At 36.7% G+C, this 67977-nt stretch overlaps 11 protein-coding genes, 1 long non-coding RNA gene, 6 other non-coding genes and 1 pseudogene across 23 annotated transcripts; 11 read left to right on the top strand and 8 right to left on the bottom strand.

Annotated features, from left to right (window-relative positions):
• Positions 1-1714: 1714 nt before the first annotated feature.
• Positions 1715-6435, bottom strand: LOC106376804 (eukaryotic translation initiation factor 4E-3). 2 transcript variants are annotated; one of them, XM_022707329.2, is made up of 15 exons: positions 5575-5670; positions 5367-5492; positions 5098-5163; positions 4909-5002; positions 4124-4263; positions 3838-3927; positions 3612-3746; positions 3400-3531; positions 3207-3305; positions 3084-3119; positions 2887-2973; positions 2712-2783; positions 2370-2645; positions 2225-2278; positions 1715-2133 (listed from the first exon to the last, which is right to left on the bottom strand). In XM_022707329.2, the coding sequence occupies exons 5-15, from the start codon at positions 4211-4213 to the stop codon at positions 1975-1977; spliced, it is 1230 nt and encodes a 409-aa protein (XP_022563050.1). In that variant the 5' UTR covers positions 4214-4263; positions 4909-5002; positions 5098-5163; positions 5367-5492; positions 5575-5670; the 3' UTR covers positions 1715-1974. The 2 variants fall into 2 exon arrangements, with proteins under 2 accessions (XP_022563050.1, XP_013672385.1); XM_013816931.3 differs by lacking the exons at positions 1715-2133; positions 2225-2278; positions 2370-2645; ... (6 more) ...; positions 3838-3927; positions 4124-4263 and adding an exon at positions 6011-6435 and having other exon boundaries at positions 4733-5002; positions 5575-5740.
• An 804-nt stretch (positions 6436-7239) lies between these two features.
• Positions 7240-8458, bottom strand: BNAC07G09830D. Its single transcript, XM_013815030.3, has one exon. The coding sequence runs from the start codon at positions 8047-8049 to the stop codon at positions 7648-7650; it is 402 nt and encodes a 133-aa protein (XP_013670484.1). The 5' UTR covers positions 8050-8458; the 3' UTR covers positions 7240-7647.
• A 1468-nt stretch (positions 8459-9926) lies between these two features.
• Positions 9927-12126, top strand: BNAC07G09840D. Of its 2 annotated transcripts, none has more exons than XM_013816926.3 (4): positions 9927-10214; positions 10514-10989; positions 11075-11170; positions 11874-12126. In XM_013816926.3, exons 1-3 carry the CDS (start codon positions 10115-10117, stop codon positions 11162-11164), a joined length of 666 nt encoding a protein of 221 aa, XP_013672380.1. In that variant the 5' UTR covers positions 9927-10114; the 3' UTR covers positions 11165-11170; positions 11874-12126. The 2 variants fall into 2 exon arrangements, with proteins under 2 accessions (XP_013672380.1, XP_013672381.1); XM_013816927.3 differs by having other exon boundaries at positions 11879-12126.
• Positions 12127-12147: 21 nt separating this feature from the next.
• On the bottom strand, positions 12148-13301 carry BNAC07G09850D (membrane protein PM19L). Its single transcript, XM_013816928.3, has 4 exons — positions 13054-13301; positions 12685-12904; positions 12542-12587; positions 12148-12447 (listed from the first exon to the last, which is right to left on the bottom strand). Exons 1-4 carry the CDS (start codon positions 13178-13180, stop codon positions 12361-12363), a joined length of 480 nt encoding a protein of 159 aa, XP_013672382.1. The 5' UTR covers positions 13181-13301; the 3' UTR covers positions 12148-12360.
• A 10248-nt stretch (positions 13302-23549) lies between these two features.
• Positions 23550-23893, bottom strand: LOC106374815 (auxin-responsive protein SAUR68-like). Its single transcript, XM_013814755.2, has one exon. It carries the CDS (start codon positions 23863-23865, stop codon positions 23581-23583), a length of 285 nt encoding a protein of 94 aa, XP_013670209.1. The 5' UTR covers positions 23866-23893; the 3' UTR covers positions 23550-23580.
• Positions 23894-33714: 9821 nt separating this feature from the next.
• On the top strand, positions 33715-33797 carry LOC125591017 (annotated as a pseudogene).
• Positions 33798-33986: 189 nt separating this feature from the next.
• On the top strand, positions 33987-34075 carry LOC125591013. The gene has a single exon (XR_007327002.1). It is a non-coding gene; the product is annotated as a small nucleolar RNA U31b (small nucleolar RNA).
• A 47-nt stretch (positions 34076-34122) lies between these two features.
• LOC125591018 lies at positions 34123-34209 on the top strand. Its single transcript, XR_007327006.1, has one exon. It is a non-coding gene; the product is annotated as a small nucleolar RNA snoR4a (small nucleolar RNA).
• A 72-nt stretch (positions 34210-34281) lies between these two features.
• On the top strand, positions 34282-34368 carry LOC125590971. The gene has a single exon (XR_007326967.1). It is a non-coding gene; the product is annotated as a small nucleolar RNA Z195/SNORD33/SNORD32 family (small nucleolar RNA).
• Positions 34369-34394: 26 nt separating this feature from the next.
• LOC125590974 lies at positions 34395-34483 on the top strand. Its single transcript, XR_007326969.1, has one exon. It is a non-coding gene; the product is annotated as a small nucleolar RNA Z196/R39/R59 family (small nucleolar RNA).
• Positions 34484-34879: 396 nt separating this feature from the next.
• Positions 34880-34965, top strand: LOC125591020. The gene has a single exon (XR_007327008.1). It is a non-coding gene; the product is annotated as a small nucleolar RNA snoR4a (small nucleolar RNA).
• Positions 34966-35044: 79 nt separating this feature from the next.
• Positions 35045-35133, top strand: LOC125591016. The gene has a single exon (XR_007327005.1). It is a non-coding gene; the product is annotated as a small nucleolar RNA U31b (small nucleolar RNA).
• Positions 35134-35970: 837 nt separating this feature from the next.
• On the bottom strand, positions 35971-37219 carry BNAC07G09870D. Its single transcript, XM_013816924.3, has 2 exons — positions 36899-37219; positions 35971-36815 (listed from the first exon to the last, which is right to left on the bottom strand). The coding sequence occupies exons 1-2, from the start codon at positions 37055-37057 to the stop codon at positions 36216-36218; spliced, it is 759 nt and encodes a 252-aa protein (XP_013672378.1). The 5' UTR covers positions 37058-37219; the 3' UTR covers positions 35971-36215.
• Positions 37220-40204: 2985 nt separating this feature from the next.
• On the bottom strand, positions 40205-41234 carry LOC125590252. The gene is made up of 3 exons (XR_007326558.1): positions 40535-41234; positions 40394-40458; positions 40205-40317 (listed from the first exon to the last, which is right to left on the bottom strand). It is a non-coding gene; the product is annotated as an uncharacterized LOC125590252 (long non-coding RNA).
• Positions 41226-45093, top strand: LOC106376796 (probable methyltransferase PMT24). 2 transcript variants are annotated; one of them, XM_013816921.3, is made up of 9 exons: positions 41226-41430; positions 41525-41578; positions 42110-43001; positions 43080-43229; positions 43303-43684; positions 43763-43937; positions 44005-44274; positions 44361-44555; positions 44647-45093. In XM_013816921.3, the coding sequence occupies exons 3-9, from the start codon at positions 42153-42155 to the stop codon at positions 44873-44875; spliced, it is 2250 nt and encodes a 749-aa protein (XP_013672375.1). In that variant the 5' UTR covers positions 41226-41430; positions 41525-41578; positions 42110-42152; the 3' UTR covers positions 44876-45093. The 2 variants fall into 2 exon arrangements, with proteins under 2 accessions (XP_013672375.1, XP_013672376.1); XM_013816922.3 differs by lacking the exon at positions 41525-41578 and having other exon boundaries at positions 41251-41430.
• A 39-nt stretch (positions 45094-45132) lies between these two features.
• Positions 45133-47094, bottom strand: LOC106376797 (pentatricopeptide repeat-containing protein At2g13420, mitochondrial). Its single transcript, XM_013816923.3, has one exon. The coding sequence runs from the start codon at positions 46814-46816 to the stop codon at positions 45275-45277; it is 1542 nt and encodes a 513-aa protein (XP_013672377.1). The 5' UTR covers positions 46817-47094; the 3' UTR covers positions 45133-45274.
• Positions 47095-48791: 1697 nt separating this feature from the next.
• On the top strand, positions 48792-49324 carry LOC106373746. Its single transcript, XM_013813879.1, has 2 exons — positions 48792-48918; positions 48999-49324. Exons 1-2 carry the CDS (start codon positions 48792-48794, stop codon positions 49322-49324), a joined length of 453 nt encoding a protein of 150 aa, XP_013669333.1.
• A 139-nt stretch (positions 49325-49463) lies between these two features.
• On the bottom strand, positions 49464-54696 carry LOC106376795 (protein FAM91A1-like). 3 transcript variants are annotated; one of them, XM_013816919.3, is made up of 11 exons: positions 54498-54696; positions 54073-54227; positions 53804-53921; positions 53331-53427; positions 53131-53237; positions 52723-52845; positions 52433-52586; positions 52227-52287; positions 51763-52130; positions 50041-51643; positions 49464-49969 (listed from the first exon to the last, which is right to left on the bottom strand). In XM_013816919.3, the coding sequence occupies exons 2-11, from the start codon at positions 54198-54200 to the stop codon at positions 49726-49728; spliced, it is 3003 nt and encodes a 1000-aa protein (XP_013672373.1). In that variant the 5' UTR covers positions 54201-54227; positions 54498-54696; the 3' UTR covers positions 49464-49725. The 3 variants fall into 3 exon arrangements, with proteins under 3 accessions (XP_013672373.1, XP_048619594.1, XP_048619595.1); XM_048763637.1 differs by having other exon boundaries at positions 54073-54353; positions 54498-54583; XM_048763638.1 differs by lacking the exons at positions 53804-53921; positions 54073-54227; positions 54498-54696 and having other exon boundaries at positions 52723-52853; positions 53331-53433.
• A 12536-nt stretch (positions 54697-67232) lies between these two features.
• LOC125590482 (secreted RxLR effector protein 161-like) lies at positions 67233-67932 on the top strand. The gene is made up of 2 exons (XM_048764061.1): positions 67233-67822; positions 67911-67932. The coding sequence occupies exons 1-2, from the start codon at positions 67233-67235 to the stop codon at positions 67930-67932; spliced, it is 612 nt and encodes a 203-aa protein (XP_048620018.1).
• Positions 67933-67977: the final 45 nt, after the last annotated feature.

Genomic DNA, 67977 nt, shown 5'->3' on the forward strand with positions numbered 1-67977 from the left:
TTGTCTAATTTAAAAAATATACAAGATGTTTTTCTGCGCCATACGCATATATAATAACTTCAAATAATAGTTAATTTTATTCAACTTTTAAAAATATAAGTAATCATTTGTAATTGAGATTCTGTTCAGTTTATGACATTTTTAGTCTACACTGCATTTAGTTTAAATAAATAAACTTCATTTTGTTTTCCTGAAATAATAATTGTATCATCTTTTTTATTGTTGTACTATAAGAAGAAAATGATGACATAAATTATTTAAAATGTGATATATATATATATATATATATATATATATATATATATATATATATATATATATATATATCACATTTTAAATAATTTATGTCATCATTTTCTTCTTATAGTGATTAATCTATATTATTATTTGAAAAGTGAATTTTCTTGATTGTCATTTTCCATAATTTTAGGATAAGTAATTAGTTTAATTAATTAGTATTATTATTTAAAATTTTATTACATGTATGTATCATGATATTTAAGATAATTAATAAGCATTAACCTATGTCTACCAATATATAAACTATTATTTAAGAAGAGATTTTGCCAATTTGCCATGATTTTAGGTTTAGTTAATAGTTTTCATACATATTCTATTTATATATTTTAATAACAAACAGTTTCGGAAACATGATAATTACAATATTTCAGCCATAAAAATATTTGATATTATCTTACATATTATTATATAATAAAAAAATTCTATTTGATTTTAGGTGAGTCAATGATTTTAATAAATAAGTTTTAGTAATAATTATACATTAGATAATAAACATTTAAAAAAAAAAACAATAATTTGTTATAATAATGTATATGTAATGATAATCATCATCGACACAGCTTTTCTTATAACATTTGGTGAAAGGATTATATCTATAACTTTGGTATCAAAATGGTTATATATTTTTATATTTTGTTAATATAAGCTCATCGATAGCATATACAGTTTATTATTTTAATTTATTAGTGATTAAGTTTAAAAAAATATGTTTTCTAACAATTGTAAATTTTGCTAATATGTGTTAACACAAAAGCTCATGTTTATGTTTATGTTCTACTGATACCAAAGAAATACTGGATTACATGTCGTATGAGAAATATACAAAAAAAACAAACTTGCAAAGAAAAAAGTTGAATATTTTAAACATAAGATTTCCTAAACATCTTCAAAACATTGGTGAATTATTTATTCACTGTAAATAAAAAAAATTAAAAATAAGATAAGTCCTATATATTTTTGTTGTTATTTGGAAATAATATTTTTTTATAAAAGTTAAAATTAAGATAATAACATTTTATAATTAAGTATTAATTAAAAAAAAATGTATAAAGATATATTTTTTGTAATATGTGAATGTTTTAATAATTTTAACTCAATAATAAGCATATATATTTTGATGAAAAACTTTGTCATATATAAATAATTTGATGTTTGATTCAAACTTTTGCGAGAACATTTGAATCAATAATATATAAACTAATAAATATTCTTGAGATGATAATGTCTGCATGTGCGGACAAAATGCCTAGTTGGCCATAATGTATATGTAATGATTTCCATTAATTGTTTCACCAAAATATACATTGCATTTCAAAAAAATCAGTTTCAACCAATGAACTTATAACTTCAATAAAACTTATGTGCTTGTTTCTCTTAGTAAAGAAAATACAAGACCTAGAGCATACAAGAATTGTACTTGGCTACTATTTATTTTCATACTAATGTGGTTGAAATTGACTAGATTTACCTTTCGGAACTGTAGTTAGCAATTATTTTGCTCAAACGTTATCTTTTAAAAGTAAATGATCAACCGAACTAACACAACAACACTAAAAAGTTACAAGATTGAAGCTACGAAAAGCTTGACCTAAATCATCCCAGCACATAACGTTTTCTTGCGTCCCAAACAATCTGATTAGTCCTCTTTGGTATGTCTCTTAACTCTGTTTCCTCTTAAGCCCCATCGCCCTTTTTCCTCCTAATCCTAATATTATCTTGTAGTGACTGTATGAGCTGATCCACGTTATCTGTTAATGATCTACTACGTTCTTTCTTTTGAGCCTCTCTCTTCTCCCTCTCCATCTCTGCCTGCTCTTGAAGATTCTCTGGTATCTTGTTTGAAGGAAAAGAACATGGCCAGGTCTTATTCAATTTTGTTAACCTTTCTCCTTGTAATCACAGTAAAGAAGAGTCTTGTTTCTACCTCCAATCTCTGTTCCGTTTGAATCCCTCCATCTGATTGAACCGTGGCTTTGATCTGTAGAAAAATCGGAACAAAAAAAACACATGAGAATTCGATATTTCAAGAAATGCAAATGAGAGAAACTTCTGATGATTCAATCCACGACCTGATCAATTCTCAAATTTTCATCCACCCTTTCCCTCTGTTTCTGTTCCTCCAGATCATAAGCTTGCCTCTCCTGTGAATAGAGTACAAGAACAGAGCAAGGTACTGTCTCTCTCAGTGTTCGTTCCTCCTCACTCACTCTCCTTTGCCCGCAGTCAATTTTCCCACTCTGAACATTCTCTTGAGCTCGTCTCCTCTGCAACCAACTGTTTTGTCCCGCCCCTACTTCATCACTTACATCTTGGATCACGCTTGGATAATCCGGAATAGTTCTCGCCTGAGAATTAACATATAAGTAACTCAAGACAGTAAACATATAAAGATCACACACTTAGTTTAGTACCCTCTTCTCTGCCCTAGAGGTTGACTCTGTTTCGTGTCTCCTCTCATCAGATCTCCTACCCCAAGTTGTAGCCTGATTACCAAAATCAAAAGGAAAACGTTATAAATGAAATGGGGAAGAGATTTACAGTCTTTCACATTTGGCTGAGAAGAATAATATATATAGTAAACGCGACCTGACGCATAGGCTCTATACCATCCCCTCTCATTGAATTAGTATATTGAATACTTGAGCCGGGCTTACAACCTCCTTTCTGAAAGTACTGCAATGAAGAAAAGGAAGTTGCTTTCTCAAGTAAAAGTTACAAAACTAGACTAAGAAGTTGTGTTACTTTTACTAATAATCATAATTAATCAGTTTTGAGAACTGTACCTTACAAATCTGCCGGCTAACCCTCTGTGGAAGCACCTATTTAAGATGTTTCAAAGCCATCATCATGAGGAAAACTGAAACATATACTCAGCCAAAGTGTACACAACTGTTTTTCTTTCTCACCGGTGCAAGATGAGTAGGAGAATGATTGAATCGACACCTACGTCCATAGCTACACTGTCCTGTCTGTAGATATTGTTCACAATCTCTTGGACCTGGAAGCTGTATCAAAGACAATAAACCATGAGGAAGTTCTGCAACTTGGACTCAGTGAAAAAAAAAAAAAAAAAACTCTTTTCTTTGTGTTCTCACTCACCGGTGGATGATTGAACCAGCATCTACTTCCATAGCTACACTGCCCAGTGTGTAGATACTGTTCACAATTTGTTGCACCTAGACGAACTTTATACGCACTCGGTTGCACCGTATCATCTCCCATCTGATTTCTCTGTGGAAGGTGGTATTTCAGCGACAATAAACCATAAGGAAATCTTGAAACTTAGACTCTTTATTTGTGTTCACACTCACCGGTGGATGATTGTATCTGCAACTTCGTCCAAAGAAACAACCACCATTTAGGTAATCCTGACAATCGCCTGCACCTGTACGAACTGGATACTCACTCGACTGACCCAATTCGTGTCGCATCTGAGTTGCATTATCCTGAGAAAAACCGTATATATCGACTCTGTTTTAGCATAATGATAAGCCGCAGTAAAGAACAGAGCAGTGAGTTCTTGGTCAGTTTCTTTACCCTTTTCTCTGCCGAGGATCTTGGATCACTTTTGTGTCTCCAATCAGCTCTATCATCAGCTTCGCTCGTCCTCAAATCCTTATCTTGCCCCTGAGAATCGAAATCAAAACGAAGCCCTTAAACCAAAACATAACCCTTCGGAAGAAGTAGTACATAGTTCGATTCTGTTTGACTTCTTTCAACAAATCTTTCTCTTGATTACTATATTGTAAGGAGTACCAAGACAGCCAAATAAGTAATCTCAGTAAAGAAGAGAGTAGATTCTCGTTCAGTTTCTTTGTCTTACCTCTCTTTCTTCCATGGATGTCGACTCTCTTCTCGGATCAGTTTCTTTAGCCTCTTCGATTTCCATCTCTGAGTTCTCTCTGTCGCTCATTGCGTTTGTGTTATCTCTTTTCTCAGTGCCTCTTCTTTGCTCTCTTCTCTCTGGAAATCAAATCAAAGAATGGGTTTTGGTTCTTTAAATTCAAAACTCTAAAGTTCGTTATTTGACAAGTTTGTTTCGGTAACAGTATTTTTAATACATCCCAAGATACATACTATTCTTTCTTTTTTTTTTTTTTTGTAGCGGGAAAATGTTTCTTGTTGTTTGTGTTGTTTGTGATGGATGGTGTTTCTTCAACAGCCATTCTGTTAAATGTTGTAAGGGAAATAAAATTAAATATTGAGTTTTAAATAATTCCATTTTCTCAATTGTGTCACGTATGGTATTAGTTTCTTAATTTCATTTTCTTAGTTCCTCAATTAAAATCTTGGCTTTAATCGAGGGTTTTGATACTGTCTGTTTAAGCAACACATACATATACATATACCAGCTGGGGAAATGTTTCGGGTAGTTTTAGTGAAATCTTTCGGTTCTTCTGTTCTGGTTATAACTTAATAGGAAACAAAAATATAACGTAAGAAACTTTATTTCTTTATGAAAATGACGAAAGTCATGTACATTTGATTAGAACCCATTTCACCAGTTTGAAAGTGAGAGAACACTTCAATCCCAAAATATGCATCTTTTTACAGTAAAAGACAGAATCAGAAGCAACTAAAGGTCATATATTCTCTCATATGACTTACCTTTTGACTCTTCTTTTTCTTTGAGAGAAGTAAAACGTAAAACTCATACAGTATAGCGAGGTTTAGCAGTGCGATCAAGAGTCTTTGCATCCTCCTGAAAAAAAAAGAAAAGAAATTGGACAAGTCACAATAGCACAAAACCAATGCAGTTTTAAGAGAACAGTACAAAGATGTTGAAGAAACATTTACATGAAATATGAATCCGATTGTTTCAGTGTAACCAAGAAGTTCCTTCCACTGCTTCCCAATGCTTATCTGCAGCAAACAACAACAAGATATCATCATCCCGAAAATGAAGCCACTGTGTGTGTTTTCTATGAAACAATCGTCCCATACGAGTTTTGGGTTAAGCGCTTAGAAAGCTCAGAATATCCACTATTCACATGATGTGTTTCCTCCAAAAAAAAAAAGAAGCCTTTTACATAAATCATATACATATATAAACATCAATGCTTTACCTGAGCCTTCTCATCTGCAGCGTTCTTTGTCCATATAGAGATCTTATCCCCTCTCGTTCTGAAATTCAGAACTGCTCCGCAAATGTCATCTCCTTGCTCAAATTGCTCACCAACTAACGCAAGTAACTATAACCAAGTAGCAGAGAAAAAAATACAATCACAAGTATCATGGCCTAAGGATAACTACACTGAAAGTTAAAGTACCTACCGTGTTAAGCCAATTGGATTCCAGTGTAGCCTTAGGGAACATCATAGTCCACTTTCCTCCATCAGCACAAACAGGATCTTCCCACTTGGGTTCAATTCTATCTTTGAAGCAGTAGAGATCCGCCCCATGAACCCACTTGGATGGAGGATGCATGTTATTGTAAAGACTGCATCAAGTAGTTAACACACGCATCTCTTTAAACCTAGCTTAAGATACAAGTAACCTAAAACGCACACACAAATCAAACTAGCTTCTTATATGGATACAATCACGAGCAGCTGACTCAATATCTCTGATGGAAACCTACAGATACAACAATATGGATTCTCCAGTGCAAAACATAAGCAAATCCAAGAAGGCTACTCTATTAATTGAGCTTTTAGATCAATGCATCCCTATGCTAATTAAGTTAGATGTATTCAGCGTAAAATCTCACCTCCAGAACTCCTCGATAGTAGCGAAAGTGTACAAGGATCTCAAAGAGCTTCCCCATGTGGCTTGATTCGATTTCGAGGAAGGATTATCGAACCAGAAGGTCCACGAGTTCCGGAAGGAGTGCGAAGGTTGGACTGCGGTGTTCGATTTCGATTTCGATTTCTTTCCGCCGCACATGATCTTTTTCTCCTTCGACGGACCTTCATCGCCGCCGCCGCAGATAGCCTTAATCGCCGGGACATGCTTCTCGATACGGATAAGGTTCGGGGTGTTAGGATCGAGATTCTCCTCCTCCGCCATAATCGCTGGTAGTGAAGAGCTCTCAACCGCCATAATCGCTCGAGTCAGTTACTTTTCCGTTCGCTCCGTCGGCTCCGTCTTCAGTTGTAAACGGCGATGGAGAGAGAGAGAGAGAGAGAGAGAGAGATTTTCGTAATAAAAGCCCATTTGTAGCCAATTAAAGGCCCATACACAACCGAAGCAAAATGCGCGGGGATAATTTTTATTTAATCATTTATTTTAATTGGGAATAAAGAGCGAGAAAAACAAAGAGAGACAGACCTTGGACTCTCGCGTAACGGCAACAAGTCTCTTTCTCAACTCTTGTATCGATATCTGTGCTCTATTCATCTCTCCCTCTCTCTCTCTCTTTCTTTAAAGCAGCTCACTTTACTTAAAATTTCCAGTAGATCTCACTCTTTTAGGGTTTAAGAGCATTGGAACTCTCCGGCCATGGATTCACTTTTCTCAAGCAGCTCCTATAGATTCGTTGGAAATGGTAATTGTGGTTTCTGATCTTTATTTGTTGCGTTTTCTGGTTCCCTGCTTCAATATAGGCGGTGAACTTGTCGAGTGTTAGAGGTTTTAGCTTCATATTGAGTCCAATTATTTGGATTTTAGAATGTAAACGAAGGTGGGTTTTCTTTCCCTTTTGTTTTTAGTAGGTGTTGTTGATTGGGAAACTATTGTTATTGATACGAATAGTGAAATAAGCCCAATTAGCTGTTGTAATGTGTGTCAAAGGAAGAAGTAATGTTAAATCTAAGGTTGCTATTAAGATTAATTGAAAGCTTTAATCTTGAGGAATTTTAAAGGCCTGATGACTGTTTGAGGGTAGCAGAAAGTCCCTTTGTGTCACTGTTCCTTTCAGCTGATGCATAAAGTGTGTTGTAAACTTGTTTTGCTTTTGCTCATTAAACATTTTCTTCGTTCCCCGCTGATGTTACTTAGGTCATATCAAACAAGAGAGATTTTGCAGAGAGCTGATCCAAGGATATTCACCTGGTTAGAAGCGCGGTGAGTTTTGATTATGCCGCCAAGGTTGGGGGGATTGGAATGAAGCCATTGGTCCGTGCTTTTAGGGATAGATGTATACAAAAACATTGATGTCTATCTTCTCTTTCGTTTGGAAAATTATCTGGATTCTTGTACTTTAATCATTTCTGTTTCCAATTCAAAGTCTTCTTTCATATATATATTTTTGAATCATACGCATCAAATCTGCACTACAAAGAATTAACTTTGCATTCATAACAAATTCTGATAGTGTAAAAGAAGTATTGACACTGAGAGAGAGATCCTAAAACGTCCACATCACATATCAAGTTGAAAAGCAATACAGATGATCTTCTCGCCTAGTCATGGCAGGAATGCACTTGTGCTGTCTCTAGGTGCATCAAGATCTTGTGAGACTTTTTGTGAATGAGCCTTCTTCCCTTGACCAATGCAAGACGTTGTGAGACTAGATGGGAATCCCTTTTTTCTTGATTCAGCCTTCTTATCACTGACGGAATCGGAGAAACTCCTGAGTTCGTTAAGCCGCTTCATCTTCTCCTTCTTCTGCTTCTTCTTTTGGAAGGTCAGGAAGAACGCAGACACTACTCTGGTGGCTTTCTTCCCAGATGATGAAGAAGAAGGCTTGTGAAGTTTCAAATGCCGGTAATGGCGTTTGGGACGGCTACTGGTGAGTCGGATCAGGAGTTTCCTGCAACGCTGCATAATCTTCTGGTTGAATGTAAGTAATGATGATGTGGCTATCATCTCGTGCTACTGCTATGGGTTAACCGAAAGCAAGTTCTGAGAGAAGAATAGGGTGTTTGTTGCTCTGTGCCTCAGGTGGGTTCTCTTTTGTAGCCACGGACTTTGGATGTTTTTTTGGCAGGTGGGTTTCACGTTTTTGTGACTTTGACTTTAAGTTTGTGGTAAGCCATGATTATGCTCTTCACAAAGTCTTTATGTTGTCTCTTGTCCCTAGTGACAAAGTCTTGCTTAATAGCGTTCAGATAATTTTATAATTCTTAATTGTATATCAATCCAAAGACTAAAAGCATTGTTATAAGCTAGTCATGTGATGCACTAGTTCTCCAAACTATAAATTATATTTTAAAAAAGTTCACAAAAAGCATATTCTGATATTGCTTTTACAAACTCAAAGTTTGTTATATATTTTAAGTTCAACTAGATCTTGACCCGCGCTACAAAGCGCGGGTATATTGTTTGTTTTGTTTTTTCGGTATATTTTTTATATATAGCTTAAAATGAATATCATCTCGTTCCTGGTTGAACAAAAAAAAAAGAATATCACCCGTTTCACATTCATAAAATCAGTTAAATGTAAAAAGTAGTTAAATGAAATAGGTATGTGTTTTGCTCGTAGGAAGCAACAAACATATCAATATACAATTTAGTTATCAAAATTATTTAGTATATGAACTTTAAGATTTTTAAAATAATTTCAATGGGTTATTCGAACCAGAACTAAAATTTAAAAATATCTGAATGAGGCTAAAATATTAAACTCCGAAAACCCAAAATCCGAATTAGATCCTAACCAAATCGGAATGAGTACTCGAACGACCATCCCTAATTTCTGTATAAGATATTGTATAGGTTTAGACACATTTATCCAGAACCAAAAAACTAAAACCAAATGTAAACCTAATTCATAAATAATCAAGTGAATCATATATCTCTCCAACCAAAAAATTGAATTGAACGGAACCAAACCGCTAACCAAATAGGTATCCAAAATTTAAAAATGGAATTATATACCCACAAATATTAATTATACTTAATTTTTAAATAGTTAAATATACTAAAAATACTATTTATTAACAAAATTACCCGAATATTTTTATCCATAAATTTAAAATTATCTAAAATTATTTGATATTTTTATTCAAACCGTCCGATATTTAAAGCTGGTATAATTATTTATTTATTTGTAAACATAGTTATTGATACTATGAATATAAATGCTATTAATTGTTATTGATAATGTATAAACAGAATGGTATCAGGCATGCGAAAATCAAAGCATCTAATAGATGAATTGGTTGCTGTCAATGATTGTAGTCGAATACTTTTTCCACTCAAAGTAATGCATCCCGAAATGATAGGAAGTAAACGGAAGAGGAAATTATTTTTTTTCATTTTTTTTTCATCGGAGGTTATAAAATACCAAGAGAAGAAGAGGTTATAATATATATATACATGTCATGGCAGTTAAATTTTAAATTTTTACGAAAGTGGATTATAAATAATTGGACCAAACAAATATCAATTGGTCATACAGGAGTTTTAATAGAATAGATTTGTAAATCATTTATTTACGTAATAATAGTAGATCATTTTCAAACCATAGGTTCTGAAATGGTAACCAGCTAAAGTAATAGTATTATATTGTGCTGGTGATTTATGTTTATAGTGAACAACTAAGAACTTGTAGTTATTTATTAATTATTACCAAACAAATCCATATTTGATACCATATTTTAGCTTTGGTTTCTCTCCGTATGTGAATGAATAATTATTTTTTTTCAAAAATAAAAGAATAAATATGGAAATGCTATTACGGTTGAATTGACAAATTAAAGACTTAAATTTAGGCATGTTTGAAATTAAAGAAAAAAAGAGAGTAAATCAGTAAATTAAAAAAAAAAAAAAGGAAGTTGATCCCTTTCTTTCTCTCTCCTTTACCTGATTCCTGTATGGGAGATTCTGATTTTATTCAGCGTAGAGACAAAGAGGAAGTCACTCCACACACCGACTCACACTGGAGCGAACCTAAACATTCATTCAAAATCGTCCATCTTTTCGATCGATCATGCCGCCAGGTGCGAAGAAGAGAAAGGCGTTGAAGAAGAAGCAGCAGCAGCAGCAGGAATCGACTGTAACAAGTACGAACACTAAGGGATCCACCAATGGTACATTTCTTCATCTCCCGCTCGATTTTTGATCTCAGGATTTGGTCGATAGATTCATCTTTGAATGGTTTAAGGTATCGGATTAATCATTTCATGGTTGCTGCGATCTGTTTGATTACTGCTCGATCATTTGTGCCTTTTTGTTTTAATAGTTCTCTGATCATCTGGTTTTGAGCTAAGAATTGGTGAATGAATGCTTCGTTCATTGAACTTGAGCTACACTTTGCTGGACTGATGAAGAAGAACAACAGATTTAGCATTTTTGTTTACTCAGTCGTATTTGTTTGATCTTTGTGAAGAGAAAGGACAAGATGATAGGGGAAGTGATGATAGCAGTTTGAGTTCCCCTGCTTCTCAAGGAAATGGAGAATTTGGTGAGGTAAAAGATCCATCTGGTTTGGCGAAGGACACTGCTAAAGAGATATCAGATCATGTTACTCAGGGTCTAGGACCAAACAATGGTATTGCTATTGCTGTTGAAAGAGGAAAGGATGGCAAGAAAAACACCGTGGACTTAGCTTCTCAGGATTCTTGTGGCTATTCGATTAAGGAAATCACTCCTGTTGCCGAACCTGTGGTTTCTGAAAAGACTGAGCATGCTGAGACCTCAACACACTCAAATTTGGTCAACAAGAAGTCTGATGAAAAGAAAGAGTATCCATCTCCGGAGAAAGATAATGGTAAGGTGGCTACTCTTCCTGGGTCTGCTGCTGGAACAAGCAGAAAAGTAGAGAGTATGAGAAAATCTGAAGTTCCAGCGTCCTCTGAGGACAAGGTTGCATCTCTTTTCTTCTTACTGCATCATTTTACATATAAATTCCTCTCCTTTCAGTTGGCTGAATCTCCTGTGACGTATGCAGCGTCTCTTATTGACTGGTCCACCAGCCGTCCGAACTTCCTGGTTAAGTTGCTGCGGTTTGTTTGATGCAGTGACAGGATCTGACAGATAAACACAGGTTAGTCTTGGTTTCTGATTCTTGCTACATGTCCTTTACTTGGTCGACGCTTCTAACTACTATGATCTTCCATGACGCATTATGTGGATGATGTCCCTTGGATTCATCAATATTTCACTGAAACTACTTCACTTAATCTTCTGACCATCTAGATGGTCTTGTAACTTGTAAGAGGGTTCGTAGAGTTAGAATCTTGGATTGTGAATGGCTCTTAAGTAGATTGTTTAACTTAGAGTTTCAATCAGTTGCTGAAATTGTTTAGAAGTAAATATCAAATACCAAACTATGTAAAAACACAACTCATGCCAAGTAAGTTAATAGCGAGAAATTTCGGTCGGGTTACAACCAGATTATAGTCTCCCAGATAATCTGAAGTTTATGGCAATGCATAATTGCGTCCTTGTCTTTCACATCGTTCTCTACTCTAAAACTTTGATTGTGTTTGTATAATAAAATACCTTCTCCTAAGTCTACTTGCTCCTTTTCTTGTTTAAAGGTCTTGATATATATTAGCTACTTCCATGTTCTTTGTTTTTGGTTGTCACACAATCTTGTTAAAAATGGCATCTAACATAAAATAGATTCTCTCCACTCTCCCTCAGGGATCAAACCCTTTTTCTGTTCTTGTGTGAATCATTAACTACATTTTCTATTATGTTAAACCGTCTCATTGACATGTTTTCTCTGCATTATGCTACGGAAGAGCAGGAGTTAGATAAAGGTGGGACGCTCATGACAGCCAAAGCTCAAAGACAACCGAAAAAACATGATTCACGGTCCGTACACTCTTCTCTGTACATTGTCTTTGATAGATAATAATGTGGGCGGCTTTTAGCAACCTACCAACAAGACCAACATCCTTAACAGGGTACATTTGTTCATTAAATGGAATTTTAGATTCATGACTAAATCTAGCTCTATGTTTTGTTATCAATTACCAAAATTATCTTTGACTTCTCTATATAGCTCATTAGATATGTGTCTTTCAAGCCTCAAAGTTTGATTTTATTCCATGAACACAAAATGACACGCACCCAAAACAAGATCTGACCCTTTTGTACAGAAAGAATGCATGAATTTAACTTAAGCTTTTTGTTCAACTTCCTATGAAAATAACATCACACACACGCACAAATACTCAGCACATAATGAAATAAAAAGTTGAAAGAAACCCGAAAGCCCATGATTCCTTAAGTAGGTCTCCTCACGCCGTGAACAGCAGCGATGTAAAGAAGCTGTGTGACTGAGAGTATGATCAAGAACGCCTCCATGGTTCTCTACAAAGAAAAGGAGAGGAACATGGAGCCAACAATTATGGGTTTTCCTAAACTGAATATTTAATAAGATTTACGATTAGAGAAAATTCTTCACCAGTTTTGCATTTCGCACGTGAAGCTCGATTTCTTTCCAGGCGAATCTGTTGATGAAATAACTATTAGTCATACAATCAATATCTCAAAACATGATGTGCTTGCTTGTGAAACAAGAGATAGGTTAATATAGTTTATATTTACCCCATGGCTAGGACTGTGAGAGTCCATGCAATAGTTGCAGCTGAGGCTGCAGACGGTAAGCTTCTCACGGTCCAAGAACGAATGTGGCTAAGGCCTGAGATTGTGGAAGCCGCACCAACTACTCCAGCAAGCAACGCGAATGTCACAAAGAATCCTGTGGCTGCGTTTCCCATCGGAAAATAAATTGGGGAGAAATGTGCTGGCAGCTTGAGATCAGGGCCTTGTTTTTAAAAGAACCCGAAATGTTATACGTTAAAGAACAACAAAGCAAACTATACATGCGAAAAGCAAACAAACTCGAAGAAACCAGAACCGATAACAAAGCAATCATAATTGGAGATGAGTTAAAAAATTTGATCGTGTTCTTACCAATTTCGAAACCGTGGTCGATTGCTCGGTTCATGGCCCATCCTCCAATCCCTAAAACAATCACATACATGCAGAAGTTCAGCACCAGAAGTAGAGAAGCAACAGGTTTCATTTGCTCACCCGCCATTTCACCTTTTATTTATTTTTTTAAAACTACAAAAACAGGAGAAGAGGAAAAAAAAAGAAGAACAGAGGAAAATTAAGTTTCTTCTTATGTTTGGAACAAGATATGTGAAGCTACTTTATAAACTAACATGCATTGTTCTTTTCTTGTTAAGGCTGCCGGTAATAAAATAATGGTTTATTAGAGAGTTGTAATGTTGATAGCTTGAAGTTCAAGGCAAAATTATAAAACCCAATATTCTTGCCTTTGTTCTTTGTACATGTAGAAAGTATTGTCCAAATTTTCAAGAGTCTTTATAAAGATGTTCTTACAGAAGACAAAAGGTAGATTCTTTGGCAGTTTAATGTCTCCTTATTATTTGCATCCTATCCAATTGAGACATGGTACTTATTCTTAAACAATTCTCAATGATTTGAAGACCTTACAGAACCTTTGCGTTGGTACGTTAATGTAATAGTCTCCAAATGATCCAATTGTCTCCAAATGCATCTTAGGATTTTTGTTTTTGTTTTTTTTTTCTCATAACCAGTTTAATTTTCAAACAGAGAGGAGTAGTAATTTTTGGTTGTAGCATATAAAACCTGCAAACCAAAAACAATACTTTGCAGGGTTCTGCATCAGTTAACTCCGCCTTTCACCTATATATACGGCTAAAAATTAGTACCAGACATCGTCTTTACTCTTGTGTCACCCTTCTCTCAACCATCATCACCATCATCATTGAGCTCAGCGTCAAGGAGATCCACACTCTTAGCTTCCACCGTTGAGACCAATTCCACCAACAGAGTTAATGAACATAGTGTCCTTTGAAGACTCTGGGAAGAATCCAAAATGCTTTCCAAGAGGAACACCAGATGGTGCAGACCCAACGTTGAGATGATGATGCGGAGATGGAACAGACCGGTGTACAGGAGCTGAGGAGTACGGAATGCCACTGGACGATGTTGACCAAACAAAAGAGTTTGAAGGTTCAGAGCGTGAGTTAGGACTTCCCCAGAGAAACTCTGATCCTGATAACGTCTCAATGCCACCACCATTTGAGATCAAAGGACCAGAAGGTGAAAGATTCCCAGCGTACTTGTGATCCATCTGTGTCTCTTGGAGCAAACCAGTGTGGATATGATTATGGCGACCGAATCCAGAGAGAAACCCCCAAGGTCCAAAGAAACTTCACAGGTCAGATATAACTTTGATACATTAGAGACTTCACAGGTCAGATATATAAGCTATTCAAGCTGGACCTAGATACATTAGAGACTTCACAGGTCAGATATAACTTTGAAAATCAAGATATGAAAGTGGACAACACATAATAAATCTCTTGAAAAATTAACATAGTATATGAAATCAAAAGCAAAACAAAGAAACAATTAAACATAAGATATCGCCAAACCACGTCAGATAATCTTGAAGTATATGCCATAATGAAAGTACTACAGATTATCCGCGCATCCATACAGTTATTGGTTTTTACATATTTATACATTAATATTTGTTTTCATAATTATTTTAGATGAGTTGTAATATAGCTAATTATATTTAAAAGACCTAGACCCGAGTAGTGTAATATGGTTATTTTTGATATAAATGCCCGAACCTGTTTCAGATAAATTTGTTATTTTGATATTTTTAGGTTCCTATACATCAGAACCAAATTCATCCAGACCCAGAAGTATTCAACTCAAAACCCACACATAAATTTATAATATTTAAGAGAGACCTAATTTTTTTTTCTTTAAACTATACTCGAAATGAACAACTCATACATAAATGGATAGCCAATGTTCATGTCTAACTGATTTTAAATAATAAAAATTATTTTTTCTATGTGTTTGGCTAAATTAAGTGAAATATAAAGATTGTTTTATTTAGTAAAATAATTATATAAAGTGAAAAATTAAGTGACAATAAATGTAATTTTTTCTTTATTTTGATTTAAGTTATTATTTTATTCACAAAACATGTCTTTGAATTATGTTGTTGGCTACGTAATTTTCCACCGATTGAAACTAAAAAAAATAAAATAATAATCATATGCAAAACCTAGTTATTTTACTGCATTATTATTATTATGGTAATATAATTAATAATGTGATATATTGTTAAGGTAATATAACTAATGAAATTGTTTTTTTTTGCAGCAAACGACTATTCTATTACTCAAACTTGAGGTGGTCTGGGTAGCCAGACCGGAATAGAATAACCAATAAAACATAAAGATCTATGAAAAGAACGTGCAGTCATAGCTAACGAATCTGCAATCTCATTCTGCGTCCTTGGAAAGTAGCTGATCTTGAAGTCCGAAAAACACAACCGGAGAGTTTCAATGATTTCCAGCTCAGTTGAGAAGTTGGGCCAAGCTTGTGGCTGTTCTATCATTGCAATCAGATCCTTGCAGTCTGTCTCAAACCTCTGACAGGTCGAGTGTTGTATCATACCCTCCATTGCCCATTGTAGCGCTTCCAATTCCGAGTGTAAAGTTGTCTCCCGCCTCCTTAAATTCCTTGACCCCATGAGTTGAATCTTCCCCAAGGTATCCTTTCAAACCCATCCCATCCCACTAAATTGAGCTGTGGAGGTCCATGAACCATCCACCATACAAATATTACCCAAGCTTAAGGCTTGTGTTTCTTCAGCAATATGTACCTGTGGCGGAACCGGTGCAGTGTCTCTTGCATTGTACCAAGCTTGGCACTCGCTCTCTGCATACCTGATTAGTTCCAATGGGTCTCTGTCTATGCCTCTAAACAACTTATCGTTCCTAGCTTTCCAGATGTACTAAATTATCCAAGGATAGGGATCTCTATCATCTTATGGCTCCACAATACAACTCTTACTCCAAAAAAGATAGTCCATATTAGCATAAATACTTGGTACATGGAAGATTTGAGAACTCGACGGTGTTGATGATAATTCTCATGCTTGTAAGGCCGGTGGACACTCAAAGATAGCATTAGTAACAGTTTCTTATGGCGCTCCACATCTTTGGCAATAATTATCACAACGCATATTACGGCGTACCAGATTCCCTGTTACTGCTACCTGTCCTGAAATTAATTGCCATATAAAATGACAGATCTTTTGTGGCGCATTCACCTTCCAAGCGAAGGTTTGAAGTTTGGTTATGCTGGGTTGTAGAACTTCTATATCCTCCTCATCTCTCATCAAATTTGTAACAACCTAATATCCTGACATAACAGTATATTGTCCGTTTTTTGTGTAACTCCAACAAAATGTATCACGTCGATGGGTAGGGCTTATGGCCAAACTCTGAATCATCGAAATATCCTCTTGAGCTATATATTGTTCCAGTAGTCGAGCATCTCACTCCTTTGAATCAGGATTGATAAGACTGCTAACGGTCATCTTTGGGTTTACTGCTGGGCCCGGGCGCGAGCCGGCCTTGCTGGCGTCGAAGGGATCCAAAGATCCTCCCACACATTAATTTCATACCCTGAATGCATTTTGCTTCTGATGCCCAGCAGTAATAGCTTCCTCGTGGCCATAATACTCGTCCATACATACGATGGGGTATCTACTGTGCCAATTCACAACGGCGAACTCAGATGGTAATATTTTCCCCGAAGAACTCTAGCAACTAGTGAATCCGGAAATTGAACAAGACGCCAAAGCTGTTTAGCTAGAAGAGCTAGATTAAATTCATGGATCAGGCGGAAGCCAATTCCTCCCTCCTCTCGAGGTGCACACATTTTTTCCCATTTTACCCAATATATTCCTCTTTTTGGTGGATTCGAGCTCCACCAGAATTGTGCAATGACACTTGTTAGGTTCTCACATATTTCCAATGGAAGCAGGAAGCTGGACATGACATAGGTTGGAAGAGCTAACAAGATAGATTTAATTAAAACCTCCTTTCCTCCCTTAGACAGCCATCTACCAGTCCAGCCATTCTCTCTGTGTAAGAGCTTCTCCTTTAAGAAAGCAAATAGTTTACACTTTGATCCACTGATGTCCTATGGGATTCCTAAGTAGGAGCCCATTTCACCTTCGTTTTGTATACCCAGAGTATTTTTGATCTACTGTCTATCATTCGCTGGAATCCTTTTACCAAAGAGTAATGAGGATTTGTCAAAATTAATACATTGACCTGATGCTTTCCCATATTTCCTGACTACTTTCATAACTTCTTCACATTCACGGGGCTCCGCCTTACAGAAGAAAATGCTATCATCAGCAAAGAGAAGGTGTGATACCGAGAGGCTAGCACGTGCGACTCGCATCCCCGTTATCTTCTCTTGATTCTCTGCTTGATTAAGAAAGGCTAACGAGCGCTTCCGTGCATAGAATAAATATGAAAGGAGACAAAGGATCTCCTTGCCGTAAACCTCTCCTAGAGACAATGTTTCCCCTTGGTTCTCCATTCATGAGGACTTTATACTTGACTGAGGTGATGCATCGCATAATCCATTCAATCCATATTTCTGAAAAACCCATCTTTCTCATGACTGCCTCAATGAATGACCACTCCATTCTATCGTATGATTTGCTCATATCAGTTTTTATGGCCATTCGTTTAACCCGTCCTCCCGGTTTAGTTCTCAAAGCGTGAAACATCTCCTGAGCTATCATGATATTATCTGTAATCTGTCTACCAGCAACAAAAGCTGACGGGGTCTCATATATCCATATGGAAAGACAATTAATGTAATTATACTAAAAAAATTAATAAAATGACACTATACTTCTTTTTTATATTGCTATCCATGTTTCCAAATAATTTTCATTTATACTGCTATCCATTTTTCCAAACAATTCCATAAGGTACTTCAATTTAAATAATATAGATGAATATTCCTTTCTAATTCCCATTTGGTATATAAAATTGTGGTAAATATATATGGAGTAACAATGTATGAATATTTAGAACGGAATATTCAGTCTCATATGGAGTAAAATGAGTTTGTTAACTTGACAAATGTCCTAAATTTGAAATTCAAACAAATTTGAAAGAAGTGTAAGAACACACACTCTGCTAACTTGACAAATCATTTGTAAGTTTTGGATTACACAAATGTCTTATTCCATGCACAAACCATTTAAAGAGATAAAGAGAATTAAGCGGTCCAAAAAATGTTTTTTAACTATATAAGAATTCAAAAGACTTTCACCGAGTTATCAACCATAAAGTATGATATAAGATCCCAAAAATATACGACAAGCTTTAGATATTTTTCAAACAAATTATTAGATAGAATTACTTAGTGAGTCGTTAGTTAAGATAAACCTTTCCGGAGAGAAAGCGCCCACCTCCATCGGACCCACCTCCATGCCTAGCATAATAGTTATGAACAAACTCCTTAGCGTAGTCAATTAATATCACAAATCCTAGATCTGGCATGTCCAATAGTGCCCAGAAAGAATTCCAATCACTTTCCTAGTGATATCGACAATTGCTCCACCATAGCTTCCCTGTCACACATGGAAAAAACCAAGACAATTATTGATATCACTGGTAAATTGATTGGAATTCCTTTATGGACACTATTGGACATGCCATGTCTAGAATTTGTGATACCAATTGACTACGTAAGCAAAGAAATCCGTTCATGACTATTATGCTGTCTATTTGAGGTATGACATAACAAATAGAGAATTAAATACTTTTGATGTCACAGGCAGATAATAATCTATTAGAGATGCTCATCTTATGTGTGGACTAACATTTCTGCTGCAAGGAAGTTGTTATTGCTGGGAATCAGACAGAAGATACACTCAGGTTATGAAGTAAAGGTGTGGGAGGATCCGTGGATCCCAACGATCCCAGCGAGGCCGGCTGTCCCTGTGGCACCAGTAATGCATCCTAACATGAGAGTAAGCGATCTCATTGATCAGATAGGGAAGGATTGGGATGTTGGATTATTGGAGAATTATGTAAATCCCGAGGACATACCGCTTATAAGGAGTTTGGCCATCAGTTCATCTCACCGGCGCGATACTTTTTGCTGGAGCTACACAAGGAATGGCCAATACTCGGTTAAATCTGGATATTGGGTGGCCCAGAATTTATTGAAGACGGCGGAAGCACAGGAGATATTGGAACCGAGTATTACTAAGCTTCAAGCTTTTGCTTGGAAGTTAAAAGCGCCTACGAAAATATGTCATCTTATTTGGCAGTTATTGACTGGGCATGTTGCAGTAACAAGGAATTTAGCAAGACGTAATATGCGATGTGATAACTACTGCCCAAGAAGCGGAGATTTGGATGAATCAGTCACACATGCTATCTTTGAATGCCCGCCAGCGCTACAAGCTTGGACCTTATCGACAACCCCAACAAGCCATGAGGTATTTCCACTACCAAGTGTCTACGCCAATATGGACTACCTATTCTGGAGAAAAAACTCTATTATTGAGCCGGAACAAGACAGAGATCCTTTTTCCTGGATAATTTGGTATATCTGGAAAGCTAGGAATGATAAACTATTCAAGGGGATAGATAGAGATCCTTTGGAGTTAGTCCGCTATGCAGAGAGTGAATGTCAGGCCTGGTTTGCTGCGAACGATGTGGCACAACCTATGGTACAAGAGACTAATATAGAGAACCCTCAAGTCATAAGCTTGGGTAATATTTGCTTGCTGGATGGATCTTGGACAACATCTGCCAACTTCAGTGGACTTGGATGGGTTTGGATGGACAATACGGGAAATACTCAGCTCATGGGGATGAAGAATCTTCCTCGACGTGAATCAGCCTTGCATTCGGAAGTAGAAGCGCTACGGTGGGCAATGGAGAATATGCTACAGCACTCAACATGCCAGCGCTTTGGGACGGATTGTAAGGAGCTGATCGCAATGTTAGATGATCCTCATGCGTGGCCTAGCTTTGCGACGGAATTGGAGAGGATAGAGACGCTACGGATATGCTTCCCGGAGTTTAGCATCACTCATGTTCCACGAGCGAGAAACCAATTTTCAGACTTTTTAGCTAAGAATGCTAGATCCTTCCATAGGGAGTTACTTTTCATTGGTTGTTCTATTCCGGTCTGGTTACCCAGACCACCTCAAGCTTGAGTAATAGAATGGCCGTTCGATGAAAAAAAAAAAAAAATCTATTAGAGATGTGACCGACAGAAATAAGAGAATTAGACAGTTATCTATTAGAGACGTGACAGAAAAAATAGAGAATTAAACAATTATCTATTAAAGAATTATTAAACAGAGAATCAAATTTCTGGTTATCTTAGTTATGGTACAATCAGTCTGAAAGTAATGTCTATGTGGTTGGCCTTTTACATATGATTTCCAGTAGTACTCAGCTTCCTCAGAGGTTCTGTCAATATAACTGCAAAGCAAGAAAATAGTTAATTTATTTAAGAATAATAATCCAGCAAATTATAAAAATTATATTTACCTTATTACACCTAAAGATACTGATCGGTGTAGAAATTATGGAGATCCGAAGGTTAAGGCAAAATCACCTTGCCCAACATTGCTACATATTCCAAATCCAAGTTGTGGAAAATTTGGTTTAGCTCCATCTTCAACTTTCAGCGCTTAACAACAGTTAGATCCAAACTAAAACAATATTTTGTCACCAATCATCTAAAGACTCGACCATTTTTAAAGGTAATTTCAACCTACAAAAGTCAAAGACAAAATGAGATATGAAAATCAATATTCAATCACATTCACACAATATTAAGAAAACATAACATACGCACATGGATATTTATTACCCCATAAGCTTTTTGTTGTAAGAGAGACATAGCTAGTGTGTTTATCATTATTCAAAACAACATGAGCACATGTTAGTATTGTGCTCATGTTGTCTATAGAAAACTCACTTCCATGTGATTGGTTGTTGCCATAAACACTTGTCAACAAAAAAATAAGATCCCTGCTTCACTGCTGAATGGCCGGAGACTCAGAGAAACCCTTCAAAACCAACATGCATGTCATACTAACGAAGACAAACATCAGATCTCTAAATATAGATAAATATTAACAAAATGAGGAATAATGAATGTACAGATAACGCACAGAGATGTTTGATGGCAACTGAAGCACCAGAGAGCAAAAAAAGGTGAAATCATCTCTTCCTAAAGCTTTGGAGACATAGAGCAAAAAGAAAACCAACAATCTGATAAAACTTAAAACCCTAATGTAGAGACGGTTTTGGGCCTAAGTTTGTATTTGGGCATACATCTTCAATTCGGGCCTGGAACTTATTTATAAATTAATTAAGTTCCCATATCTAAACTAATTGTCTATAATCACATTAGTGTTTGACGTCCCAGCATATTCATTTGGGGTTAGTCATGCCACATGAAAATTGATGTTGTAGTTGTTTTCTGAAAGTACTACTAGGTTAACTATTTTAAAGTCTGTTTAATGATTTGTACATCAATCACATGTACAAAATCTACTAGTGAAAGTGCTAGTAGACCCACCGGGTATTTTTTTTATAAATGGTATAAGGAATAAAAAAGTTTGCATGAGAAATCTCTCTTATTACAAAGAAAAACGATCAACCAACTAGGCATGATTGATTTACTACCCCCTCAACAACTGATTTGCCGAAGACAAATATTTTTCGCCAACTGAAATATCAAATATATATTGATGTAATTTGGAATTATAATTTCTCTAATGTGAAATCTAAAAAATTTGAAAGAACCTAAGTGAAAAAGGTGGAAAGTTTAAAAAGATCATAATTTGAAGACTAATTTGGTACATAAGTTAAAAAAAATATTTGAAGTGTGAAAAAGATAGGTTTGACAATTTCAGCTCGAAATTAATTAACCAGAGAGATAGTATTGAACTTATTTTATTTGTGACACAGTCAGTTTGAACTAGACTCAAGAGGGTATGTCTTCCACGGATGTTTCCATGTATGTTACTTTGTAGGCAGTTTGGTCTATACAACTGAAGTACAAGAAATTAGGATCTGGTTTAAGAATGATAATCAAATAAATTATAATAATTAATATGAAACGTTAGTTACAAGATTATTGATATATGGTGTTTTTTGACATCTTGTATATATGTTTTCTAATTGTTTTTCAAGTATTTATCGAGTCTTCCTAGTCATTTTCGAGTCATTCAGGTCTGGAGCTGGTTTGGATGGAGGATGGACCAGTTTGAGTAAAAGAGTGCAATTTGGTGATTTTCACGCAGAACAGTCTTATGGCTGTTCCCGATCGAGCGGAGCGCTCGAGTGCATGTTCCAGCGGCAGGGATTTTTAAGGAAACTACAAGTTATTTCGGGATTTTCCCTAATCATCCATTTTTTTTCTCCTAGCCGCATGTGGCTTCCATATATCTTTTTTTCTCTTTCTATTTATTTTATACGCTAGTTTTTTGAGAAGAAACAAGACCCTAGAATTCCATTGTTGCGATTTCATACTTTGTAAAAGGAGAAGGATCTCTATCTCCCCTTAGAGAAGAACCCCCTGAACCCTATCTCTATTTCTTTTATAATTGCAGTGATGTATTTTTCATTTTCAATCTTTGTGTTTTCTTGCTTCATGGCTGAGTAGTCAACTTGCTTAGACTAGGATGTTAGATCTGTGGGCTAAAAATGAATAAGTTATAAATCGATTGTCTTCATTCATTGCAACACTTACTGCTTGTGTTAAACTGGTCATTTAGCATCTGATCACATGTTTAATCTATTCATCAAAAGTGTTATAGGTTGCTAGACATTGAATGAATGAGCATTGCATCCCTAACCAGCGAAAGTAGATGTTAGGGTGTTTTGTGAACATATCGAACTTGATCTTAATGTTTGTCATCGCGTCTCAGTCCAAACGACAGTATAGATCTGAGATCGATTGACAAAAGGTGAAGCTCCACGATAGTGGGCTGATCTATTTGTGTGTTAAGAGTTCTAGACTTGCTTTTAATTGAACTTGAATAATTGTTTGGCTCACAACTGTTTGACACCCGATGAAACCACCCTAGGCTAGCATTCTTAATCATCTGAAAACCTTAAACCAATCTCTTACTTGCTTGTTACGATACCTTAGTCTTGAAACCCCCTTATTGTTTTAGCTTAATATTAATCCAATAAAGATAAAGTGAAATTGTTGGTCTCTGTGGATTCGATCCTAAAGTGCTACATCGACATACCATTCGATTGTGGTAGTGTGTACATAAGGTTAATTGGTGTGTGTATACACGTAATATCAATTATACCAAAAGACATAGATCTGTGTAGAAGTACAAGAGAAGAAAAAGACAAAGCTCAATCTCATTGATAAATTGTGATGAAAATACTAAGTTAAACTTTGGAGAAAATCGATGTAGTTTGCTCTTGATTCGGCTTCATGATGGCAATATCCACATCAAAGCAGTAATTCTTCACACAACCTTTCAAGATTTTGTCATCGTTAAAGGTAACTTGAATCAACATCTATCAATTCGTATTTCGGTCAATTTGATTAGATATTCCAAGCAAGTTGAATCGAATGGTAAAATTTTCCACCGGTCGGGAGGCCGAACTCTTCTTCAGATATATTAAAGAGTTCTTGAAAAATAGAGCTGCTCATGTAACATAACAGAAAAGCATATCGGACTTTATCAGTCATGTAAACCACAAAACAACCCTTCTTTACAAAGGTTGAGCTGCTAGTAGTTGATCTATGGAATGAGATTATTTCCCTGCTTAAGTTTGCTCTTTGTTGCCACTTCTTGACCATCTTGATTAGCTTCTTTGTGTTCATCATTCTTTTCTCGAGGAAAATATTCTCTAATTTGGAAAGAAAATAATATATTATTTTGCAAGTTGTGATTGATGAGTAATGGTATAAGCGTTGTCTATACTATTATTTGAGAAGTGAATTTTCTTACTTGTCATGATATCCATGATTTTAGGTAATTTTGTTTATTTGTCATGTTGTTATGATTTTGATTAATTAGTCATCAATATAAATGTATACAATTATTTAAACTTTATAAAATAATTAGAAATAAGGAATAAGATAAGAAATCTAAATATTTTACTTGATCCAATCTTTAATATAATAGAATCTTTTCAAACTTACTATTTTCTGAATTTGAAATAAATACTAGATATATGTCACAACTCATATATTGTGGTTTTTCTTTTTAATTTTTACTTCTTCTTTTTTTTTTTATAATTATGAGATGCATGTGTTAAGATGATTAATATAATGTAATAAAATTTAATGTTATTCTTCCATTATCAGTCAGTCACAAGTTCTCTATCGATTTCTTATCAACAAATTAATTTATCAAAATTATTATAAATTTTTAATATATACAAACTTATTTACCACAAGTAATATTTAGATGATATCAAACTTAGTTACTTATAATAACACATATTTCTTGCGTAATGACTAGAATAACATACAAAGACGAAGAAAGAAATGAAACGTAATATAAAGTCCAAAATACCCTATTAAATGAAGTAAATTAAAAATTAGAAATACATTAGAAAAGGTGACTATTAAAAAAAACATTCATAAACAAAGATTAAAAAAGACCCCCTTTTATTGAAAGCCCCTTTCCCGACTCGTGAGCCCTAAATCCCTCGATTCCTCTATTCTCGAATCTCTTGCGTTTAGACTCGATTTCGCCGAGTATCAATCTTGTTATCACCCTTTTCTACCACCAAAAACTTCGATTCACATGGGAAGAGAATTTACATCCCATTATATTATTTAAGTAATCTTCCTTTTTTTTTTAACAACTCATATATTGTAGTTTTTCTTTTTAATTGTTACTTTTTTTTATAATTATGAGATGCATGTGTTAAGATGATTTATATAGTGTAATAAAATTTAATGTTATTCTTCTATTATCAGCCAGTCACAAGTTCTCTATCCATTTCTTATCAACAAATTAATTTATCAAAATGATTATAAAATTTAAATATATACAAACTTATTTACCATAAGTAATATTTAGATGATATTATTATGCGATATCGCGGAAAGTCATCTAGTTGCATTATATAAAAGGATAGAAACTATAAGAAGGTTAGAGGCAAAGCAACACCAGGCACAGACATGCTTCTCTTGTTCTTGTCAGTGGTCATAAGGGTCACAAGTAGGCAAGCCATCCATATCTACAAACAAATTGTTAATTAAATTAAACATATAGATGGTGAGAAGACATGAGGCATAAGTATTGTTAGTTCTTTCATCTTTGATGATGTACACAAGAGTGAAAGAAAGACTAGATCAGGACCCGCCCGCGGGCGGGTGTTTTTTTCTGTTTACGTAATGTAATTAAATTTTTACACCATTAAATAATGTATCAAAATTATAATACAAATGATTAAAAAAACATCACATAATACAAATATTGCTGAAACATAATTTGAGCACACTGTGACAACAAAATTGAGGTAATTCAAAAATATATGTGAGGTAAACTTTTAAAAAAATGAAAAACCGAACTTGGATAATATAATTTAAGTTGGGCCATATTTCAATTGACAACCATTAAAATATGATGAAATATATAATTATAGTATGATATATGAAATAGATAAATAAGGTATATTTTTTTTTTGGAAATTTATTTATTCAACAGCTATGAAAAAATAACATATTTAAATTTTGTTTAAGATTTGTAAACGAACTTTTAAAATTTATGAATAATATTGAAATAGTTAAAATTTAATTAGAAGCTTCAAATTGTGTTAAATAGATAACTATTTGGTCATTTAGATTTGAAAAAGGCCCATAATTTAAAAAGCTCATGTGTAACAGATTTTTTTTTTCCGGGAAACAGTAAAACATTTTTTTGGAAACTCGGGAATAACAAACTATTGATGTTCTCTTATCTCTCTCTATCTTCTGCGATCTCTCTAACTTCCTCTATGAGAAGAAACAAAAATGTACTCGATTGTGCACCTCGAAGTAATTCTTATAAAGATAGATGATCGAGAAATTTAATTCCATCAGAAGAGCTAATGCAAGGTTATCAACTGTAACCCTAATCAAGTACTTTAATTAAGTTTTTTGTTTAGATATATATTGATTCATTGAACTTGCAGATCTTACAGTGATTTGGAGATATTAGACATGGAACAATCAGATCTTCAAACTTGCTAGATCCACCGACGACTTCATCTCTTACGATCTCTCCAAGTGAATTTATATTATATTTTAAAGATTTTGTAGGCAGTAGTTCCATCTTTAAAACAAAAAGGTAAATCTAATCTCACATAATTGTTTTTGATCTATAACTACCACTTAATATTTATTTTTTAACAACCAAATAATGGAATGATTTGAAAATGTACGAAGAACACCAGAAGCAATTAGAATTGGATCGTGCTTGGTTAAATTCATTGGAATATTTTATATTTGTAAAATAGCAACTGTTAACTAATCTTTGTTTTTCATTTAACAGAACAAAATAAATTATTATATACTGATGGTCATGAAGCAAATTCCTACCGAAGCTTTGCGGTAGACAAATAAGTATATGACTACAGTTTTTTTGAATTATCTTATAGTAGAGTTAGATCTTTAGTTTCTAGATTATAGTGATAGGCTCAAGAAGGTTTACTATCATAAGAAGAGAGGAAAAGAAGTAGCAGAAGAGGAGTGTTGAGAAGTAAAGAAGTTCGAACAGTAAGAAAGGAGGGGAAAGCTTCTATTTCGAGAAGAGTATTTGCAGTTACAACAGTTAGTTGAGCTGAGAGTTAGTATAAAGAGGAGTCTGTAATTCTTGAAGAGCTTATGCTTTGTTGTAGTTTGTTATGGACGTTATGAGTATGTACTTCTCAATCGTGATGAGATTGAGGATCTAGAGTGAAACTCGCCATGAGAGTGTAGCTCAAGATCATACTACAAAGCTAGCTATCTTGTACTTCGTTATTCAATAAGAGAAGAGTATTATTCAGTTACCTAGATCTAAAGTCTATCACTGGTGCGGCGAAACTGGTCGAAATCACCAATTCAGAAGAGCGATGGTAGAGACGAGGAATGGGAGTGATCGAGAGAAGGCGACAGTTGCAGAGCCAACAAAATCGATGGATCTCCAGCGGATTCAAGACGATAGGGATATGATGAAGCTCCGTTACGATACGATGGCTCGGAGCGATCGATCGACGACGACGAGGTTAGATTCGATGACTACGAAGGTCGAGTCCGTGGAAAAGAAGATCGAAGCGATAGGCGTCGAATCAACTACAAGATTCGAGACATTGGAGAAGAAGATGACTGATATCACGAATCTATAGACTCAACTAGAAGATACAGCAGTCTTCAACCAATGACCTGGGAAAGAGATTGCCTCACCTTCACAACCTCGTGTTGATCAGGTACCAATCATGATCTCTGAACCGGAAAGATCTCCAACTCAGCTAGGTTATCGGGGAATACAAGGAACTCTTGTGAATCGTGATAAGTTGCTGCGGAAAATTGAAATGCCTGTATTCTCTGGTCCATTGCCATTCGATTGGATATCTCGTGTTGAGAGATTTTTCAGGTATGGAAACTACAATGAAGAGAAGAAGTTGTATCTGGTATCATTGAGTTTAGAAGGTCCAGTGTTGCAGTGGTTTAATGGAGGAGATTATCAGTGATCCGTTTGCGAATTGGGAAGAATTCACAAGGAGAATGTTAGACAGATTTGGGGGTCCAATTGATAATGATCCAGCTGCAAGGTTGTTCTGTTTACAGCAAGAAGGAGACATTGTGGATTACGTCAATGAATTTGAGGCTTTGAGGAATCAAGTGACAGGGATCGATGAAAAGAACTTGATTAAGGTGTTCTTCAACGGCCTGAAGTCAGAAATGAAAGAGGTGATCCGCATGAAGGAGCCAGTAAGCTTGATTGATCACAAACTGGCGGTATTGAGAGTACAACCTTCTGTAAAGTGGTTAGTTCTGCGACTGGTAGTGAAGGACACAAAGCATCTCAACGTCATTCTAACAATGCTCGTGATGGCAACTATTACAATAAACCAACAGGAGAGAATGTGAAAAGCATTCCAGGAGATAAGAAAGAAAACATTCCTCCTCAACGTGCCAACACGAGACCAAGGTTACAATTTTCGGATACAGAGCTCGATCGCATGAGAAAAGACAAGGTCTGCTTTAGATGTCAAGCACCTTGGACTCCAGCTCCTAGGATGGAGTGTCCGAATCGCCAATTACGAGTGTTAACGGTGATCAATGGATTAGAGCTTGAGGTTATTGATTCAAAGGAAGAAGAAAAGCTACAGAATAAGCAAGACCAACAAGTTCTACACACATTGTCGCTTAACTCGTACTTGGGCATTCAATCCCCAAAGACAACTAAGATGAGGGGATACATATGCAATCAAGAGGTGATAGTCATGCTCGATAGCGGAGCATCCCATAATTTCATCTCACCCGAGGTTGTGGACAAGCTGCGATTGAAAGTTTCTGCAGATAACTGCATGAACGTGTTTTTGGGAAACGGAGTGACTGTGAACGCTGTGGGAACTTGCCAAGCAGTCACTTTCCAGTTAAACAAAACCAACTTCATAAGTGAATTCATCTCTCTAGAACTGGGAAACGTCGATGTGATACTTGGTATTCAGTGGCTTGAAACCTTAGGCAAGTGCGAAGTGGACTGGAAGGAGTAGGTCCTTTCGTTTGTCTATAATGGGAGCAAGGTGAAATTGTTTGGGGAGAAGACCCTACATTGCACCAAGTTCTCCTTCAAGTCATTGAAACAGGTATTTAGAGCTAGCAAGTCAGGAAGAGAAGTGTTGCTTGCTACTTCTACTGCTACATCGTCGACTCCAGATATTTCACCAAAGTTCTCACTGCTACTCTAAGAATTTGGAGACGTCTTTGCGATTCCAACTTCATTACCTCCACTCAGAGGAAATGAACACGCAATTACGTTGAAACCAGGAGTTACTGCAGTATCTGTTCGACCTTATCGGTACCCACATGCCAGCAAAGTGGCAATGGAACAGATGGTGAACGATATGCTAGTGTCTGGTATTATTCGACCAAGTACTAGCCCTTTCTCTAGCCCGGTGTTACTTGTCAAAAAGAAGGACGGTTCTCTTCGTTTTTGCGTTGATTACAGGTCCCTCAACAGAGCTACGGTGCTGGACAAGTATCCTATACCGGTTATTGATCAACTTTTGGATGAACTCCATGGGGCATCTGTGTTTTCAAAACTGGATCTCCGTTCTAGTTATCATCAAATCAGAATAATGGAAGAAGACATCCCTAAAACCGCGTTCAGAACAGTGGAAGGTCACTACGAATTCTTAGTAATGCTGTTTGGCTTAACTAACGCACCGGCGACCTTCCAAGCATTGATGAACAAAGTTTTTAAACCCTTCCTCCGTAAATTTGTCTTGGTGTTCTTTGACGATATTCTGATCTACAGCAAGGATCATTAGTCTCATGAAGAACATTTGCGGTTAGTGTTACAAGTCTTGAGAGAACAGAGGTTGTTCGCGAATCATAAGAAATGTTCTTTCGGTGTGCCGTCAGAGGAGTATTTTGGTCACATGATATCGGTTGAGGGGGTAGCAACAGACTCTGCAAAGATCAGTGCTATGCAAGAATGGCCAGAACCGAAGACAGTGAAACGACTACGTGGGTTTTTGGGTTTGACAGGGTACTATCGAAAGTTCATCCGAGACTATGGCAGTATTGGTCGACCACTGACAGTGTTATTGAAGAAAGATCAGTTTTTATGGTCACAAGAAGCACAAGAAGCGTTCAACAAACTGAAGTATGCTATGGTTCATGCCCCTGTATTAGCCTTTCCGGATTTTAACAAAACATTTGTTATTGAGTCAGATGCATCAGGGTTTGGCTTGGGAGCAGTAGTGATGCAAATAGCGTTTTTAGTCATGCCTTGACGCCACGGGAACAGTTAAAACCAGCTTATGAGAGGGAGCTCATGGCAATTGTGATGGCTATACGTAAATGAAAACATTATCTTTTGGGCAGGAAATTTTAGGTCCATACAGATCAACGTAGTCTCAAGTTTTTGTTGGAACAGAAGGAGGTGAATCTTGAATATCAGAAATGGTTAACAAAGATTTTGGGGTTTGATTTTGAGATATTCTACAAACCGGGACTGGAGAACAAGGCAGCTGACGGTTTGTCACGGTCAATGTCAGTTTCTACATTGTTACTATCTTTAACGGTTCCAACAGTCCTACAATGGGAAGATCTATTCAAGGAGATTATGGAAGGTACAACGTTACAAGAGACTATTAAGAAGATTCAAGCAGGTAATTTACAGTCTAAGAAGTATCAAGTGATTGAAGGAAGATTGTGGTCGAAGCATCGCCTGGTTATTCCGAAATCATCACGCTTCATCCCTGTGATTCTACATGAGGCAAATGACAGCAAATTTGGTGGTCACTCAGGAGTGTTAAAGACGGTTAAACGTGTGCAGTGCTCGTTCTTTTGGAAGGGAATGTTCAAGCAGATTCAAGTGTATGTTGCTTCCTGTAGCGTGTGCCAGACGCATAAAAATTCTACACCCTCACCTGCGGGATTACTTCAGCCTCTACCTATTCCTGATCGTGTGTGGGAAGACATCAATATGGATTTCATTGAAGGTCTTACGACATCGAATGGCTTCAATGTGATCTTAGTGGTGATTGATCGCTTGAGCAAATTTGTGCATTTTGTGAGTTTAAAACATCCCTTTACGGCGTTAGATGTGGCAAAGAGGTTTGTATCTGAGATCGTTCGTTTGCACGGATTTCCGAAGAGCATTGTATCTGACAGAGATAGGATTTTCTTAAGCTCATTTTGGACGGAAGCGGTTCGTCTAGCTGGGACTACACTGAAGTATAGTACAGCTTTTCCTCCGCAAACAGATGATCAGTCTGAAGTTTTAAATCGATGTTTGGAAACATATTTGAGGTGCTTCAGTTCTTCTCATCCGCGGTCTTGGCATGCTTACTTGGCATGGGCAGAGTTGTGGTATTGTACCACATACCACAAGTCCTTACAAACAACTCCGTTCAAAGTCCTCTATGGCCGAGATCCTCCTCCCTTGTTACGCTTTGAACATGGTTCTACGGCTAATTTTGAGCTTGATGTTGCTTTACGTGAACGTGATGAGATGCTAGACGACTTGAAGCAGAATCTATTACGTGCACAGGAGATTATGAAGCAGCAGGCCGATAAGTCAAGGAGGGATGTTGAGTTCAAGGAAGGTGATATGGTTTACCTGAAGCTGCAGCCTTACAGACAGAAAACAGTAGCAAGACGTTTCTGGCAAAAACTAGCTGCTAAATATTATGGACCGTATAAGATCATTGCGAGAGTGGGGATGACCGCTTATAAGCTACTCTTACCTGACAAGGCCCGTGTTCATCCTGTATTTCATATCTCTCAGTTGAAATTGGCGTTGGGTCAACAGGAACAGAGTACCGCTTTACCACCAGGAGCTATTGTTGCAGCAGAGGAACCTTTGGAACCGGAGGAGGTATTGGAAAACATTATGGATCGAAGGGAGAGATGGAACTGTTAGTTCATTGGCGTGAGAGGTCACCACTTGAAGATTCGTGGATGTCATTGGAGGAGTTCCGCGTTTGTTTTCCTTCGTACCAGCTTGAGGGCAAGCTGAATTTCGTTGGGGGAAGTATTGATAGGCTCAAGAAGGTTTACTATCGTAAGAAGAGAGGAAAAGAAGTAGCAGAAGAGGAGTGTTGAGAAGTAAAGAAGTTTGAACAGTAAGAAAGGAGGGGAAAGCTTCTATTTCGAGAAGAGTATTTGCAGTTACAACAGTTAGTTGAGCTGAGAGTTAGTATAAAGAGGAGTCTGTAATTCTTGAAGAGCTTATGCTTTGTTGTAGTTTGTTATGGACTTCATGAGTCTGTACTTCTCAATCGTGAAGAAATTGAGGATCTAGAGTGAAACTCGCCATGAGAGTGTAGTTCAAGATCATACTACAAAGCTAGCTATCTTGTACTTCGTTATTCAATAAGAGAAGAGTATTATTCAGTTACATAGATCTAAAGTCTATCATATAGTCAGATGTTTTATCTATGCATATATTTGTGAGCAGGTGTCTGATGGGCATCTTTAGAGCCAGAGCTTTGTCAGGAGGTGAAGGACATGAGAGAGAGACAAAACATGATGCAATCTGTATCCAAGTTAGTGCATTTTTAATAGCTTAACAATATAGTAATTAGGCTTTGAACTGAAAAATGGTAGTTAGGAGGGTAACCGGAGATTGTTTGATGAATGTTGATTGAAGTTATTGGTAACAGAACATGCCATTGGTATCACTTTAGATGAAAAATTGTAGAGTCATATAGGATTAGAAAATACATCGTTGAGTTAGAGTTTAGTTTACTGTATAGTATTGGTTGAATAATAATGCATTTAAGGATTCTTGGGAATCAATGTTTATGTAACAATACCAAAAACAAATAAAATTTCAATTCTTGAAAGACAAAATCCAATATAGCTTGTAACAAATAAAAACAAATGCACTTTCCTAGAGTAACTCCATCTTATAAAATAAAACAACGTCATTTTCCAAGAGTAAGGTTACGTTGAACTCGCTTAATGAGAGTTCTCATGCACGAGCACTGAACTTTAGCATCCTAATACATTCAAATAATTGTATCAGAAATAAACATCTACTTTATTAAAATTCTAAAAAATACAAAGATTATAGAACATGCACGAGCACTGAACTTTTTCACCCTAATAATAACAAATGATTGTATCAGAGATAAACATCTACTATATTATAATTAAAAAAAAATACAAAGATTATAGACTAACAGTTTGATCAGCTAAAACAATTTCTAATGTTTCAACAGCATAAGGTGGGTTTTGTACCCATGAGTGAATCAGTTTCACTTGAACACGCCACACATCCTTAAAGGGTTTAAGATCGCTGATCAAATGAAACCTTTTGTTAGCAGACATGTTTTTTTGTAAGGTAAGTCGTAAAAGAATGTGTAGAATAGAAGTTGAACTCGGGTAGAATATATAGTGGAGAGACAAAACCCTAGTTGAGAAGAATTATATTTGCTTATTTTGCAAGGTATATTAGGCGAAATAAATGAAAGTAATATTTTGTCGATTGTTTTCGAAATTATGCTAAAATAGTAAAATCTTAATGATAAGATCTTGTGCTTGTTCAGTCAATAACCACCCTCGCAAGGCATCTCTTGTTTGCATTAATATATAGAATATTTTGTTTACCGTGTGTTATTGTGAAACCAACAAAATAAGAAAGGGTAAGATTATATCGGTGAAATTCGAATATTGCGTGTATTGTTTAGTAGTTATGGATCTATATGTTTAATTAAATTAAACATATAGATGGTGAGAAGACATGAGGCATAAGTATTGTTAGTTCTTTCATCTTTGATGATGTACACAAGAGTGAAAGAAAGATATGTGTTCTAAACCAAGAGAAATTCGGAATACCGGTTAAATTAAAGTAAACCAAACTGAATCGAATTGAACCGGTCACAGCTTACCCTCTTAAACCAACAGAGTTTTTATATAAAGGCGAAGCCCTAAAAGCTAAGCCGAACAAAATCTCCAATGTCGGTCGGTTATCAAATTCAAGATCTTTATCATTGGGTTTCTTCTCTAACCCCGTCCGTCTATGATTTATTGTCGCCCCAGTCTTATTTGCATCCATTGCGATGGATACAACATGGTGATTGACTATTCTCGTCTGATTCTTATGATTAGATGGCATGATGTTTTGTGGTCTGATCTGCTTGTGTCGTGTGATTGATTTGCCATGTTCTCTGATCCAGTTTCATAGATAGCTTTTCTGTGATAAAGATCTGATCCTTAGTGTTGTATTACTTTGCTAGCTCTGTCTTGTAGGTGTTCTTATAGTGTGTTTCTTTTGATTTTGGTTTGGAGAAAGTGATGATATGAAATTGTCGCCCCAGTCTTATTTGCATCCATTGCGATGGATGCAAGATGGTGATTGACTATTTTCATCTGATTCAATCGAATTCAATTTTTTTGTAATGTTATTATAGGATGTAGTGTTGTGGATATGATGAAAAGGCATATAATGTTTTGTGACACCCAGTCTGATCTGCTTCTGCAGTGTGAGTGATTTGCCATCTTCTCTGATCCTATTTCATTGATAAAAAAACTATGTTTTTCTGTTGCAAAGATGTGCTTTATTTTTTGTTCGTGTGTGTATATCAGAGGAATGAGGATCTCTATTACCATACGTCTGCAAATCTGAATTACTATGTTGATTCAAAGACATGCACTACCATCTGACCTCTTTCTTTTTTTTTTTAATTTTGTTTCACTGCAATCAATGATGAATAATATCGTCCATATTTAATGATAATCCCGTGATTATTAATCACTAGATCACCATCTTTCGGCTGAGATTGCAGTTTTTACTCTTTTATTTTGTATCTAAATTGCCTATGGTATCTGATGTCCAAATTTATAAAAAAAAATAGTTGGACATTTCGTTTTTCAAAGGCAGAAACTGAATCTGAGCAGGCCTTTGCGACACAGCTAGCTTAATCACATAAGCTACTTGTTACTTTTTACCTGTTTACATTCAATAAACCCTTGTGTGTCTATCTTTTTGGTTCATAATATCTTTTTTTTCGTGTGTTTTGGATCATGAGTTGGGTTTGACTGAAGTGGCTTCTTATGGATTATTATTCATTCACTATTTGCTTACTTAACAAATGACAGCCTGTCGTTGTTTGGTTTGGTCCTGACTTTTATGGATTTCACCTTGTACGTTTCTTGCCTTGTCTTAGAATGTAGCGTTATGGATAATGATGAAATTGGCATATTTGTTTTGTGACACCCAGTCTGATCTGCTTCTGCAGTGTGAGTGATTTGCCATGTTTTCTGATCGTACCTATGATATAGTCCTGATTTTAAGTGTTGTTACTTGTTTGTATCTATCTATATGTTCTGAGTCGTTACTTTTAAAGGTAGTGCAATAAGGAATTGTCGCCCCAGTCTTATTTGCATTCATTTCAGTGGATGTATTGTGTTGATTGACTAGTTTTTGCCTGATCCTTCACAGATTTAAGTCTTGGATGTTTCTTGTCTGAGCTGCTTCTGCAGAATAAGTTATTTCCCATGTTCTCTCGTCAATCTCTTACCCAGATCTGTTTTCTTTTGGTGTTTGGATAGAGGAATGAGGATGAATATTACCATACGTCTCCAAATCTCAATCAGACATGCACTACCATCTGACCTCTGACGAAGTATCATCTTGTTAATTTATTGAATATCAACTCTCTCGGGGATTTTAAATTCTGCCAAACGATCTGAATGGTAAGATAAACGTCATGCTCTCATCGCAGCTGGTTAAACCTCAAGTAAGACCTTAGTGCTAAGTTCGGGATCATCATAATCTATCTAGATTGGCTCTTCTTCAAGAAGGGATGTTAGCTTGTATCCATGTAATCTGTGAAATTGGACAAAGTAAATAATGCATTTAGGGGGCAGTACAGCATCTCTAGTAATCAGATCTGTTACTTTCCTTTTTACTTGGGAAAGAAATTGCCATCCCTATGACATGCGAAAAGTATGCTCTTATGTCTTCTTCTCTTAATGTCAGTTTTCAGTTACTGTAAGAGGACAGAGTAGTCAAGTCCTTTTAAAAAAAAAATTTGTATTGTTAGTAATTAAGAGAAAACGTTCGTCTAACATAGTGTTAATGGTGAAGTGGAATAGAGAGTAATGTGGAGTTCGGTTGGATCTATCATACCCCATATATCTTTGAGCGGTGCTGAAAGCATGCACTCAAGAAAGATTCCTCAAACCTTATTGAATGAAGCTCAGTACCATTCAGGACCTTGCTGCTGGAGAATAACATAGAGGTGTACTCTCATATAATAGATGTAGCACTGCCGCAGAAACGTAATCCATATGTACATATTACACTACATTACAGAGAGTATGTTTCAAAGTCTTGTCTAAGAATACAAAGTAACTGCTTCAGAGACACTGTTGTTCCCCAAGTATAGCCATTCATCAATCATTCCAGAATTCATGTATAGTTTATAAATATAGCCAGCGAAGAAGAAACATAAAACAAACACTGGAAACCAAATTAGAAATACGTCTCTGAGCATTCCTCTGAGAAAGGAATATTAGAACACGTCTGGATGGAACCGGCCAGGGATCGAACTATTATTCTGCTGAGCTTGTTTCAGATGAAGCGTGAGAGCATAGTTGTTAACCTCCAGAGTTCTCAGCTGTTCCTGGTACTGACTAACCATCTGCCTCAAACCCTGCAACTCCTGACTCTGATCTTCAGTCTCTCTCTGGCGCTTCTGCTGCGTCACCACGGCTCTTTTCAGTAAACTATTCTCCTGGACCATAGCTTCTAACTGCTGCTTCAGCATCGAGTTCTCCTGTTGGAGACTGCTTCGCATCGCTGCGTCAGCACCAGCACGAGCCTTGATGGACTTCTCCAAAGCTTCTAGTGCTCTTGAAGCACGGTCTTTGGCGTCATTCATGTTTGAAGCACTCATCATCTCCCTGACAAAGAACTCAACCCACTCAGTGCTTTCCAAGTTCAAGACTTGCTCCTTCTCTGATCCTCCTCCTCCTCCTACTTCAACTTTTGCTTGTTCCTGGACTAGAGATGGTTCTGGATTCTGATTGGCGGATTCTAAACGAAGCTGGTTCAAAGACCTAATAGCAGAATCAATATCATCTCCACATTCCTCTATTGCTCGCTCAAGAGTCTAAAAAAATCTCAAGAAAAGTCACAATTTTTCAAAAAACCCCAAAATAGAAAGTTGGAGACTTTGGAGATGGAAAAGCTGACCTGATTATCCATGTCGGGGAAAATGGCGGCGAGGTGATCGAGGAGAAGCGAGGAGGAGAAACGAGAGGAACGGAGTTTCTTGGAGAGGGGAGGAGAGGAAGTTGCGGAGGACAAATCGTCGAAAAGAGATCTCTTGCTGCCGCAAACAACCGCAGACATGTTATCTGCTTCCTCCCTCAATCTTCTTCCTTCAGATCTCACCTTTCCTTTTTTTGACTTTCTCAATTTTTAAATGTCTCTGATCTGAATCTGATGATGATTGCCGGAAACCAGACAACAAAGGAAAAGTCAAACCCTTTCGGATGTTCTTCGCATCTAATTAAGTTGATCCAACCACCACCCGGAGTCGGACCCAATATGGGCTTAACGCGAAAACTAAGCAAAATGGGACTAATGGGCCTTATCACGGGCTTAGCTGTTTCACTCAATCAAACGGTACCGTTTTGCGTGGAATTAATACGGACTTTAACTCGATATGCTCTTCTTAGAAAAAAAAATCATTCTCAATATCCCCTCTCTATTCTCATTACCCTCGTGTATTTGTACTTCCAAAAATAGCCTTTCATTTATTTATTATATTTCTTCCACCTCAATAAATTAATGAATTATGGGTTACATCTCTCTCTTCTCCACATGCTTCGTATCATCGTTCTTTTTCCATTGATAAATTTGAAGCTTCAAAAAATAGGTAATATATATTTGTTTTTGATAAAATTTGTTCTGAAATATTATTAAAATAAAGTGTACATCATAGATGTTGTATTTAATGCAAAAAATGATGGGTATTTCAAGGGATTAAAAACGATTTATAAGACTGTGTTTACGGACTGGTGGATTTATTATGTCCGTTTTTATAGATTTTGTTTCTAGAATATCACTACAACAAAGTGTACATCATGAGTAAAATAAAAGATTTAAGATTTGATGAGTGTTTCAGAGGTTTAAAATGATTTTTAAAAATGTGTTTATGAGTTGGTGGGTTTATTATACCGTTTCAGAAGAAAATTTTTATGTAAAATTATTAAAACAAAGTATACATCATGGATAAAGTAAAACAATGTAAGATTTGATAAGTATTTTGAGAGATTGAAAATGATTTTTAAAACTGATTTTAAGTTAATGGGTTTTTTTTTTTGTAAAAAAAGTCAATAGGTTCATTATGGCCGTTTTTGAAGAATTTTTGTCTGGAATATTATTAGAACATAGTATACATCATGTGTACGGTAAAAAATGTAAGATTTGATGGGTATTTCGAGAGACTGAAAATGATTTTTATAACTGTTTTTTGGGGTTGATGGGTTTATTATGTCTGATTTTGATGATATCTGTGTATATCATAGATAATATTAATAATGTAAGATTTAGTGAAAATTAAGAGAGGTAAAAATAATTTTTAAAAATGTATTCTTTGGCCTTTGGGTTTATTTCTCTCTTATAAAAAAAAAGATAAGTTACCTACCACATATATTTGAAATAGTCATAGAAGATAATAATAGTGGTTTAATCAAACAATATCATCCTAAAAAGTAGATAAGTTTGTAAACGAAATTTTTTTTGGGTATTACTCAAATTACTAGCTTTACCGAGACAAAACGGTTATATTAACCGGGCCTCGTGGTCTGGTGGTAAAGGAACCTCGGCTGAGGTGCCCGCCATCACGACTTCGAGCCCCGGCCACAGCGGATTTAACATCCCTTCCGCTGGGGCGCTGGACCCCCTACGGGGGGATAGTTGGGACTGTGGCTGCCCAGATACCAGAGTTATCAAAAAAAAAAAACGGTTTTATTAGATCCAGTTGGGTTTGGGTTGGATCCGGATGTATCAGGTAGTGTAAGTTGGGTCATTGTAGTTAAATGATTCCATTAAGGGTATTGGTTTCAAACAATTCTAAATCTATAGACTTTACCAATTTTGTATGTCAGACAATTATAAATTTATAGATTTTTACAAATTTTATAGTAGTATTGTAATGAATTAGTATTAGTAAAAGAATGATTGATATCATCATTGCAAAAATGGCGGAGGGAGAGGTATGAGACCGTGGTTTGAAAATGGACTAGTTCAGGTTTTTGAATGTGTACGTAATTTTATTATGTTTTCATCGTGTGTAATTTGGACTATTACAATTATTGGTTTTATTGTGTGTAACTCAGAATACTAAAATTACTGGATTTATTGTGTGTAACGTGGTATACTAGGATTAATGGGTTTTATTATGTGTAATCCAAAACCCCTATATATTTCAAGTAGGATGTGTATTTAGCATATATAACTCATATATTATCTATTAGTATACTATCTTTATAGTAAATAAGACTACTAAAACTATTTAGATTATTATTTTCTGTAGTTGTAGGAATATTTATCATTTTTCCAAAATGATTCATTAACTTTCATGGTTGTTGTGTGAATGTAATGCTATAGTAAGAATAATCTATCAAAAATACTTATTTTTGGTAAATTGTTTATGTTATACTCTTCCTTAATGATACTCGTTGTATAAAATCATTGGTTTTACTAAAAAATATTTCATTTGAACATGGTTTTACTAATAAAATTTAAAATTTGCCAAAATATTACTACTAGAATATTACCAAGAATTACTAAGTATAAGATATATAACAGCTGCACTTTTTACATGAATATTTTTTAAAGTGCTATACATATACATTTTACATAGGTACTTTTTATATTATTGTTTTAACATGAGCAAAACAAAACGAATTTTATGAAACATAAAATGTTTTTAAATTCTAAAATAAGAAGATAAATGTTTTAAAACTTTATAAATGATGGAAGATGTAATGTGATATATTACCACAACTTAATATTTACTGACAAACAAAATGTGTTTGTAGAAGAAATACTTAATAAATTTTCCAGACATAATAAACTTAATAAAATTAGTTATTCTAACATGTCTTTTGCAACCGATACAAGTTTTAACTACCTCGAAGAAAAGTTCAAAACAATAAAGATACTCAATTTCTTATTTTTTGTCAACTTGACGCAGTCAAGTGAAGTGTTAACACTAAGATGACATGGACAGTAGTCTTCCTTCAATTTTAACACCATGCTTACTCAGACTCATACAACATATTCTAAACTATAAACTCTATACAACCATGCACGGCTTATGTTTTTGACACCAAAACAATATAGGGATTGCCTGCCCACTTGATTGAAGGTTCAAACAGAAGCTCCTTCTCGTTGGTCTCATAGAACTTAATACCTGCACATTACTCTTTGACCATTAGCACATCTTACAGATGTGAAAATTACGTAAAAATGGGAGTAAGACTTGCCATGAACTGTGGGTGAAAGGCTCAGTTTCTCGAACTCAATGGATTCTATACAGAAAGTGCCAATGTAATCTGCAATATGGGTTGTGCGGAGCTCCGAATAATCTTGCAAACAACCTATAAACAGGAGAATGAAAAACTAAAGCTTATATACAGAAGCATAAATTGATAAGAAGCAGGAAACAAAGAGAACCTTATCAAGGTAGGGCCACATGTATGAGATAAATCTGTGGAGCCAAGCCAGTCCACCTTCAATATCTTGTAGAAAGAAGAATATCAGTGTCATCAAGTAAATCAAGAAGCTAGAATGATTCAATATGTTGAGTTAACTTACTCTTTCATAGTCAGGATTCTTCATCCATAAAGGGATACCAGGTAGAAGATCAAGAAAGAGAGTGATGCTAGTCTCAACTAAATATTTATTTTAGTCTTAACTAGGCATCTCAACAATTTAATACAGCTTACTCAAAACACACAAAAATTGTATCAGTTTTCGGTCTGTGTAACATATACCTGATAATAAGATTACACAAGTTTTTACCCCAATTTCAAAGCCAATATTCTTTTTCTACAGACACATTTATTAAGTTTCCCCAAAAAAATTTTCAAACCTAGTTACAAAACGACCAAATAACTATCAAATAAAGAGAAACTAATCACTTACCACAAAGAAAAAAACGATGTGATTCTCGACTTAGGGGTTTTGGAGGGGTTTCAATCACAATGAGGGACAGAGAGACTTGAGACACGAGAAATAAGAGAGAGAGATTGATGAATTCTCGATTTAGATGGAGAAGGGACAAAGAACGATGCGACTCTGCTGCTAAGGGGCTTTGGTTTTCCGTCGCAAGAGGGAGAGAGTTTGGGGTGGAGAAGGAACGATGTCGTTTCGCTTTTAGTTTGGTCGGATTCTAGGGTTAGATTTAGGTGGGTCGGATCTTTAGGTTGGGCCCTTGTAAATAACCTATTTCATTAGGTGGTAATTTGTAATAAATATCGTTGATAGCTTAGCTGTAAATGTCGGTGACCGACGCAGGGTGGGGGACAAGCGAATAATCAAATCGTGGAAAACGAAATATGAAATGAAAATTAAATGGAAATGTGGGTGGAAGGAAATTGAGATCCAAAATTCTGGTATTTTAAGGTCGTAAACTACTAACTCAGTCACTACTACAGAGCCAGTAAAGACTATGATTTGCTTCACCACTTGCTCCCACTTATAAAAAAAAGGTCAGTAGATCAATATAGTCTCTCTTGCTTGCTCTTTCTACTAGATCGGGATCTGGACCTTTTCTCTTACACTCTTCTCTCTCTGCTCATAAAGTTTCAATCTATTTGGGAGGAGGGAGATCTGTGAGTCTGCAACCCCTTTTCTCTGGTAATCTTTTTACTTTTGGACTACACCAAGTCTATGGCTTTCTTTAAATGTTTCTTGCCTCTTCTGGGTATTTCTGTAAATGTCTATGCTCTTTTCTTCTTTGTTCTACTTATGTTTGCTCAAAGTAAATATGCTTTGAGCTAGAAAAGAAAAAAAGTAGTATGCTTTGGGTTGTTTCACTTTTTAGTTATAAATTCAAGTGTTTTTTTTGTTTGTTGATTTTTTTATCTGCTGTTTCATGTTCTCTGCTCTGTCTTCTTTTTACCTTCTCTATAGTATCATATTATCATGTGATTAAGCTCAGAAATTGGAGATAACCCGTCAAACAAAGTTTAAAAAAAACAAGCTCAAGTATGAGAGTAGCCATTAGCCAATAGTATCTACACAATGGTTTGCTATCAGTTCTGTAGAAACCCAACATCCTTATGGATCTTCCTTAGCCATCAGTGTAGATCTTCCCTAGCCTCTTCTAAACCAGACCTTTTGATACTTTTACTGCTCACTATAGTCTTTATATATTTGGTGTTGCAGGTGCATGTGACTAGCGATTGTGCCTTGGGTCTATAGGAGGAACATGGCAATGGGGAAGTATTCTCGTGTAGATGGGAAGAAGTCATCAGGCTATGGCTTAACCATCACCATAGTCTTAGTTGTTTCTCTCTGTTTGGTTGGGGCCTGGATGTTCATGTCTTCTTGGTCTGCTCCTACCGAGTCTGTTGACTTCTCTTCTAACCAGACTCCAAAGGATGTGGAAACTACTACCAAGACTTATTTCACAAACGAAGAATTTGACAAAGGTTCCAAGACTGAGGAAACTGAGGTTGTGACAGAAAGCAACGAGGAGAAGCCTGATCCTGAGAGCTCTGGTGAGGAGAAAACGGAGCAGGTTGAGGAGAAAAAGGAGTTTGAAGACAAGAATGGTGAAGGGGATAGAAAAGATGGAGAGGGTGAGTCAGAAAGTGATGAAACGAAGCAGAAAGAGAAGACACAACTGGAAGAGAGCTCGGAGGAAAACAAATCAGAGGATGGTAATGGAACCGAAGAGAATACTGAAGAAAACACTGAGAAGAAGACAGAAGATAGCGCTGGCGAAACTGAAGAGAACACTGAGAAGAGCACTGGTGACCAGGCCGAGATTACAAAGGAGTCGAGCAGTGGAAGCGGGGCTTGGTCTACACAATTGGTTGAGTCGCAGAACGAGAAGAAAGCACAAGTGTCCTCAATCAAATGGAAAGTCTGCAATGTGACAGCTGGACCAGACTACATCCCTTGCCTTGACAACTGGCAAGCTATCAAGAAGCTTCATTCCACTAAGCATTATGAACATCGCGAGAGGCATTGTCCTGAGGAATCTCCAACCTGCCTTGTTTCTCTTCCCGAAGGGTATAAGCGATCCATCAAATGGCCTAAGAGCAGAGAAAAGGTAAAGCTTCTTGAGACCCATTATGTTATTTTTCAGTGATACCAATTTAACTCTTTTATGTTTTGTGTTGACACACAGATATGGTACAACAACATTCCTCACACCAAGCTTGCACATGTGAAAGGACATCAAAACTGGGTGAAGATGAGTGGTGAATACTTAACATTCCCTGGTGGTGGTACTCAGTTCAAGAACGGTGCTCTTCACTATATCGATTTCCTCCAAGAGGTACACCTTATTCATTCAATGTCTACACGACTTTCTCATTGACTATTAACATTGATATGTGTATTGATTGCAGTCATATCCTGATATTGCTTGGGGAAACAGAACACGTGTTATATTGGATGTTGGGTGTGGTGTTGCTAGCTTCGGAGGATATCTTTTCGACAGAGATGTGCTTGCTTTGTCATTTGCACCCAAAGATGAACACGAGGCGCAGGTGCAGTTTGCTTTGGAACGTGGTATCCCTGCAATGTCAAATGTTATGGGAACCAAGAGATTGCCTTTCCCAGGATCTGTTTTCGATCTTATCCATTGTGCTCGTTGTAGAGTCCCTTGGCATATTGAAGGTGGCAAACTACTTTTGGAACTGAACCGTGCATTGAGGCCTGGTGGTTTCTTTGTCTGGTCAGCGACTCCAGTTTACAGGAAGACCGAAGAAGACGTTGGCATATGGAAAGGTTTGGATTTGGATATGAATAAGACTGTTTACAGATGGTTCTTAACTAACATGTGAGATGTTTCTTTATGTTCTGTAGCTATGTCGAAGCTAACAAAGGCAATGTGCTGGAAACTAATGACGATAAAGAAAGATAAACTGAATGAAGTTGGTGCTGCCATTTACCAAAAGCCAATGTCGAATGATTGCTACAACCAAAGATCTCAAAACGAGCCACCTCTCTGCAAAGATTCTGATGATCAAAACGCCGCTTGGTAGCTTATCTCTTCCCTTTCTCACATCAATGCAATGGAACTTTGTTGCTAAAGTGTATGATTGCAGGAATGTTCCTCTTGAGGCATGTATGCACAAAGTGACAGAAGACTCATCAAAACGCGGAGCAGTTTGGCCTGAGAGTTGGCCAGAGAGAGTAGAGACTGTTCCTCAGTGGTTGGATTCTCAGGAAGGTGTGTATGGAAAACCTGCACAAGAGGATTTCACAGCAGACCAAGAACGCTGGAAGACTATTGTTTCAAAGTCATACCTCAACGGTATGGGAATCGATTGGTCGTATGTGAGAAATGTGATGGACATGAGAGCTGTCTATGGAGGGTAAGTACTGAAGAAAACCATTCACCAATATAAAAACTGACTCCATGTATTTGTTATTAAATGATCTCTCTCTTTCTTGGTTTCAGTTTTGCTGCTGCATTGAAGGATCTGAAGCTGTGGGTGATGAATGTAGTTCCTATCGACTCAGCTGATACGCTACCAATTATATATGAACGTGGTTTGTTTGGAATCTACCATGACTGGTGTGAATCATTCAGCACTTACCCTCGAACTTACGACCTTCTTCATGCTGATCATCTTTTCTCTGCACTGAAGAAGAGGTATGTAGATATACAGTACACTCACATATCTCTGTGACCTTTTCTTGATTGCAAAATCTGATGATTGTATATATAAACAACACTCATTCAGGTGCAGCTTGGTGTCGGCAATGACTGAAGTGGACAGGATACTCAGACCACAAGGAACTTTTATAGTAAGAGATGACATGGAAACAATAGGAGAAATAGAGAAGATGGTGAAATCGATGAAATGGAATGTAAGAATGACTCATTCCAAAGATGGAGAAGGAGTGCTCTCTGTTCAGAAGTCATTGTGGCGTCCTACAGAGGTCGAGACAGTTACATGGGCAATAGCCTGAGGTGAATGGAAACTAAGAAGAATAAAATGGGTTTTTTTACTTTCTATAGTTTCATAATTAAGTTTTTTCTTTTATGATCACATTGATTGTTACTTGTATTAGTCCAATATTTGTATCCCTTTTTCCTTTGCATTGACAAAAATTGTATACAAGACAATTGTCTCAAAAGTGTAAACTTATGAGTTTATGGTTTGCTCCTAAGCACCTATGAAAAGTCATACATGAAATCTTATATGAGGACGGACATGCACATATAATAATCATCACATTTGTAAACCATTCTAAGTAAAATATAATTATGACCTTGTAACATGGCCAGATTATACATGAGTTTTAAGTTTAACAAAGAAAAACAACAGTCTAGAACCAGATTTTTGATTAAACAAAACACCAGTCTCATCATCTCTTGTAAGGCTCAAAAGGATATCTCTGAAACTCAGATCCAAAGGTGATAGATTCCTCATCGAGTTTCTTCTTCAACCTCCTCCAAGTCCTCAACTTATTAGACTGTATTAACCCTTTATACAACGTCTCAAACGTTAGCTTCTGCGGCAAGAAACCTCTCTCTATCATCTCCACAAAGTACCCACAAGCCTCTTTCCATTTATCCTTCCCACACAACCCATGAACCAACGAAGTGTACGAATCCAAATCCGGACCCGTTTCGCTTCCTTTAAGATCATCCCAAATCTCTCCCACAATCTCCATCTTGCCCAAGTTTATAAACGTACCCAACAGAACATTATAAGTGTTCGTATTCGGCTTGCACAATCCATCTTTCATCTTCTTATACAGATTCATCGCCCCGGTAGCATCTTTTCTTCCTTTGTACTCTTTGAAAAAGCAATTGTATGTAGCGGAAGAAGGGCTTATCCCATCTCCCACCATTGCTTCAAGCAGCTCCTCAGCTTCCTCCAACCTCCCACAAGAACATAGACACTTCACAACGGAAGTGTACGTTTCCGTCGTGGGGCTAATCCCTTTGGCCTTCATGAGTTTCAGCTTATCCAAACTCAGCTCGGACTTATGAGCTCTGCTGTACATATGAAGCACGATCGAAAAGCTCGTGACATCAGGTTCGATCCCTCTCTCACGCATTTCATCGAACACCTTCTCGGCGTTTCTCACGTTCCTCTCAAACCTCTCCTCGGGATGCAAACTCGCCGTCCGGCAGATCCCGTTGAGCAGAACGTTGTACGTCACGACGTTAGGCTCGATCCCGGATCCGATCATCTCCGCTAAGAATCTCTCCGCCATGTCGATCCTCCGCAGCTTACACCAGCCGGCGATCAGAATCGTGTAAACCTTCTCGTCGCATCCGAACTCAGATTTGCGTTCGTTGAAAACCCCAACGGCTAACTTCGTGTGTCCGTATTTACAAAGCGTGTCGAGGAGAAACGCGAACTCGTCGACGCCGAGACGGTTCTCGAGGAAGCAAGGCGCGTCGTCGAAAGCTCGGACGGCTTGGCGAGTGAGTCCGGCGGCGATTAGACGCTTGACGAGGATGAGAAACGTCTCCGAGGAAGGTTTGAGGTTCTCCTGCTGCTCCATCTCGACGATTAGCTGTCGAGCGACGTCGAATTGGCGGACTTTTCCGAGGATGTCGATGATGAGGTTGAAGGAGGCGAGCGTTGTTGTTGTCGAAGGAGATGGTAAGGAGCGTAGGTACTGGAAGAAGGAGAGGGCGATTTTGGAGTTGTGGCGGAGACGGAGGAGGGTTTGGTTGATGAGGTGAGGAGAGAGGGAGATTCCGTTGAGCTGCAGAGATGATTCTGTGAAGTGGAAAGGGTTGTGATTGGTCACGAGGATTTGGGAGATTAGCTCGGCGTCGTTTGAGGGTTCGAGTTTCGGGAGGTTGAGAGAGAATCCGGCGGCGGCGGCGGTGGTGGAGAGACGACGGAGGAGTGGAAAGGCCGGTGGTGAGATTTTTTGCTTCAGCATCTTTCTGCAATGTTCCGTTTTGCTCTGAACAACTCAAAAAAAGATAATTGTGGTTTTCACACTGCGGTTAAACCAAACTGGACCGAGCCAGATTTTTCAGAAAAATTACTGATCGGTTTAACCTGAATAACCGAATCAAAACCAAAAATAACCAGACTTTTAGATGTTGAGATTATTCGGTCTAAGAGTTGCACAAAACTTCAGCTACTTTTATTCAAACTTCTGTGTTGTCTGACCGCTGTTCATGTACATTACATGATAACGATATGATTACTACATTGATGAATCAAAGAGAACACCCAGAGTTTGTGATCTGTTTATATGTTTTATTTGTGGTGTAATATTAGAATATGTCTGAAGTTTATCTTTTTCTAGTAAATATGATCCAGTGTAATTCTGTTATTGTATTAGCAAACTATATTTGGTTCAGTTGCTCTAAAAGTTCAAATAGTTTCTCTTTATAGAAGGATGGTGTTGCATGTCTTAGAATCAACAATATGGTTCAGATTTGCATCAAAATTCACATCAAACCGACTCAAATCCATACAGAAACTATTTGGTCAGGAGCTTGTCTTCTGACCAAAGTAAATACCCCTACCGGAATATTTGTAAATAATTTGCATAAAAACATTTTTATAAAAATACCAAATAAAACCGTCTCAAAAATATTAATGTCATATCAAATTTAATTACATAATTTGTCTTATTTTGTGTACATAATACTCACGTAATTATCTATACTATTAAAAGAGAAGTATAAAAATAAAATACCCATTTATTTTTCAACTTATTTATACTGGCATGCCACTGAAGTTATTAATTAACTTACCTTTTATGATTTTTTGTTTTTCTTCTTTAATTAATGTATTTCCAAAATCAAATTCTAACTAAAATTTATGGCAACAATAATTAATAAACCTAGGTTTTTGTATTCTTTGTCTTTTTCTATTTATTTATATATGTGTGTTTGGAAATAATTAATTCCATATATAAATTGCATAATTAAATACATACATTATACGGTAACTATTTGACTAATTCCATATATACATAATATATAGTATATACAACAAATTTACTATACATTATCATTAAATTTTAATCCATAAATAGTATATACAAAAAAATATTATATATTATCATAAAATTTTGATCTATAAAAAAAATAAAATACATTTGTTCGGATATATAGGTCATATTCTAAAAATATTGATCATACAATTGATGGTTTAGAGGATAAAATAAAACTAATCAATATAAACAATAAAATTATTGTGTTTAGAAATGTCATATTAAACAATTATTTGAACGGGTAAATTTTAAAATATATATTATAACTAATACAAATAAAAATTTATTTATAAGAAATAAAAATAAATATCTACGCGGACGCGCGGTTCAAGCTCTAGTATTTGATTACAACAGATGTACGGTTTTCCCTTTTTTTTTTTTTGACAAACGGTTTTCCCATTTATTTTGCTATTTTATATCACTAGCTTTACCTGAATTTTTTTTTTTTTTTGTGATTAGTTTTGTAGAATATTTTTTTTCATCAAGATGTGACTCTCATTTTAATTAAATGTTGATTTGCAAATCCAAAGCATTTAAAAAAAAAATAAGTATTCTTCTTCAGTACTATATAAATAAAATTTCTTCAAAGTACAAAAGTTCCACGAGCATAAACAGAATTATTTAAAAAAATAATAATTTGAAACACCAACCAAAAAAAACATCGTTAGAATAAAAGAAAGACAAGAATCAAATAATCTAAACAAACAAAAATTTATAATAGCTTGGGCGCAACAACGTACAAGCATAACCGCTCCGATCGAATAGAAGCAAGTGTGAGACACTATATAATAAACGTAGACTTGAATTGATCCAAAAGATTCACCAATTACTTCTCTACTCTATTTTGTTAGGGTTTGAGTCACATCTCTTCTTATATTTTTTCTTAGTGTGTCAAAGGTGCGACATGGCGGTTCCAAGGAAACGCAAACACTCTGGTGAAGAGACTCTACCTGAAAAGAGACAAAAGAAGACCATCGAAGCTTCTAAATTTGCAGAACAGGAGAAATCAATCACAGCTTTGATCAGACTTCGTGAAACAAAGGTGGATCCCAAGGTTACGCGATTAATCCATGAGAATACGGCTTGGAGAATTCGTGATCACGATACAAAGACGAAGGAGGGCGAGGTTATTACAACGAACCAGGCCGTGACAAGATTGAGAAACAAAACCACGGTTTCAAAGACTTGATAGCAAAGGCACGTGAGAAACTGCAAGAAAAGCGGCAGGTTGATGATAGGAACACTGACATCGAAAGCCAGAGGATAGCTGCCCGGTTAGCCCTAGACCAGATAGTAGAAACTGATGATGATTTCGATGATCATCTTAAATATCATACGGAATTGCAAAACCTTGGGTGCGATTTCATCCGCGATCAAGTCAGTTTATTGAAGATGTTCAGTTTGCTGTCAAGAGGCGACTACCACATTGATGAATGAATGAATGAATCTAACTCGGAACTCCCTACGGTCTGGTGAATATATTCAGTGAGAAAGACTTCTTTGTGTAGTAGACATGTTTATCTTTCTGTAGTATTTGCAATACGATCAAACTACTTTCTGGTTTAGTTGCTCTAAAAATCAAAGTTTCTCTTTGCATGTCTTCGAACCAACGCTGTTGCAGATTTTCATCAAATTAAACAAAATTCACATCAAACCAACCCAAATCCAAACCGAAATTATTTGGCCATGAACTTGTGTCACCGAAATAACCCAAAGTTTATATGCAGAGCTGCAAAAGGACTGACTAGTCAAACTTTGAAACACTATTAAGATTCAGGATCTCCCTTCATCTGATGTCGGATGAAAAGTTTGGATAGAGCCTCCGTGAGTGTTTACTACTACTTGGGGGCGAGGATAGCAGATGCAGCAGCAGCTTCTGCAATGAGAGCAACTGGTTGACGAGCTTGAAGGCAAGCCCCAATGTCAAAAGGGTGCAACTCTGAACCATCATAGAGAAGATTCAGTCCTGGAAGAACCACTTCTCGGCTATCTGCTTCATCTCCATCTGCCTTTGTTGCAGTTGAAGGTGCATTCTCGTCTATGGTCCTAGTGGCAGCCTCATATACAGGGCAAGTGTAGGATCTGCGACCACCCCCAAAAGTTCCTCAAACACTGAGACAAGAAATAAATAAAATTCAAGAAACTAAACTGACCTGAGAATGCTACCATCGAAGCTTAGAACTTCAGTCCGGCAACGTTGGCGATTAGCGAGTTTCAAACGTTGAAATTCGCTCGAGGCACCTGAAATTGGGGAGGAAGGGTCCACGAGTGGGTTCCATTTGCCACTTGCATAGTTCATGAGCTTACTACGAGGAGCCTCCTTTGCTTGTTCTTTCTGGTAAAGAAGTTTAGCAGCTGGACCTGTTGCTTGGTACTGTGCGCATATATCTTTCAACCTTTTCCTTATGCACTGCATTGCATTGTGCTGTTCCATGAGCGAATCTGCTTGAAGTAACTCTGACGAGACGATTCTTTTGCAGATGTGGTTGCACAGCTTTGGACTGAATAGTGGCAGCCCAAACTCCACGGTTAAAGGGACCCATTCATACTTCTCATCATCATCCGGAGAGAAGTAGCCTGCTGGATCCTTTGCTTTAAAAAGTTTCAATAGGCGAATGTAACCGACTGTCCACAGCTCCATGTTGTTCGCCAGCTTGGTTAAGAGAGAGTTCAGCTTTGTGTTTTCCTCAAGGGGAAGTCCGAGCTCGTCGGCGAAATGAGGAATGGAGCCATCAGAGTTCTTCAGGGGTAATGGTATATCTAAAGTAACAATTCTTCCAGAGTTGTCAAGATCATGCTTGCTGAGAGGCTGAACGAGAACAGCTGAGCACTTGAGAAGGCAATTCAAACAGTGTAGCAGTATACTTCCTTTGACCAAGTTACCTTCAAACTTGTTTCCTAAGCCACCAACCGAAGATCCATCCCAAGACCAAATGAGAGCTTTCTCACAGCCAGCTAGTGGAGCAGGAAGCATCCGCAGACACTGCCCTTTCATCAAGATAACCGACAAAGGCCCAGTGCCCACGGTTGAATACAATACCAGTTTCATCCACTGTGTCATCGATGAATGGGAGGGAGGACCGAAATGAACGGGGCCTGAAGGTCCAGGTAGAACAGTCGTTAGAGGAAGAGGAACCATTGAAACAACGATATCGTAGTCTCGGGAAAACAAACGATCTAGAGTAACTGGTGTTAGAGAAGCCAGACTTTCACAACGAAGAATATCAACGCGATATCTCTTCCTTTTCTTGTTTCCTTTACTGGTGTCGGGTCCTTCTACGGTGATCGGCTTCCCGTCATTCTGAAGGCTTAGGTTAGAACTAAAGGTCTCGGTCAAGGCAGTAGTATCATCGGCCAGTGTAGTTGCAGCTGCTTCATGTTCAGAGCTTTCAGGGACACGCTCTGTCGACATGGGATCCTCGTGAGGGGCATCTGAAACCATTGAAGCCTCACTATTTTGGCTGGTTAAAGAATCTCCAGAATTATCAGGAGAATTGACATCAGCAAGAAGAGTTACAGCCTCATCATTAATCGAAGTTCCAGGGCCCATCGTATCAACTGCAGTATCAGTAGCAACTCCACCAGATATCAAACATTCCAGGACACAACGAAGGCTAAAGGCATGGTTTGCAAATTCTTGCAGTTCACCCTCAAATTTTGCTCCCTCTAATGTGCTCAAATCCTTGCAAAGGTCCGGGATACTAGTATGCCCGAGCTTTCCAGCTTCATAGAGTGTTACAGCATGAGACTTCAATCCTATAACAGTGTTCATTAACATGGATGGAATATATTATAATAATGCAAAAAGTATAGTTGATATTTATGGGCTATCAATAATTATAAGTTGCGCATCAAATGGAACTAGGAAAGGATACCTGGCGAAACAGAACCCATCATTAGATATGATGTTATGTTAGCATCGACTATGAAAGCAACTCGAACATGACTCGAACGTAATCCAGAGCTTTCTGACCCTAAATTATCTCCATTTTGAGCCGCCTCACCATCAGCAGACATGTAGGAAGCACGAGTATCGTCTTCATCACTGAGGATGGCACGTGGAGACCCAGGCATAATCTTATCATGAAGCACAGAAGCCGGATCAATTAGCTTTACAGCCCACCCCAAGCGGCAAACAAAAGACGCAGCAGCCTGTAATTGAGCAAGGTCAGCTTGCAAAGTGGATGCCAGCTCTGCAACTGTTGAATTCTCATTTGAAACTACAAAAACTGCATAGAGTAATCTGCAAAATGAACTTACAGCAATTAGAATTCTATTAATCTCAGGGAACTACATCCAAGATGAGCTAAGCTTCCATGTAGCGAAATAGATTCCTTACTCTTCAATGGGATCTTCATAAGACTGCTCTCTGTTGGAGATGAACCCTTCAAGCTTTGAAACTGAAACAGCGATGCAATGAATGTCAGTGAAATCTTAGTCTCACGAGACAAAATCCCATACTGACATACTGGAATCTGAGAGCAGACTCCTCGCTTTGTTCCAAGTAAATAAAAATAGCATGAAATTGTATTGGCATAAACTCACCTTTAAAGCGGTCATCCTGGTAGACTGGGACATCAAAATATATCAATCCTCTTTGGTATAGACCTTTTATGACTTCCGGATCAAAGAGGACATATGCATTAACTTCCTCTTTGCAAATTTTATCTATTGTGGCCGTCTCATCTTCTGAAAGTTTCTATGCAAAGAACAAAAATTAAGATCTGCGATCAGACTAGGAACAGTACGATTGCAGTGACATCTCAGTAGTTCAGTATGAGCATAATTGGTTTCAGAAGCAAGAAGCATAAAAGATATAGACAAGCTTAGATCACCTTAAACTCTTCTATGGTGAAGTTAACAAGGCAAACACCCCACCAAGGGTCAATAGGGAAATCCACAGGTTGAGTAGGTAAGAAATCTTTCGCAATCGATTTGTTCAGCTTCCACATAATTTTCTGGAAAGCTCAACACATACATGAAAAGAATTAAGACATAATAGAAGCTGGTGGACAACATCCAAATTGACACGAGGAAAAGTGATTCTTTATGATAATTTCTTTATTTACAAATTACAGTGTCAGAAAATGAAATCAGGAAATACTATATCTTGAATTTCGTAATCTTTGAATTCTCGTATTTTATACACAAACAGATTCTCCGAGTAGGAAGTCAAAGCAAAACAAAATATCAAGAGTGTAACTTGGACAATATATCAGTGCAGATTATAGATGCAGAAGTACCTTAGATCTGCATTTATTCATGATATCAATGAATTCATTTCTCCCTATGCCCGTAAGCCTGAAAGCATCTGCCGCACTGAAGTTTGGGATACTGTCGTAAGGTTGCTCTGTGTCAAATAAAAAAGGAATGAGGATGAAAAACTCGCTGGCTAGTAGAACTTTAAGTGAAAAGTGAGCTATAAAGTGAAGCAACAATATACCATTACGCATGACTTCAAATATCATATCACAGTAGTATCTGAAAGGTGATATCCTCATCACACGGCAAACATGCTCCGCAAGGTGATAAGGAAACAGCTGCAGGTAAATGTTAATAGCAATTAAGATTACGGATCCTGTGGCAGTAACAAGAAGAAGAAAAAAAAAGTCCAAATCTATATCAAAAAGCATCTCGCCTTGTATCAACAGTGTCAAATCATAGCTCTCATTCAGAATAGTAGCATTACCATCACAGACTTGTCTAAAAATTAAACCTTGTTTGCCACTATTACTAATCCCAGATTCTAGCAACTTCAGTAATTTCCAGAGGAAGCTATTGAATACAAAACAAAGAGGGAGAAAGACAAGAAAAGAGAGAAAATATAGAAAAGGATAGGCTATTAACTCTACTCTAGAATGCCATTAAAATAACTAAAAGGAAGATTTCTTAAAGAGTAAATCCATCAACACTTACGGCCAGATTCTTTCGCAAGTAACGCATCATATCTTCATAATATTCACCTTCTTTGCAAACTTTACAAGCAAAACACGTATTCCAAAGGAGTCTCTTTTTAATACAATGCTCAATAACCCTGCATAAAACAATCACAATCAAAAACAATGAAAAAAAAGATACTGCTACTACCCAAAAGGTAGAACATAGAAATGCTAGAAAGCAGCTCAACACCAATAAATAATGACATTAACGTTCATTGCTAAAGAAAGTCAAGCTAGTATAGTAACCTTCTATGCCATTCCTCCTTGGAACCAAGAATAGACTGAAGTCGTTTAGGGAGGTTCTCCCATGGGCATTCTTCCCTTACAGCTTTCGATATCAACTGGTCCTCTATGGTGACTGGAGTGTGCTGCATCTTTCCCCCCACCTAGAAGTTCCGTATCTTCCAAGTAAAACAATAAATAAATAAGCTTGAATCTCAATCCAATGAAGTCTTCCCACCGACAAGATCGCAAAGCCTAAGATCAATTTTCCATCGCTAATCGTCTTCGTTTCGCGTATAAGCTTACTAGAACACAGGAATGCAGTCTAATTATGAAATCCAAAGAACATTGGCGACTAAATGCAGCGATCTCGAGACTAGTGATCCGTAACACAATAAGAAACTCGAAAGATGATGAATTGAAGAAGACGAGTGGCGATCGGAGATTACCTGAGCTCACCGGCGATTCAAGAGATCAACTAAAGTTTTCTTCACCGGAATCTCATGAGATCTGAAGGAAGCGCAACCTACGACTATGTACGCTCCCTGGGCCTAAGTTATGAGCTTTAAAATGATATGTGGGCCCAAACATCATGGTCTATAAAATAATTAGAAATGTAGGCCCAAACTCCTCCTCGGTCATACTATTGTATAAAGATTTATACACACATTCACCTGAAAAGCAGCTTACTCTCTAAAAGACTAGGCCTGGACATCCGGGTCTTCGGGTCGGCTTCGGGTCGGGTATTATCGGATCCGGATCCTTCGGATCCTAGCAATTTAGACCCATATAGGTACCTATAACTTTTCGGGTCGGTTCCGGGTCGGGTCTTGTCGGGTCCGGGTCGGTTCGGATCTATAATTTCAATACCCGTAAAATACCTAAAATTTTTGGGTATATTTCGGATCCGGGTCGGTTCGGGTATTTAGGACCCGAAATAGACTCGAAATACCCGAACTGGACCCGAAAACTCTAAAAATACCCGAAGGACCGCAAAAATACCCAAAATTTATCCAAAATCAGACCCGAAAACCCAAAACATACCCGAATTTTACCTGAATACCCAAATTATATTTTCTAAAAATCTAAAATTTCACCAAAAACCTACAATTATACCCGAAAATCCAAACCCGAAACTTTAAAAAAAAATCCAAAATACCAAAAATATACCCAGTCACCCAAATATACCTAGTATATACAATTATTTGCGGGTACTTCGGGTACCCGAACGGGTCTCGGGTAGGACCCGGACCCGAACCGAGACCTGCGGGTCCAAAAAAAAAGACCCAATAGGTACTTAGCATGGACCCGGACCCGGGCCCGGACCCAGACCCGGACCCGAACCTGTATTTTCGGGTCGGTTCCGGTTCGGGTCTTCGGGTCCGGGTAAAATGCCCAGGCCTATAAAAGACTAGGCTTGGGCTTCCCCGTCTTCGGGTCGAGTTCGGGTCGGGTTCGGGTTGGGTATTGTCGGGTCCGGGTCCTTCGGATCCTAGCAATTTAGACCCATATAGGTACCTATAACTTTTCGGGTCGGTTCCAGATCGGGTCTTGTCGGGTCCGGATCGGGTCTTGTCGGGTCCGGGTCGGTTAGGGTCTATAATTTCAATACCCGTAAAATACCTAAAATTTTTGGGTATATTTCGGATCCGGGTCGGTTATTTAGGACCCGAAATAGACCCGAAATACCCGAACTGGACCAGAAAACTCTAAAAATACCCGAAGAACCGCAAAAAAACCCAAAAATTTATCCAAAATCAGACCCGAAAACCCAAAACATACCCGAATTTTACCTGAATACCCAAATTATATTTTCTAAAAATCTAAAATTTCACCAAAAACCTACAATTATACCTGAAAATCCAAACCCGAAACTTTTAAAAAAAATCCGAAATACCAAAAATATACCCAATCACCCAAATATACCTAGTATGTTCAATTATTTGCGGATACTTCGGGTACCCGAACGGGTTTCGGGTAGGACCCGGACCCGAACCGAGACCCGCGGCTCCAAAAAAAAAGACCCAATAGGTACTTAACATGGACCCGGACCCGAACCTGTATTTTCGGGTCGGTTCCGGTTCGGATCTTCGGGTCCGGGTAAAATGCCAAGGCCTATAAAAGACTCCCAAAGAAAAATATAAGAACAATCCAGTTAACCTCTACGATAACAATATAAAAACGAAAATGAATCAATCAATTAGGTTAAAACTAAAAAGCCATTGAATATATCAACAAATAATCAATCAATTTATATCATTGATTGCATAAACGATTAAGGATACTGGAATACAAATCCGATTCACTAAAAGTCCATTTCGATTAAGCCAACTTTAAATATTCACATCCCAATTGAATAGAGTCCTATCTTTAATACAACCTCAAACTAAACGCTTAGATAAGAATGAATTAAAATTAGATAAGATTCGAGTTGGCATACTTGGTTTAGGAGCAGTTTGTCTTTGAAAAGTAAGCACCATGCCGAATCTCTACAAATTAGATAAGTCCACATAAAATTAGTTCCATTCAAGTTAAGTACTTACCTGAGATTTCAAGGAGCTAGGTGTTGTACGTTCATTTGAGATTTGCGAAGTGGTCGATTATATATATATAGTTTTCTGTCTTTCGTAATCTAGATATATTGAACAATTTGAAAGGATATAAAAAGTGATATGGCATTTTTATCGTGAACCATAAAATTTAGCATGATTTACTAAATGTTTATGCTTAAGAGAGATAAAGTTGATGACTATATATTTTAATCCAGAACATATAGTTAACTAATACTTGTTGTTCAAAAAAAAAAAGTTAACTAATAGTTTTAACATTTTATAAAAATAAAATATTCATATTTAACAAAAATGTAGTAAATTATTAATATAATAAATTCAATAAAATTACTCATATTATAAAAATTAATCAATATCATTTATATTGAAAATTTTAATTAGATATTCAGACAACATCGGAGGTGATTGGTTGGGATTTATCTTCTTACTTTAGTTTTATTTACTTTTAAATCACTAAACTTTATCAATCACATAGTAGTTTTATTTTTAATAGTTAAAACCTAAATCAAGTTTTTTACTAATCATGCTCTATCTTTATTTTTAAAGCTACAACAAAAAAACTGAAACAAAATTTTTTTTAATGTATTTTAGGTAAAAAACCTAAAGCTTTCGTTTATAGGCTGTAGAATCTGTAAAATAAAAAAACTATCTATAATATCAAATAAATTATATAATCATAATTAAAAACATCTATAAATATTTAATTCAATTTTGGGTGTTGTAAAAATTATTGAAATATTTTAAATAAAATATATATTATTTACATATCACATTTTAAATAACAATAAACTTTGAGAATTTATAAAAATACTAATATAAATTATTTAATTGATAAAAATAATTATTTTATATATACATTACAGATTTCACATATTTTATTTTAAAATATCTACAACCTATAATTTACAGCTACAACAAATTTAACTACAACAAAAATCTCTGCAAAAAAATCTACAGTAATAATTTTACATCTATAACCAATTTACCTACAACTAAACTTTTACAGCTAAATTTTTAGAGCGACAGTTGAACCAATCATCACCATCGTTTATTTGGTGTTCTAATACAATAACAAATACAAAATTAAAACAAATATGAATATTTTTAAATAGTAATGATTCATATTAGGCTTTCATGTTGTCTATATAACTTTTAAACTTTTTTTGTTATAATAATAAATAAGATACTTTTATGCATCGTCTAAAATGTGCCACTTGTTATTATACAAATAAATAAAAAGTTTGTTATTACTTGATATAGATAATATAAATATATTTTTTTGAAATAAAAATATTATACTTGAAACACATAAGAGCAGACATGGAACTAGATGACTTAAATCTACAAAACAGATTAAAAGATATACATCACCAAAATAAGAACATAATATAGACTTTACCATCGCAATAATCGTATTACAAAATTTAATCAACCACAATGAAATTGATGTTGAACCTCGATACAAAAAAAAGTTCAACGGTAAAAGATGATAAAATAATAAAGATGAGCAATTCTAGAAATAACAATTTGGTTTACTTTTTTTTAAAAATTTCTGGTTTAGTTTTGTAAAACTTATTTTATTTGTAAATTGATTTTAATTAATAAATATAATTCAATTTTAATTTTAATTTTAATTTTAATTTTGGATTAATTTTAGTTTTAATTTATAATAATAAATATAATTTTAACGGTGCTATAAATAAAAAATATAATAACAATATATAATTGCTATTGTATAAGAATCTATCATAGCACGATATTTAAATCGATAATCAATTTGTAACAAAATAGTGTTATAGGTAAGTTAATAACATCATTTAAATATTGCTATCGTATCTGCACATTTCGTAGCGTAAAAAAAAAATGCTATCGTAGAGGGGGTACCTATGATGGCTGCCGATGATATAGCATAACAGAAAACGCTATGAAAGCTCTACTATAGCGTTTTTCGTGAGCTAAGAATGTACATATTTCTTGTAGTGTGTTAAATCCAACTCCAATGATAAAATTGTAATGCATATTTTTTTTTCATATTTTCATATAGAAAGATAGCTTTTATTCATCATATTTCAAAACAAAAGTAGCTTCTATAATGTTAAAGAAATTGCTTGGCTATATATATATATATATATGCATTTTATATAAGACTTATCAACTAGGCCGGTTATTCGGAGCCGAGACACGTTATTAAATTATTGGTTTATTTATTATATATTTTTATTTTTTGAATTTAATTGTAAAATTATTTTGACGAATCATGAAATTTTTTTAAAAAAAAAAAAAAAAAACTTGTAGAATGCATTAACCTTGTTCTTTGATTTAACCAATTTACATCGAGTTATGCTGATTTAGACCGACTTGAACTACCTTTTCTTTTTTCAAACCGATTTAAATTACTTTAGAACAGGTAAAACTGATTTAAACCAGATTTTAAAATATTATTCAAGGCATGACCGATTTGACCCTTAGACATGCGCATAGTTGTGACTAAATTTTTGAACATTGAAAAAAACACAAACTCTTGTAATAAAATGCTATTAATGAATTTTGGCCAAGAGGAAAAAAAAAAGTTCTAAAATAAAGTTACTTTGTTTGTCAATACTATTCTTCTACGAGTTGAGATTATTTATGAATGAAATTTTATAAAGTATGAACCGATGAATTGGATTAATATTTTGTGACAAGATTGAATATTACAAGAACGAACTTTCAACTTTGATAAAAGAAAAAACTTTCAACAAAAAGTGTTAGTGATTTATACCAAAAGTAAGTGATCATCTTTCCTGATCTCAACTCTTCCTTCTTATAGTGATCGAGCTCAATCACTTCGCATACTTTGTACATGCCACACCTAACTCCTCATATCTTAAATAGATATACTTTTCATGGAAACTGATCTCGACTCGGTTTTATCTGATTTATGTTGTTTTAGAGCTCGCCACATCAAGTTCGAATTAAGTGGCCTTAAAGATATGATGAGAACAGCTGGATTTTAGTCAATTCGGCTGTGAATGTTCAAAATTTTCTTGATCTGGATGGACTTTCAGTGAGTCGAATTTGTGTGTGAAATCCAACTCCAGCAGAGATCACTGGTAGTGCATGTCTCTCTTTTCAAATTTGCAGTTGTATCTTTCATTCATCCTCTTTCAGGGTAAGAACATAATTTATAATCTCTTTTTTTTTTTTTGAGAATTATCATATTCTATAATTTTTCTAAACTGAAAAGCTATTAATGAATTTGGACCAAGAGAAGAAAAACAAATTCTAAATGAAGTTACTATGTTTTTTTTTTCAACGAAGTTACTATGTTTATCTAAATTATTTATCTATTTCCTTTTTATGTAATTTCGTTTTCACCTCTATTTTTTAACTCAAAAATTCATTTCATTCACTGAAAAGATACAAGGTGGAATGCATAAGCCGGTGGAACATAAATAAATTTCGGGAGACAATAGCCCAAAAGAGGGAAACATGATACTAACCAAAACAACCGATAAATTTTAAAACATTAGACAAGTAATATATAGAGAGACAATGCAATTAGAGTTGGGACTGATGATCCAATAACTACTCACCACATTTCCATAGAACAATGTAACACTGAAGCTGAACTAAGGAGCAAAAATCTTGAGTGATCCCAACCCTGAAGGGAACATAACCAAGCCAAACTAGAACAACAACATCAGAAACAATCGCAACACTACAAGAAAACGTTTCCGTAACGACGAAAAGTTACGAGGAAATTTTTTCCTCGTAAACTTACGAGTAGTTTACGAGGATGTTACGACGAAATAGAAATTCGTCATAACGTAGACGTAAAATTACAAGGAAAAGGTTTCGTCGTAAATATCTTGTACATTTACGACGAAAGTACGTCGTGAGCAATATTAGTCGTAAAAACGTGTATTCAATGCGCTTTAAATTGTCTAATTTCGTTGTAAATTCCTTGTAAAACCGATGTAAGAGAGATGTAAAACCCTAGTAAAATCATTATTATACTTCCCCTACCAAACTCGAATTTTTATATATATATATGTTATTTCTCACAACTCATTCTCTCACAACACAAAAAGGAAAAAAAGAAAAAAAATTTGAGAAAAAAAATTCCAGAAAAATTATAAAAAAAAAGAATTCCCAAAACAATTTCCAAAAAAATTTCCAAAACAAAATTCCGAAAAAAAATTCTAAAAAAAAAAGCGGATGGCGGTAATATTTACGAGTTGCGAAGTTGGATGTATTCCCATAAAGATTCGGAAGGGAGAGTGACGAATGCATTTCTGAGCGGGCTAGAGACATTCATGTACCATGCGGACTCTACACCGAATACGCAGGAAAGCGGTAAGGCGTTCAGACTTGTAAATATATTTAGTGAGACTATAAATGATTTGATATATACTTCTTAACAAATAAATTGGAAACATAACGCATGATCTGTCAAGAGAACATAAAATCATTTTTTAAGAGCTCATGTTATTATATTGTTTTCATTTATCAATATGGTTTGATTCATTCCATAACCAATATAAATATATATTAAATATTATATTATTATAAATAATAATATGTTACTGTTTTATGTAGACATTTGATTTGAGTATACGAATTTGGATTGGTTCGGTTAATCATGTTTTTTTTTGGCATCAACATAAACAGATTCATATAGATGATCCATATTTTTCATTTGTGGAGAGACTCTGAAAAACAGAAGTTCCATGTTTGCAAAATTGATTGAGAGAAAAAAAGTATATGGATTCGATTGAATCTTAGAAAATGCTCATACTCGAACCACCGGTAGACATTCAAAAAAACACATGGTTTTGTAGTTCCTTTTATGCATCATATTTGGTACAACACACATCACCTTGCATCCTCTTCTCTGACAGTTTTTTTTTTAAATGCTATACATTCTGACACTATTTACGTAGAAAATGCTTTATTTTTGGTGTGCATAGTATTTTTCAGCAAAACGCTTTCTATGAAACGACTTTGAGACAGATCATTGGTGTCGATCTTCACCAGTTAATCATGTTGTTGATGTATTGATTTATACAATAGGTAAATATTTGTAATGCCATACAAAAGTATCACTAGTTGGTAAATACTTTAAATTTAGTTTAAAATATAAGTAATTTTATAATATAGATTTATAAAATATAAATTAAAAGCTATTATGAACAATCTAAAAATATATGAGTTCATATTGGTTTGGTTATTTGTATATATGTATTTAGGATGTATAATTGTTTTTATTTAATCCCCATTGTTTGTTGATCCAAATCAAGATATCCTAAAATTAATTTTGTTAATTCTGTTATGAACAATGTGGATTGCTAGAAGCCAATGGCCAAGACCGAGGCCCATAGAGAGAGAGAGAGACCGCGGCCCAAGAGGAGAGAGAGTCGGCCGCCTCTTATGTTTAGACGTTTCCATTTATCTTTCATGTTTATCTATTAGGAGGTTTTCCTTTTCACTCTAGGTTTATGATTTGGATACTTTCCTTTTTGTCTATCCCTTGTATCCCCTATATAAGAGAACACTTTGATTCAGAGATTAATAAGACAAGAGACACACGATTTCACTCTTGTACACAACACGTTATCAGCACGATAGCCTCTGAACCCTGAGACCTAAATCGAAACCTAGAAACCTAAAAGTCTAAGCCGGCGATCCAAAACCAAAACCCAAAACCTGATCTTGTCCCTTGTTCATCAAGAACTTTAGAAACCCATCTCAACTTCTCAGATCACGTTCCAGACCGAGAAGGACCGCAACCCAGCTCGCGATCGAACCCGAACCCCGCGAGACGACCCGAGACGATCCGATCCCCGATCAGCTCACAGCCGAGACACCTCCAAGCCGCGATCGACTCCATCCGCGACCCGATAGGAGGCAGCAGACGTCCGATCATCTCAGCTCGAAGTTCCATCCGTTCTCTGGTGGTCCGGTTCATAAACCCCTACTAAACTAAGGTATAAACACAATCTGAGAACTTAGATAGTAAGAACCCTAATTCCATCATTATGGAAACCATAAAACCCTAAAAGAAACTTAAGACTAAAATCGACAATCTCTAAGAACTAGAAACATGAATCGATTCCTATTAGAACCTGTCTTGATTGTTGATTGATTGAATCTGAAATTGACAAACCCTAATCATGGAATTGAAAACCCTAAACCCTAAAAGAACCTAGTGTCCGATTTCATAATTGATCTTGCTTGTCTTAATTGCTTGATTTGAATTGAGGTTTAGGAATGATTAGATTGATTGAATTAATCTGTCTGAAACTGAAAATACTTAAGGCCTTGAAACCTTAAACATAAGTTGATAGAATCATAAAGATTGAAACCCTAGGAATGCTTAGATCGTTTTACATGAATCCGAATATGGTATTGCATTCACAACTGATCGGCCAGCATATAGAAACACATGATCTTGAATCTGATTGCATTAAAAACTCATATGGCCGTGTGGCATTAATCATCCTAGAACATGTAGAATTGATTTTAGGATTGATCGCACCATGGTAAATTTAGAATTGCATAACCGAACCCATTGATTGATCATATAGCCGTGCGGCTTGCTTGATAGCACCATGGTCGAATTAGAGTTGTTTGAAAATCATAAATGCATAAGACGTGTTGTGGCCGAGCTTGCTTATATCATGCGGCCACGTGATCCCATTATGAATCTAATGTCTTGTATGATAATGTGGATCAGATGTCGAAAATAGCAAACAGAGACTATGCAGCCCTGAATCTCTCCGGAGACAATTACTTACAGTGGGCGCTAGACACAAGGATTAGTCTAAAATCCAAGGGACTCGGTGATACTATCATCGAGGACAGTAATGAGAATGAAAAGAATAGATACAGGGCCATATGTTATATGCGCCATCATCTCATTGAAGGTCTTAAGGATCAGTACATGACGATTGAGAATCCATTGGATCTTTGGAATGCTTTAAGGCACAGATATGATCACCAAAAGATGGTGTTGCTTCCAAAGGCAAGGCACGATTGGATGCACCTCAGATTCATGGACTTCAAGTCCGTGGATGAGTACAACTCGGCCTTATTCAAAATCGTCTCAATACTAAGACTGTGTGGTGAAGAAGTGTCTGATGTGATGATGCTTGAAAAGACCTATACGACTTTCAATCAGTCGAATTCTGTGTTGCAACAGCAATATAGAACAAAAGGTTTTGCCACATACACTGATCTGATCTCCTGTCTACTCTTGGCCGAGGCAAATAATGAGCTTCTCATGAAGAACAGTGGAGCTAGGCCGGCCGGGACAGCACCATTACCCGAAGCCCATGACATTGAAAAGAAAGATCCCAAAGAAACCTACTATGCCCAAGACAACAGGAAACCATACGGTCATAGCCGTGGTGGGTATAGGGGGCGTAGGCGTGACAATCATAACGGTCGAGATAACTACTCAACCGGCCGAAGAGGAAACCACAATAACCGTGGTCGTGGTTCCAATTACGGTCGGGGCCGAGGGAGTTATGGCCGTGGACGAGGTGGCATATCCAAACCATCTCACACGACCAAGTCCTTATGTCACAGATGCGGGATGGACAATCATTGGGCCAAGAACTGCAGAACTCCAAAGCACTTGTGCGAACTCTATCAAGAGAGTATCAAGAACAAGAACCCGGAGGCAAACATGATCCAAGAAAACGATCATGATAACAAAGGATATGGGTACGATGCTGATGATGAATCGGACAGGGACAACAAAGATGACCAAATGGATTTTGAAACTTCTGATTGTCTAAAGGACTAGTAGTTTTTCGAATCACATTGTCTTATTGCTTTATGTCTTTGATTTGGTGTTTTTATTTTATGAAATGACATTTATAATATAAGTTTTACAAAGTCTCTAAAGTCTAGTAAATTTTACTTATAGAAATGAATGATGAGATGAGTATACTTGTGGTGGATAGTGGCACAAGTCATACGATCCTTAGAGACAAAAGGTATTTCATGAATCTCACATTACAAAGTGCAAAGGTACAAACCATTGCGGGTGAGGCCAGCCTGATTGAAGGTCACGGCCAGGCCTATGTGATGATGCCCAAAGGCACTCACCTAGAGATCAAAACCGCCTTGTATTCCCCAAGCTCTAGAAGAAGCTTATTGAGTTTTAAGGACATAAGGTTGAACGGTTTTCACCTTGAAACATGGGAAGAAGGAAACAAAGAATTCCTTAACATAACTTTGATCACCAAAGGCAATAAAAAGATCCTAGAGACCATGCCCGCAATGTCTACTGGTCTTTACTATGCACGGATCAGTATGGTCGAGGCAAATACCTCAGAGCTATTCACTTTATGGCATAACCGGCTTGGCCATCCCGGAACAGTAATGATGCGAAAACTAATGATGAATTCATTAGGGCACACGTTTAAAGGAGTGATCCCACGAAATCTCACATGTGCTGCATGTGCACAAGGGAAACTCATAACTAGGCCATCACCAGCCAAGGTTAATAAAGAAACCTTAAACTTTCTGGAAAGAATCCAAGGGGACATATGTGGACCGATACACCCACCTTGTGGGACGTTTAGATACTTCATGGTCCTCATTGATGCATCGACCAGATGGTCGCATGTATGTCTGTTGTCCACTCGGAACCTAGCCTTTGCACGGCTGCTTGCTCAGATGATAAGGCTGAGAGCACATTTTCCAGACTTTCCACTCAAGACTATACGTCTAGATAATGCTGGTGAGTTCACGTCCCAGGCGTTTAATGAATATTGTATGTCCATGGGGATAAAAGTAGAACACCCCGTGGCACATGTCCATACACAGAATGGCTTGGCCGAATCTTTCATTAAACGTATCCAGCTGATAGCCCGTCCATTACTTATGAAGTCTAAACTTCCGGTATCAGCATGGGGACATGCGGTTTTACATGCTACGGAACTGATTCGCATCAGGCCATCTAGTGAGCATAGATATTCACCATCCCAATTACTTACGGGTCATGAGCCAGACGTGTCCCACATCAAAACATTTGGATGTGCCGTCTACGTTCCAATTACTCCACCACAGAGAACTAAGATGGGACCGCAGAGGAGGATGGGAATATACGTAGGATATGAATCCCCAAGTATTATAAAGTATCTTGAGCCAACAACCGGTGATTTGTTTAAGGCCAGATACGAAGACTCACAGTTTGATGAGTCCACATATCCGTCCTTAAGGGGAGATAACAGCCGGTTGATAACAAAAGAAATAGAATGGTTTAGACCATCGACATCTTGGCAAGATCCTCGGACTAAAGATTGTGATTTAGAAGTCCAGAAGATAATACATCTTCAAGAGCTAGCTAATAGATTGCCAGATACATTTGCTGACCCAAATAGAGTGACAATATCACACATCCCGGCTTGTAATGCACCTGTAAGATTAGACGTCCAAGATGGACAATGTCAAGTGGCTACAGAGTCTAGGCAACGTCTAAAACGTGGCAGACCAATTGGTTCCAAAGACAAACAGCCTCGGAAATCCAAGAAAGGTGCTGGATCCGAGAGCATTAAGAAAACCGTCCAGGACATAGATGGAACGGTCGAGCCGACCATGACGGTTGAGCCGAGTGAACCGTCCACACCCGATGATCCGGTCGTTCCTCCAAGTGAGGTCCGGGACGCTGGACTTCACGGGACACCAGAACCGGACAATCAAGAGATCTCTATAAACCATGTGATGTCTGGAAAACAATGGAACAGAAAAGATATCAACGTTGATGATTTATTTGCATACAAGGTAGCACTTGAGATCATGGATAAAGATGAGGATCTAGAACCCACGTCCATACAAGAATGCATGCTAAGATCGGATTGGATCAAATGGAAACAAGCTATAAACGTGGAGTTAGAGTCATTGAGAAAGAGAGGCGTTTTTGGCCCTATAATCTTGACACCTAGAGATGTCAAACCAGTGGGATACAAATGGGTCTTTGTAAGGAAGAGAAATGAGAAAGGAGAAGTAGTGAGATACAAAGCACGGCTTGTAGCACAAGGATTCTCGCAAAGACCAGGAATAGACTATGAGGAAACTTATTCCCCTGTGGTGGATGCGACTACATTGAGATACTTAATCAGTCTGGCCGTGAGAGAGAACATTGATTTGCGCCTAATGGATGTAGTTACAGCATACCTGTACGGACCACTGGACAACGAAATACATATGAGAGTTCCAGAGGGTATTGAGCTCAAAGATAAGAAAGGTTCTCGAGAACAACATTGCATTAAGCTGAACAAAGCTTTATATGGCTTAAAACAGTCAGGTCGAATGTGGTATAACCGGCTATCCGAGTACCTAACCAAAGAGGGTTATAAGAACGATCCAATAAGTCCATGTATATTCATAAAGAAATTCGACAGCAAGGGTTATGTTATAATATCTGTCTACGTGGACGACCTGAACATAATAGGAACCTCTGGAGAGATTTCCCAAACCGTCGAATGTCTAAAGAAAGAATTCGAAATGAAAGACTTAGGGAAAACTAAGTTCTGTTTGGGATTACAGTTTGAGTATAAAGAAAATGGTATCCTTGTGCATCAAGAAACTTATACAGAAAAGATACTCAAGCAATTCAATATGGACCAAGCACACCCCTTACCGTGTCCTATGGTCGTGAGGTCCTTAGACCTCGAGAAGGATCCATTCGGACCTAAGAAACCGGACGAGGAAGCACTCGGACCGGACATGCCTTACTTAAGTGCCATTGGGGCCTTAATGTATTTAGCTAGTCATACAAGACCGGACATAAGCTTTGCCGTGAGTTTATTATCCAGATTTGGATCATGTCCGACCTTAAGGCATTGGAATGGTGTGAAGCATCTGTTCAGATATCTGAAAGGAACAAAAGACCTTGGTTTGTTCTATACCAACCGGCCAGGAGAGAACATGGTCGGATATGCGGATGCTGGATACTTATCTGATCCACACCAGGCTAGATCTCAGACAGGATATGTGTTTACACATAATGGAGCCGCAATATGCTGGCGTTCAACAAAGCAATCCTTAGTTGCTACATCGTCTAATCACGCCGAGATCATAGCAATATATGAGGCAAGCCGTGAGCTTGTTTGGTTGAGGAGCATGACCGGCCATGTCTTGAAAGAGAGTGGTCTGTCCGTGGGACAAGAGAAAGAGGAGCCAATGATCATCTACGAGGACAATGCAGCGTGCATAGCTCAGCTCAAGGAAGGATACATCAAGGGAGACAGGACCAAGCATATCCTGCCCAAGTTCTTTTTCACCCACGACTTGCAGAAGGCAAAGGAGGTTCAAGTAGTCCAAGTCCGATCCAGCGACAACTCAGCTGACCTTTTCACCAAGT

The sequence above is a fragment of the Brassica napus genome, chromosome C7 (assembly GCF_020379485.1).
Source record: "Brassica napus cultivar Da-Ae chromosome C7, Da-Ae, whole genome shotgun sequence".
Lineage (NCBI taxonomy): Eukaryota > Viridiplantae > Streptophyta > Magnoliopsida > Brassicales > Brassicaceae > Brassica > Brassica napus.

Excerpts from the sequence above, each read along its gene's own strand:
- LOC106374815 (XM_013814755.2), bottom strand. The coding sequence starts at position 23,865 with ATGATGAACACAAAGAAGCTAATCAAGATGGTCAAGAAGTGGCAACAA.
- BNAC07G09870D (XM_013816924.3), bottom strand. The coding sequence starts at position 37,057 with ATGTCTGCGGTTGTTTGCGGCAGCAAGAGATCTCTTTTCGACGATTTG. Across the intron at positions 36,816-36,898 it reads TCCCCGACATGGATAATCAG|ACTCTTGAGCGAGCAATAGA; the intron begins GTCAGCTTTTCC and ends AGATTTTTTTAG.
- LOC106373746 (XM_013813879.1), top strand. The coding sequence starts at position 48,792 with ATGGCGGTTCCAAGGAAACGCAAACACTCTGGTGAAGAGACTCTACCT. Across the intron at positions 48,919-48,998 it reads CACAGCTTTGATCAGACTTC|ACGAAGGAGGGCGAGGTTAT; the intron begins GTGAAACAAAGG and ends CACGATACAAAG.
- BNAC07G09850D (XM_013816928.3), bottom strand. The coding sequence starts at position 13,180 with ATGGCGGGTGAGCAAATGAAACCTGTTGCTTCTCTACTTCTGGTGCTG. Across the intron at positions 12,905-13,053 it reads CGACCACGGTTTCGAAATTG|GCCCTGATCTCAAGCTGCCA; the intron begins GTAAGAACACGA and ends TTTAAAAACAAG. Across the intron at positions 12,588-12,684 it reads CTCACAGTCCTAGCCATGGG|ATTCGCCTGGAAAGAAATCG; the intron begins GTAAATATAAAC and ends TTTCATCAACAG.
- LOC106376797 (XM_013816923.3), bottom strand. The coding sequence starts at position 46,816 with ATGCTGAAGCAAAAAATCTCACCACCGGCCTTTCCACTCCTCCGTCGT.
- LOC106376804 (XM_022707329.2), bottom strand. The coding sequence starts at position 4,213 with ATGAGCGACAGAGAGAACTCAGAGATGGAAATCGAAGAGGCTAAAGAA. Across the intron at positions 3,928-4,123 it reads CATCCATGGAAGAAAGAGAG|GGGCAAGATAAGGATTTGAG; the intron begins GTAAGACAAAGA and ends TTCGATTCTCAG. Across the intron at positions 2,279-2,369 it reads AAAATTTGAGAATTGATCAG|ATCAAAGCCACGGTTCAATC; the intron begins GTCGTGGATTGA and ends ATTTTTCTACAG.
- LOC125590482 (XM_048764061.1), top strand. The coding sequence starts at position 67,233 with ATGGACCAAGCACACCCCTTACCGTGTCCTATGGTCGTGAGGTCCTTA. Across the intron at positions 67,823-67,910 it reads ATCTACGAGGACAATGCAGC|AAGGCAAAGGAGGTTCAAGT; the intron begins GTGCATAGCTCA and ends CACGACTTGCAG.
- LOC106376796 (XM_013816921.3), top strand. The coding sequence starts at position 42,153 with ATGGCAATGGGGAAGTATTCTCGTGTAGATGGGAAGAAGTCATCAGGC. Across the intron at positions 43,002-43,079 it reads GGCCTAAGAGCAGAGAAAAG|ATATGGTACAACAACATTCC; the intron begins GTAAAGCTTCTT and ends GTTGACACACAG. Across the intron at positions 43,685-43,762 it reads AGACGTTGGCATATGGAAAG|CTATGTCGAAGCTAACAAAG; the intron begins GTTTGGATTTGG and ends TATGTTCTGTAG.
- BNAC07G09840D (XM_013816926.3), top strand. The coding sequence starts at position 10,115 with ATGCCGCCAGGTGCGAAGAAGAGAAAGGCGTTGAAGAAGAAGCAGCAG. Across the intron at positions 10,215-10,513 it reads CACTAAGGGATCCACCAATG|AGAAAGGACAAGATGATAGG; the intron begins GTACATTTCTTC and ends ATCTTTGTGAAG. Across the intron at positions 10,990-11,074 it reads CAGCGTCCTCTGAGGACAAG|CGTCTCTTATTGACTGGTCC; the intron begins GTTGCATCTCTT and ends TGACGTATGCAG.
- BNAC07G09830D (XM_013815030.3), bottom strand. The coding sequence starts at position 8,049 with ATGATAGCCACATCATCATTACTTACATTCAACCAGAAGATTATGCAG.
- LOC106376795 (XM_013816919.3), bottom strand. The coding sequence starts at position 54,200 with ATGCAGCACACTCCAGTCACCATAGAGGACCAGTTGATATCGAAAGCT. Across the intron at positions 53,922-54,072 it reads AAGGAGGAATGGCATAGAAG|GGTTATTGAGCATTGTATTA; the intron begins GTTACTATACTA and ends TGTTTTATGCAG. Across the intron at positions 52,846-53,130 it reads TGAATAAATGCAGATCTAAG|AAAATTATGTGGAAGCTGAA; the intron begins GTACTTCTGCAT and ends TGAGCTTTCCAG.